The sequence below is a fragment of the Tiliqua scincoides genome, chromosome 5, assembly GCF_035046505.1.
Source record: "Tiliqua scincoides isolate rTilSci1 chromosome 5, rTilSci1.hap2, whole genome shotgun sequence".
Lineage (NCBI taxonomy): Eukaryota > Metazoa > Chordata > Lepidosauria > Squamata > Scincidae > Tiliqua > Tiliqua scincoides.
The window spans coordinates 106,112,119-106,184,029 of NC_089825.1; the positions used below are offsets into that span (position 1 = coordinate 106,112,119).

General features: G+C 44.6%; 4 protein-coding genes across 4 annotated transcripts; 2 read left to right on the forward strand and 2 right to left on the reverse strand.

The window, feature by feature from the left end:
• Positions 1-4,313: 4,313 nt before the first annotated feature.
• LOC136652942 (olfactory receptor 14I1-like) lies at positions 4,314-5,267 on the reverse strand. Its single transcript, XM_066629865.1, has one exon. The coding sequence runs from the start codon at positions 5,265-5,267 to the stop codon at positions 4,314-4,316; it is 954 nt and encodes a 317-aa protein (XP_066485962.1).
• Positions 5,268-14,474: 9,207 nt separating this feature from the next.
• On the forward strand, positions 14,475-16,360 carry LOC136652943 (olfactory receptor 14I1-like). The gene is made up of 2 exons (XM_066629866.1): positions 14,475-15,072; positions 16,275-16,360. The coding sequence occupies exons 1-2, from the start codon at positions 14,475-14,477 to the stop codon at positions 16,358-16,360; spliced, it is 684 nt and encodes a 227-aa protein (XP_066485963.1).
• A 13,665-nt stretch (positions 16,361-30,025) lies between these two features.
• Positions 30,026-56,686, reverse strand: LOC136652944 (vomeronasal type-2 receptor 26-like; the record flags this gene model as incomplete). The annotated part of the gene is made up of 5 exons (XM_066629867.1): positions 56,408-56,686; positions 54,541-55,377; positions 52,812-53,085; positions 43,861-44,743; positions 30,026-30,050 (listed from the first exon to the last, which is right to left on the reverse strand). Coding segments are annotated over exons 1-5 (2,298 nt in total), but the record flags the coding sequence as incomplete, so codon positions are not given.
• Positions 56,687-67,854: 11,168 nt separating this feature from the next.
• On the forward strand, positions 67,855-68,901 carry LOC136652945 (uncharacterized protein F54H12.2-like). Its single transcript, XM_066629868.1, has one exon. The coding sequence runs from the start codon at positions 67,855-67,857 to the stop codon at positions 68,899-68,901; it is 1,047 nt and encodes a 348-aa protein (XP_066485965.1).
• The last annotated feature ends 3,010 nt before the right edge of the window (positions 68,902-71,911 follow it).

Here is a 71,911-nt window from a genome sequence, read left to right on the forward strand (position 1 = left end):
CTTACGTTATTCACTTGTGCGTCCTCCACTATGCGTTGTCAAAGGTTCAGGCAACTGGATACCAACTAAAATGGTAGCAACAGGACACCTTTGTATGTTTCTTTTTTTATGAGTAGTTGTTGGGAGAGTTGCTCTCTGGAGCCCAATAAAGTTTCTTAACAATGGACCAAGAGAAAAAAGAAAGATGTGTTTAAATGGCTAGAGAATTAATATGTGGAAAAGTGAAGATGTTATTTGCCACAATTGGTGGGGCTCAATTCAACCATGACTAAGCAAACTCCTGTTTTCAATGTGAAGATTGATTCAACGCTGGTACTAATGAATCAAAATCTGATGAAAGTTCTTTTTGAACGGGTGAACTCCCTCTTTACTAGCTACTTTACTAGTATTCCTGGATTTCCCATTCATCTGATATTGGGAGAGAAGACTTCCACATACAGGGTGAAATATCTAGACACCTCTGAGCCCAAATGTCTCTTTTCATTACATTTTGGGCAAACATTTTGGGCTTAGAGTGTCAAATATTTGGAAAATGCCAAACTTTGCAAGTCTCTCTCTCTCTCTCTCTCTCTCTCTCTCTCTCTCTCTCTCTCACACACACACACACACACACACACACACACACACACACACACACACACACACATGAACAAAAGAGCAACAATTCATTGCATATTCATTTATTTAAATAATACAGACCAATCCTTTGCGCTGCTGTGTATTATATAAACATCAAATAATTACAAAAAAGAAATACGAGTGAAACAAACTCAGTTGTTGTCGGGGGTTGGTGCATGCTGGCATGTCACCCAAAACATAGTGGCATGTCACCTTTGACATGTGTGTCATAGGTTCGCCATCACTGTTTTACTAGAAATTCAGATCTGCTAATGACATTGATGCCTGAAAATCCCCTTCCCCTCTGTTCTCAGATGCTGGAGACAACTGCAATCAGCTGCTGCAAGGACAGCATCATGGCACCCTACTGGACACTTTGAAATAATGCAACTCTGGCACATGAAACAAAGGTCACCAGCAACAGCCCAGGCATGTAGACAATGAAAGTGAGGTTATATAATGTCCATCTCTGCTTTCCTCAACTTGTATCTTAGTTGCACTGCAACCTGCCCTCCACCCTTAATATGACTATGTGGGCACAGATCTGGTTGCTTCCTTTGTCCCTCATTGGTCGGTGCCTAAGTCTTTTTTGTGTTTGTGCTCACTCTGCAATACTAGCATTGAAAGTTCATCTGCCTGTGGCCTTCAGCAGATTAAAGGTTGCAGTGTTAGAACGGCACTTGATTCTATGCAGGTCATTGTAAGAATCCAAGTAAGGGATGTCGCAAAGATAGACTAGCTCAGGCATCCTGTCTTGCTAAGATGGAAGAGTGCTGGGCAGAGTCCTCAGGGACCTCAGAGACCGCTCAAAATAGGCTGTTTCACCCTCTCCAAGTGCTCATCTTGGATTCTGGTGACCAAAGGGTAGGCCCTTTCCCCCCATTCCTTTATGATGGGGTCCCTGGGGACTACATCTAATTCACATCTGGCTTCCAAAAGACCAGATAGCATTTCACTATAGGGAATGGTTACCACAAGGCTTCTTGCCCTTGCAAGTCCTGTCCTCCTTATGTGCCTTATTTCTAGCTCAAATATTTCTAGCTCCTGTAATGTTAGATAGGATTCTTATTCCTTATAGGCAGTGGCATAGCTAAGGGGGGAATGGGGTATATTGCCCCAGACACCATGCCTTGAGGGGTGACAACCTGCATCCTCAGCGGCAGATCATGAAGCAGGCAGACTCCTTTGCATTTGGGAGGAATTCTGAGGCACAAGGAGGCCAAAAACTGGAAGTGCCTTTCAGAGGTCTCCAGGAGGCCTTCTGAGGTCTCTCAGGAAGGCCACGGGGGGTATTTTGGGCATCTAGCCCGGTGGGGGGGGGCTTGTTAAAAATTTATGTGTCCCTGGGTGTTAGTTCTCTTAGCTTCACCTCTGTTCTTGAGAGCAGTTCGATGAAACTCAAAGAAAAGCAGGGTTGTGTACATCTCCCACACAGAGATTCAAACTTCTTAGTTCCACAGAGAGTTGATATGAGTAGAACTGGTGAGTAGTCATGTAAACAGCTGGAGTCTTTTGATTTGAGATTGTTCACCTTAGTAAAAGATGTTGAGATGAACCAAGGAAACAAGGAATAGCTTCTCAATGGAAATAATATAGTAGGACAATAGATATCTAAAATATTGCCATCATTGCCCATATCTGTAAGCTTTTTGGGAAGAACTTCCAAAGGTTGGGGCTGTATCAGTTTGTTGCAGTAAACACAACAGTGCACCTAATACACAACTGTTTTGGCCTAAGTTTTCATGTACTCAAGGCTATTTCACAAGATGAACCTGATCAAGTGGTGAAAGCAGGCCCTTGGAAATACTTTTTTGGATTCTGGGCAATTACTTGCCACCTTCATGTTGCAAACAATCCATTGAATGGAATGGAATTGGAAGAAAAGATTCATCAAGACACTTACAGCCCAATCTTATGCCTGTTTACTCAGAAGTAAGTCCCATTAGAGTCAATGGAGCTTACTCCCAGGAAAGTGTGGATAGGATTGGGCTATTAGGCACTCTTCCTTAGGATCAGAATGGATATTATTCCCCAGGTTAGTCTAGTAAACCACTTCAAAAGATGTACTGATGGTTATAATTTGGTGAACCTTCAAAGTGGTATGCCAGAGATCAGTTTTAATTAATCTTAATCTCTCTCTCTGGGTTTCTGCTGCAGAGAAACTTAACTGTGATGAAGCAAGTGCAGCTGGTGCACAGTGAACAAATGTTTTGCCATACATCAACTAAAATTACACCTGAATAATCAGTTCAAAAACCTCAAATGACCAAAATCATTTGCAATGGGATTCATGTAAAAGAGCCTTGCTGTCTACTCAAATCTTCAATGAAAAATTTGAACCATTACAGGGTACAAGCAGTTATTACTTACACAGGTTAGATCAATAAGAGCTCATAATTTTTTTTTTTTTTTAATAGAAGACTTAAGTTACTGAAATCAAGATGTACTGGATGATCTCCAATGGCAACTAAACTTTCTGGGAAAAGTTATACACCGTCACCTTGTGGAATTCAAACCTCTTCTTGAAAATCTTCTGCATAGCTGCTTGGATGTCTGTTTCTCAAGTTATAAATGATGGGGTTCATGAGAGGGGGCAAAACTGTGTACAAGAGTGCAGCCAGCAGGTCCACAGGTGGAGATGACAACACCTTTGGTCTCATGTAGGAAAATGTGCCCTGCCTGTCTGTCCTCTTTAATTCAAGATTAATTGGTTGCTGTGATAGGGTCGGGTAGGAATTTTTGACTCTCAACCAGACTGACTGGAGGTTAAGGGTTTCTTCGCCTACCCTGGCGAAGTTGGGTGAAATGGTGTTGGGTTTGATTGGTCACTTGGCAGGTGCCGTGTGTGTGTGTGTGTGTGTGTGTGTGTGTGTGTGTGTGGGAGGGGGAGGTAGGCCCTAGGCCTTGTCCATCTGAGGTAAGCAAAGTTAAGGAGTGACTTTGTACAGCTCCCATGATGTTTGACCAGCTCAAAGAGGCTGGCTGGCAAGCCCCTGGACTAGAAAGGGCAAGGCTGACACTGGATTTTTCCAGCTGTCTGCATCATTCAGCTGTCTGCATCATTCAGCTGTCTCGACCCTCATGGGTTGGGGAGGATAGGCATAATTAGTCAATGACTGAACAGAGCCTGGAGCCAGATGGTACGTCCATCTGGAGAGGTAGACAGTATACACCATTTTCCCCCAATTTAGGTTCCCGCGCAGCTTTGGGTGGTAGTTAGTGCCCTGCTGTTTTCATGCAGAAAGTTAATAAATTGGCCCAAGTTACTTCCAAAGTCGGTGTCTGGTGTCTTATTTTCAGTGCAAGGGTTAAAAACCACAATAGGTATTCTGATGCCTACTGAGAGATGTTCACCTCTGTTATATCCACACATTCACAGCAACATACCCAAGTATTATAGCAGCTGTATGGACCTTTCACAATCAAGTGACAGTTAGCTACTGATGTGAAAATTCCTCCAGAGATGCTTCACTTGTTTTATTGAATCTTTTCAAAGCTTCCCTTGAAAATTCCCAGGTATTTCTCCTTGAGATGACACCTGAAATCCATCTTAAATTCCACTGAGAATCTGGCAGTGTTCCACATGATTAGTCCTGCTCAAATGGTCACAATAAATTGCCTCTATATGGGATTGTGCCATAAGAAAATTGACCCCAGGCAGACTGGGTATGTGAAGGGGCCCATAGAGTTCACCATTATGCAAGGAAACCCAGTAATGTATTTTTAGAGAAGTATTGCAAGCCTAGCATCCTGGACAGGGACATTTTGATTTCTTTGTTTCTCATGCTATAGATTAGTGGATTCATCATAGGTGGAACCATGGAATATATTAAGGTAAATGCCAAGTCCAGGTTTGATGGTGCATCAGGAGTGGGCCTGAAGTAAGCAAAACATCCAGTGAATACAAAGGTGGAGAAAACAATGAGGTGGGGAAGGCAGGTAGAGAAGGCCTTTTGCCTTCCCTTCACGGAAGGAATTTTGAGCACTGAGGTGAAAATGTGCACATATGTGATAACGACAAAGACAAAGCAACCTAAGCCAACACTAGCACTTAACCCAACAACTCCAATTTCAATTAGGTACAAGTCAGAGCAAGCAATCTTAAGTAAGTGTGGAATTTCACAGAAGAACTGATTGACAATGTTGGAACAAAAGGGGGTTGCAAAGGTACCTCCAGCATGCAATACGCCATAGAGAAGGCTGGTGATCCAAACACTCACCACCATTTGGGTGCAGGCCGGCTTGTTCATCACCATCTCATACTGCAGTGGATAGCAAATGGCAACATACCGATCGTAGGCCATGACTGTGAGGAGAGAGACATCGGATGCTAAAAATAAAAGGAGCAAGAAGACTTGAGCAACACATTCAGCATAAGAAATGTGCCTGGTATTGAAGAGGGAGTTGGCCATGGATTTGGGCATAATGACCGAAACTTGGCGAAGGTCCTGGATGGCCAGGTTCATCAGAAATAAGTACATGGGAGTGTGCAAACGAGGGTCAATGGCCACTGCTGAAATGATGAGAAGGTTCCCTGTGACAGTTGCCAGGTATAAAACCAGGAAAACAAAGAAGTGTAGAATTTGCAATTCCCGAACCTCTGTGAACTCCAGGAGCAGAAACTCAGACAGAGAAGAGTGGTTAGTCATGGTGATGATGGTTTGCTGCTTGGTAGGATGCATGTCACCTGTATAAAGAAATGGAAAATGGTTAAAAAATGGTATTGTGTAGTAGTGGTTATAATGATAAAGTAACAAGAGAAACTATCAAGCTGGGACTTTGTTTTGTACATTAGTACAGGCAGTGACAGCAGTTGTTTGATAATATTATACCTGCATACTCATCATTGCTTAGTTATGGTGACTAAGGCAATCCCTAAAATATTTGAACCTACAAACCTAAAGTTTGAAGTTATAAGATTGAACAAAATAATGAAAAAGAGACCCTGCAAACTTGCCTCTGAGTTAGGCATATTTGGACCTTCATAAATAGACCAAGGATAACAATTTCAAATGACCCACACTGCATTCCTACCTTGTCATTTCACTTTAATTTCTACCTTGTCATCTGAAAATGCTCCTGAAAGGCACAGTGTTTGGAAGAGCTACACCAGCTCTTGAAAAAACGTGCAGTCGAACAACCACCTGAAATATTTGATATAGTCCACCAGCCGGTGGCGTAGCTAGAGGGGGTGCAGAGCACTAAGTTCTGCGGAAAGCCTCATTGCAGCATGCAGTCGGCCCCTCCCCCTCCCCTTCAGAGCCATTTCAGGCGGGGTGAGCAAAATGGAGACGAACGGAACCATCATAGCAAAAGTGCCGTAGAGGACGTGGCACCAGCGCTGATTATCACATCAGTTGGCGCTGGGCTTCAGCACTAAGAAAACAACCTCATGGAACAGCCAGTGGTATGTTCTACTGTTGGCTGGCGGAGAGGCTTTTTGGGGCAAGAGAGGATGGGGAAAAGTGGGAGGGGGCAGAACTGGGTGGGGGGAGGACAGGCTGGAGGAGGATTGGCGGAGATGGTGGCAGTGCCTGCCACTGTATCCTGTGCCCCCTCCCAAGTTGTGGAACCCTACATGGTCCTCAGTTCTGTGCCAACTCAAAAACTGACACAGCTCCGAGGAGACCCATTGGGGCTTCCTCAGTTCTACATGGGGTAAGGGAACAATTATTCCCTTATCCTGAGGAGACTCTGGCAGCTGCACTAGTCCCATAGGTTGCTGCAGCAGCCATTTCAGTGCCACTGCATAACTGGACACCACTAGTGTTGTTGGGCTTAGGCTGCCCAACAACACCCTGGATCACCCAGCTTTCACTAAGAAATATCTGTCATAGGACAATTGTGCCTCAACTCCAACTGGCAGAGTGGAAGCGTCTGGCTAGTGGTACAGCTAAATGAAGAGGTGAATTTGGAGAGTGATAGAAACTACTTTTTTCCAGCAGCTAACATCTCTCATATACTTAGTATATAGTATACTCATATACTATATACTCATACACATATACATTTGCAATAGACAGCATAACACATAATCTCTCTCTCTCTCTCTCTCTCTCTCTCTCTCTCTCTCTCTCTCTGATAAGGAAGTTCTATCCTTTTTTCACATATTTGGAGCTCTATTTGGGGTGCAAATGAAACTGTCCAACAACCCGGTATCAGAGCAGCAGAAACACCAATTGTATGCAAGTCCATGGGCATAGGAGTCTTAAATGGTCATAGGAGTCTTAAATCCCAGTATATCAATCAATCAATCAATCAATCAATCAATCAATCAATCAATCAATCAATCAATCAATCATTTCAGCAAATCATATTCCCAGGGATATTTGAACCTTTGAGGTGGGGCATTCATATTTTTAAGTGAGAATACCTGAAAATATTATTTCACCCAGACAGGCAGTTCACTCAGGTGTTTTGCCTTAGACCAGGTTCATAGTCATAAAGATGGTTGACTGAGGTTGAATCCCAGTTATTGTTTTCCAATATTAATCCCACCTGTTCCCCCCATTACTTTCGCCTATTACCATCCTTTGGCCGTATTTCTAATTACTACATGGAACTGATCAATCCAAGTAAGAGGCAGGCTTTTATGCTCACCAGATTTAGTATTTTCCCCTCTGCAGTTCTTGAGGGGAGATTTCACAATGTGCCGTTCGATAGCAGGTTTTGCAAACTCTGTTCTTTGGAACCCAATACGCTATATCCGATATTGCCCTGCTCTTTGAACACTGCGCAGTACCTTTTTAGACCCAATTTTGTCTGTCCTCTCTGGTTCACCCAATGATTTCTTGCGTTCCCTTCTGGAAGATACTTCTGTGGCTATCACTGATTCAGTCGCTGACTATTTGCTAGTTGTTATAAGGAAACTATCTTCATGTGTCCCATCAACTTAAACTTTTATGCTGTTGATAGAATCTTGTTGTATAGTTCATGTCTTTTGTGTCTGCCATTAACTGTTTTATTGCCAATAAAGGTTCTTGAAATTGAAATTAAATTGAAGATGGTTGAGAGAAAAGGAGACCGAGAGTGGCAGAGAAATAAGAGAGAGAGAGAGAGAGAGAGAGAGAGAGAGAGAGAGAGAGAGAGCAATTCAGAAATCCTTCAGGTAAGTAAGATTGTAAAAATATAAGTAGCTTACAATTTTTCTTCAGAGATTTCTTTCAATTTCTGTTTCACTTTCTCCGAGAGTGATACAGAATGATCGTGCATCTGTCTGAAAATCACTAAAATTTCATATAAGTCCTCTTAACCTTCAGTCAACATAGCAACAAGAATTGCCGATGTGGCAAAAGGTTTATGACTGTTTCTATTGAGTTCCTAGAGATTTGTTCTCCAGAGTCCAACACCTCTCAGCCACAGAGGCATGGAAAAAAGTAAAGAGTTCATAAGTAAAAGTTAACTCAGTTTGGTTAATCAATTAAGATAGAATAACTGAATATCTGAAAATGGAAGAAACTTTCACAGGAGTGAAGCACTTCCTGATCACATTTAAAAATATATATATTTACAGCCCCCCACACCCTCCAGATGTCTAGTTTTCCGTTAGTGCTATATAGGTGCTTAGCAAAAGAGCAGCAATAGGGGTAAAATATGACCAAACACTTTTAGTTCCATTTTTCTAAATGAGAAAGAATTCCAGAAAGTTCTTCCATTCAGTCCAGCAACCACTCCAGGGCAGCATACAGGAGGCAGGTAGCTCAAAACTATTGTGCCTTCTCTACCACCTCACTGTCTTGTTCCTATTCGAAGGGGCTTTGTTTAGTATGTATGTATGCTCTTACTTAAATGCTATATTTTGCTTTGCAACAAAAGCCTTAGGGCAACCTATGCTATTAGTAATGAATTAAATGAAAATAATTTATGAAACCGTTTTCATAAATTTTCATTATGAAAATGAAACCGTATTTTTCGCTCCATAAGACGCACCTGACCATAAGACACACCTATTTTTTAGAGGAGGAAAACAGGAAAAAAAATATTCTGAACCAAATAGTGTAATAAAATATTTAATAAACTATAACTGAATAACATTTGAACCATGTAAAGTGAACAGCAGTCAATACAGTGGCATTAAGAACCATTATCACTGTCATTAACAAATGGAGAGACTTAAAGGTTTGAGTACTCTAGTTTTCTGGAAACCCCAAGAACTCATCATCACTAGAGTCAGAATTTATGAAGCTCATTTGCTCACAATCACTGACATCACTTCCTTCGCTGTCTTCACTTCCATCTAAGGCATTGCTAATGCCACATTTTTTGAATGACATTTTTTGAATGTGAGCATAAACTGGCATGAAAATCCCCCCTTCTTAGGGTGAATGGGATCATAAACTGGCATGAAGATCCCTCCCTTTATTAGGGTGAATGGGATCATAAACTGGCATGAAGATCCCTCCCTTTATTAGGGTGAATGGGATCATAAACTGGCATGAAGATCCCCCCTTTATTAGGGTGAATGGGATCATAAACTGGCATGAAGATCCCTCCTTTATTAGGGTGAATGGGATCATAAACTGGCATGAAGATCCCCCCTTCATTAAGGTCCCCAACGTGCACTCTTTTTTGCAGTATTCGCTGCAAAAGACGCACACACTTCCCCCCCCCCACTTTTTTTGGGGGGAAAAGTGTGTCTTATGGAGCGAAAAACAATTAAAGCTAGTTACTGTATGTAAATGACATACAGCTCATTAAAGAAAGTCATTTGGTTTAGTTGGTATTTCTTTTTGGATTATGCTAAATGAGCTAAGTAAAGATGTTTTAGTTCAATCTAAAGATACTTCGGCATTTCAGAATATTGTATACGTGAATATTGTTGGGAAAATACAACTTTTCAACAAGAACTTTCACAACACAGTTTATAGAGAGAATCAACAAATGGTCTAATCCTGAGCTGGGGCAGTGCCAGTGACCATCACGCTGCCCCAGCAACCACCATTGTAAAAGTACCATAAGGCACTGCTGTGCTATCAGAGAGGACGTGGCACCCGTACTATGGCCCATGCCAGTTGGTGCTGGGCCTTAGCACCAAGAAGATGGTGGTGGAACATGGACAGTGGTAAGTACTACCGCTGGCAGGTGGAGAGACTTTTTGAGGGGCAGAACTGGGCAGGGGGAGTGTGGCTGGAGGGAGGATTGGGCCCAGGAGATGGTGACAGACTTTGTGCAGTATTTATTCACTTGCATGTCTGATGTACAAGGTTCTCAACTTGTAAAATTCAACATGCTGAAATCAGTGCAGACATGCTTGCTACCTGGGGGAGAGGTAGGAGAAGCAAAGCCCCCTTGCATCGAAGACCCCATCCCAGTTCCAAGTGTTTAATCGGTGTATTAACTGATCTTTGCATTTCACTACCAAATTGTTCCCCAACCTTTCTTCCCAATTTTAGGATACTCTATTTTTTGATTTCTTGCAACCTACCCAATATATAACTTGTACCTCGGGGGTGGGCAACAAATTCAGATTGGAGATAGTGACAGATGCACATTTTTTTCTAACACAGGAATAAGGGGATAAAAATAGGTTTGGGCATCTCCTGAGCACTTATTTCAAATGACAACTCCACTCTGGCTCACCATTAAGAGCCCAATCCTGAACTCCTGGGAAGGGCAGCTGTAGCAGCAACAAAAACAGCTGCTGCCGCATCCTGCATGCCCACGGCAGCCACGGGTGGCACCTCAGGAGAAGGGGACTTTTGTCCCCTTCACCTGGGTAAAGGGAATAGCCCCGCAATGGGGCTACTTGATTCACTGCCGACCAAAAGGTTGGTGGTGAGGTAAGAGCCTTCATATCAGGCTCAGGATCCGGTGGAGCATCACTCCACTGGTCCTGCCTCTTCTCTCCCTCCCCTGCTCCCTCCCCACTCCCTCCCCCAGCATGCCTCCCCCCGCCTCCCTGGCATGCCTCCCCTGCCCTCTTCCTGTGCTCTGCCCGCCTCCCCTCTCTCTGGAACATCTTCTCCCTGCCTCCCTCCACCCCCAATTTCCTCTCCACTGCTTGGCGGTCCATGCAGACCACCGAGCGGCAGAGGCCAGACGCCCACCCGGCACTAGCCCAGCACCGGCCAGGTTTGGGCTAGCACGGGCGCTTGTCCTGTGTTAGAGATCGCAAACATGCCTTACGGCATGCTTGCAACAGTGCACGTCGGCGGTAAGCCAGCATGTCAAGCTATGCTCAGGATTGGGCTCTTAGTTATTTAACTCATGTTTGCCTGGCCCATAGGTGTACATATTTGGTCCCTGTTGCATATAGGCAATGTTGGGCAGAAACGGTTTATGTGCACCACTTAGTTAGGATTAGTTAGCACCACAGGTAACTTGGAGGAATATTTATTGAATAGTGTCCTATAACATTACTAACTTAAATTTCTATCTGTCAAGTGGACAATGCATTTTGATTAAAAGAAAAGTCAGCAATGAGTACTGATTAATGGGAGACTTAGGGCAGATTCATCTCACAGGAAATGGAAGAACCTGGGTTTATTTTAGCTTGCTTGAAATGATCACTTTTCCTAAACTTACATTCTACTTGTTAACTCTTCCCCCCCTTTTTTTTTGTTACTGAGATCTAACCCTGTATTAAAGTATCCCATATCCACAGGTTGGACCCACCTGGACCCCTCACCTCCAGAGGGTGTTCTGAGGGCCAGGGAGAAGGCCTTTGTGAGGTAAATGGAAATGATGTCCAAAGGCTTTAAAAGGTCTTTGGAGGCCTTTTTTAAAAATGAAAAACCAGAAGTTACCTTCTAAGTCCACTCAGAGGCCTTTGGAGGACCAGGAAGGCCACAGGTGGCCTCCTCAGCCCTCTGAACACCCTCTGGAGGTGAGGGGAGTGAGGTTTTGGGAGCAAAGGGCCCCTAAATCCACAGATTTCATTATCCATGGGTTTCCTTATGGGGGGGGGGGTTGTGGAATGGAACCCCTGGGGATAATGAGGGCACCTTTGTGTGTTTATAAGGCAGTACCTTTCTATGAGGCTCAAGAAAATCCATTATGTAGCAAATAAATCATGAGACTTCAGAGTTCCCATCTTAAATCACTATTGAACTAATACTTTTGAACTATAGAGTCTACTTTTATGTGGCATGATGTGGTGCATACCTGCATGTGGCGATGTGCAGCTCCTCTTTGCATAATGGCATGTTGCAGTGTGCAGTTGACATATGATGACAGAGTCCAAACCACTGGACTCCTTGTCTTAGTTGGAATCGCTTGAGGCGGTTGATGTGATATTATCCTGTTCCCTTTTACAAAAAAGGTGTGGGAACTGGCACTGAATAAAATCAGTGTCATGAAGTTCAGTCCATGATTAATCTCAGTTGCACTCTCTGAATTCTTGCATGCGTCTCCACAGTGGTGTTGAGATGGCCCACCCCAGCCTCCATGCTCACCTACCTATCAGCCAGACCTTGAAACACCTCCTGCAGAACGCCCAGCTCTAACTGGGACATGTAGGCAATCTGTTGCCAACACATACGTAATGAATGCCACATTCATATTTTACTACTTTTTTAGGAGTAGATTTTAAGAAATATTGAATCAGCAAGACAACCAGCTATGAACTGAGCACTAGTCAAAGCAGATCAAGTTACACATTCCGCCTACTATGAGATTAGATACTGTAATTCCGAATTTTCAATAGGTGTAATAGGTTGTGTATGCAGCTGCCTCAAATATTAAACATTAAAATGTTTAATTCTGACCAATATTGATCTTCAGAAGTGTGCCTCTAAATAGATTTGAAGTAGTGGTTCTCATGATTATTCTTTCATATACCTACTCAGGGGCAGTGCTTGATCATGTCAGCAGAAATATAGACCAGAAAGTTAACAATGTTCTGAGTAAGCCTCTGTAGCTTACTTATGGTGGACTCCTGAGACAAACTCTCCAGGAACATCCAATGTAGGTAATACACAGCTTCTGAATGCCTATGTAGACCAACCTCTTTATAGTCTCAACATGAAAAAGATAGATGGACTTTTCAATAAATCTTCACTGGTGGTGCCATACAGATCCATGTGGTTTGAACAGAAATGGTTCCTGGAAATTTAAATATCCCTGAAGGAAAATAGTAAGTAATTTGTTAATGTTTGACTTTAGTGATATGAACGGTTCTCCCCATTCCCCTTATATCTAAATGTCTATTTAACTGTACCATTTATATTTCTGTCACCTAGAGTGAAAAATCCTGAGGATACAAGTTGAATTCTATTGTCTGAAAACTACTAATACTATGGAACCTACTTATACAATGAATAATACACATTTACCTGGAAGTAAGTGTTATGGAAATCAGTGAGAATTACTTCTGAGTAATGCATAGGATTGTGCTATTAGTCTACAACAGTCATACCCAAGTCACAATGCACCAAACAGAATGCAGCCTACCAGCGATGTATTGTGACATCCCAAGTGTTCAACCACAAACCTCATTTTGCTGTTCTGGCTGACCAGCAAATCCAGTTTATTGAGCCCAATGGACAGAAAATGCTTATCTGGTATCCTGATTTGTGCTTGAGGTGTTGGAGGCTATTCACGTTTTGTCTCCACTGGTGTCCTTCTTGTTTTATGTTTACTGTTGCTTCTTCCTCTTCTTGAATAAGACAAGAATTTTCAATGACCAATGATCATGCAAAGAAACAATGCATGGACAATGGGTTTTTCCTATAAGGATTATGAGTCATTGGAGTGAAATGGAATGTAAAAGGTTAGAGGGGTCCCTATTGATGGCTGCAAGTTGGAGTGATAATTTCCAAATAAGGCAGACACCCTACAAATTCAAGTAAATATAGTTTGTTTCCTCTACCTTTCGAAACTCAGAAGACATAACGAGAGATATTTTCTTATTCTGCAAGTATATGAAACTTTAGCAAGAGTGCCATCAAGTTTGCCATCACCAATTGACCACATCTATCTGAGGGTCTACCTTGACATGTTGACCCCAAACCATGAAAACAATGCACCATTAGGGGGCCGACAGGAGAGCAATGGAGACACCACTACAGGGTTTTTATCAAGGTCCCCAACAATCTGACACCAACAGTGAACTTGAGATTTCTGTCATTCTAGAGACTAACTGCTCAATTCTGTCCAGCACCAGCCTGTGGTGCCACTGACACAACTTCTGCTACATCCCATGGCAGGCAGGGGACCAGGCCAGCTGAGAGAGGTAAGCAAAAAAATTTATGTATCTCCTCCTCTGTTGCTCCATGGCTCCCTACAGAACCATATGTATCTATGCTAGTAATTTTCGGGTGTAGATCTGTTAAAGTGGAAGGGGCATGTTAGGCCCAGAGCAGGAGCACTGATGGTCGCCACTGCACTGAGATCCGTCGCATGGGCAGTCCAATCTCCTCCCCAATCCACCCATAGCCCAACATACCTCAATGTTGGGAACCTGCCTGCAGGGTGCTGCTGATGGTGCATGGCCTCCTGACCTTTCCACCTTTGCCCTGGCTCTGCAGTCTAGTGAGGGCTGTGTGAAGTTATATGCATGACATGCTGGCAGACCGCAAAATCTTCCAGTGTACCGTGAGGATAGGATTAGGCTGCTAGTGAGGAGACAAGGAGCACAATCCCATCCAAATTTCCAGCATTGCTGCAGCCGTGCTAACAGAGCGTGCAGTGCACCCTGTAGTAGGAGGGCTGTCACGGAGGCCTCCTCAAGGTAAGGGAACATTTGGGGCTCCACTGCAGCTGCAACAGTGCTGGACAGCTAGATAGAATTGGGCCGTAGAAGTCAGCATTTATATCATCATCATGATTACCCTACATTTGTTACTAAATCAGAATGGAATTGAATAACTTCCATCTCTTTTCTCCAACAGCATGCTTCTGAACAGTATGAGCGCAAAATGTCCAACAAAACCTCAGTATCAGAATTCCTGCTCTTGCAGTTCTCAGACCTTTGGGAATATCAGATTCTACAATTTGTGGCCTTCCTGCTGTTGTACTTGGGGATTGTTTCGGGGAACCTTCTCATCATTGCCGCAGTAGCTCTTGACCATCACATGCACAGCCCCATGTACTTCCTTTTAATGAATCTGGCCATACAAGACATTGGGTTTGTGTCAGTCTTTATCCCCAAATCCATGGCCAACTCCCTCATGAAAACCAGGCACATCTCTTATTGTGGATGCGTTGCTCAAGTCCTCTTCTCTGTCTTCTTTTTATCATCTGATTTCGTCCTCCTGACAGTCATGGCATATGACCGGTATATTGCCATTTGCAACCCATTAGAGTATGAAATGATCATGAACAGGAAAGCTTGTCTGCAAATAATTGCTACTGTATGGACTACTGGTTTTCTCTATTCAGTGCTGCACACCACTGGCACTTTTGCAAGCCCTTTTTGCTCCAACATCGTCAATCAGTTCTTCTGTGAAATCCCAGAGTTACTTAAGCTCACCTGTTCTGACTTATACTTAGTGGAAATGGTTGTTGTTGTGTTGAGTATTTTTGCTGGTTTAGGCTGCTTTATTTTCATTGTTGTAACTTATGTGCACATCTTAAATGCAGTGCGGACAATTGGTTCTGTTCAAGGGAGGAAAAAGGCCCTGTCAACTTGCCTTCCCCACCTCACTGTTGTCTTCACATTTTTTTTAACTGGGTCCTTTGCATACCTGAGACCCTCCCCTGACAATCCATCTAATCTAGATATAGCAATGACTATAATGTATTGTGTTATTCCACCCATGTTGAATCCAGTGATCTACAGCATGAGAAACAGGGAAGTCAGAAATGCTATGGGAAGAGTTTTGAGTTGCTGAATATCAAAAATTGTATTAGATATTTCATCTAAATGTGTGAATTCTGCATGTGTTCAGTTATAATTTTCAGAGAGCTATGGCTTGGGGCATTCTTGTAGCTCCCTGGTATGCTCAACCACCCTGAAGGGAAACAGAAGAGCTGGAAGAGTCTTGAAATGTGGGCTCCCAGGTCGCAGGACTGAGGAGAGGGGGACAGTGGGTGCAAAATTCCCGGAGCCTGGGATTCCAGGGGGCCCGGGCCATGGCAGAACAAACTATACACTACAAAACAAATTTATTACAAATAATTTTGGGTTCCTCAATCTTAGCCTATCCAGGGCTGCATTTCCACTAAAGCAGGGGTGTCCAAACATTTTGGCAGGCGGGCCACATCATCTCTCAGTCACTGTGTCAGGGGCTGGGGAAAAAAAATTAATTTACTTTTCAAATTTGAATAAATTTACATAAATGAATATATTAGAGATGGAACTTACATGAATGAATGAAGGTCTTGCAATATCTCAAGGACAATAAAAGGCCTTGCACAAAGCAAGGCCAGCCTTTCCTTTGCTGCCACTGCTGCATCACAGATGTGAAACAGTAAGCAGCGGAGGGAGCCCTCATCCCACAGCTCAAGTGAGAGGTCGAACAGTTGGCCGTCACGCTGAGAGGAGTTGCATCAGGCCAGCACGGGCTCCAGCAAGTCTTCGGAGGGCCAGAGGCACATTGGAGACTAGGAGCTCCCTGAGGGCCGGATTGGGAGTCCTTGAGGGACACAAGTGGGCCCAGGACCGCGGTTTGGGCACCCTTGCACTACAGCTTTAATCCACTTTCAATGCACTTCTATTCCCAATGCATTTTGGAGACTGTAGTTAAGCGTAACTCTAACACTCTCCTTAATTACAGTCTCTCCAGAATGTATTGGGCAAACAGAAGTGCACTGGAAGTGGATTAAAGCTGTAGTGGAAACACAGCCCAGGTCTTCTCCATAAGCACCAAAGTATATTATTAATACAATTCAAACATGGGAAAGTGAAACTTACACCTTCAGACCAGAACTACTAGGTCCCAGTAGTTGGTCTCCCAGTTCATTTCACAGAATTTCCAGCCTCAATAGTTAGCTCCACCCCGTTTTCTAGTTTAGTGTGTGTGTGTCTAGGACACATGGCCTTGGATCAAGCCTATATTGCTTGGCATTGCTTGGAGGTGAAATTAACAGCATGGAGTACAGATTGAAGTCTGGAGCACAGAAAAGAAAAAAGAGGGGAAAAATCAATAAATGACTGGGCAAGTTTATTTCACCTGGAGCTTTTTTCAAAATCGTTGCTCATTAATGAGGGAAGATAGTGACAGGCAGTCCTCGGGTGCCCCTGCATTATTAGAAGCAGAAAAAGCAAATGAGGAGGACTTTGCTGAGGTAGAAGAAAAGGAACGCAGTAGCACTACTCAAGGAAGTAGTTTATAAATAAAAAGATTCTCATAATTCTCATACATGTTTTCTTTTAGTTTTAGTTTTGGTCATGCTAAGTTAAAACTCTCAATTAAAAACATGTTTTTAAAATGTAGTAAAATATAGTTTGTAGAATAAAGTTAGGAAGCATATCTAATCATGCTTCTTGCCCCAGTTCCAATGCCTGTTCTCAGCGTCCCTGATTGAGTGTAGTTCACATGTGTCAAGGCAGCAAGTAAGGAAAGCAGGATTTGCGCTGTTCCTGCTGGATGTTATTTTTAATGTCACTGCTGATTTGCCCGCACCAGTTTCTAACAGGCCAAATTGCTGAGGGGCTTTTAAAGGATTGGAGACAATACGGTAAAGTGTATAATAAGCGATTAATTTTAAAAGAAGCACCTGTAATGCGTAAACTCCTCAATCTGTTTTTTGAACTGGGAATGTTTTGGTCTTGTTCAGCTATCGTAGGAGAGCTCCCTCTGCGATTCTGGTGAGGTTCAGGGAAAGAGATTTGAGTATGGTGAAGTTGCAATGTGGAAAGAGTTAGTTAGTGATATAGCAGGTGAGTTTGGAGCCAGAATGCTCCTTTACTCAGAGGAGGCCTCCGTGACTACTCTCCCCCCCCCCCAAGCAGGTGCAGTGGGGCTCTGTTGCATCTGCAGGGGGAGAGTGGACAGGACTGGGCTCTTAGTCAAATAAAAAAGGGTAATCATTCTTCTCTCCTTGGACATGTCCTGATGAAAGGAACTCAACATTGCCTGTGATTTTTATGAGATGGCAGACTCCATTCAAAGCTGAAACAGAAATCACAGTGATTTGTTTTGTTCCCTCTTTGCAGAGGCCTGACAGCCCAATCCTATCCAATTTTCCAGCATTGATGCAGCCATGCCAAGGGGGGCTTACACTGCATCCTGTGGTAGAGGGGTAGTTACTGGGGTCTCCTCAAGATAAGGGAATATTTGTTCCCTTACCTGGGGACTGCATAGCAGCTGCATTGGCACTGGAAAGTTGGATAAGATTAGGCCCTGAGTCTGGCATCCATCCTGGAGCAACTGTTACAAGCATAGACAAGAAGAATGAGCAAGCCTGTGTTATGGAACAAATCACCATACACTCCCTTCCCCCTTTATACACATCTAATCCATATATGAAAACAGCCCTTTATAATGGAAATCTGGATGAGTAGTTTTATTACATTAATTTAAATGGAAAAATTCTAACTCATTCCAAAGCCATTCCAAGTTCAACCTGATATTGCCTAAAGCCATGAAGCAGCATTTTTCAAACTGTAGGTCACGGGCCCCTTGACCAGGAAGCTGTAACCTTAAATGGCGCTTGACCCACCTCATTGGCTGCAGAATGAAGTTGCATTGCAATCAGAAGATGGTGCTAGACCTTCAGTGTAACTGAGAAGGAGGCAAGAGCAAAAGATGATGCTCTTTGTCTGATGACCCGTAATTCTCCCATTCTCGGACTATATTTTGCAGAGGTAAATAAGAGACGACACAACTGCACTTGGATTAGAAATTTGGCCACAACTTTATTAACAAAACATCACATACCTAAGGTTCAGTGTGGAGGGTGGAGTCAAGTCCCTAATTATAGACTTCATAAAGGAAGGAAGGGTGACATTGGCCTCATATCCCAGCCACAATTGCTCCCTCCTTCTTGTCTCCCAAGAACTAAAACAGATGGGGGTGGGGGAATTCCTGGTGGAACCACATGACTAGGCTGGACTTATTTTTGCCAGAGGGTCTTCACCTCTCTGCTGTCAGGCTCCAGCCTTCCCATCCAGCCATGCAGTCACTGATCTCCCAGGGTCATTCCCGCCTCTAATTAGTTAAAAGCCCCAAACTCAACTCTCCCTTCACACTGATCAGAAACCATTCAGTTGCGACGATTAAAATGCAAAGCAGCCAATCAGTGCCAAATAGAACTATAAATGGTTAAATAGTAAACACCCTGGGGAAGGCAAAAAATCCAGCCACCAGAGCCAATCAATGGCTGAACAAAAATTCCTTCCCGGCCTCCAAAATGGGACGACCAATCTAAGTCAGGGTGCCACCAACAAATCAACAGTGAGTGTGAGACATTTGCACAACCTCAGGAAAACAGTTGCATTTTCTACATCTTCAATCCTTAGGATAGCCCCAGGTCCCTCTTCTTGCAATTTACATGAGACTTGAAGCCCAATCAACTGCCCAGGTGTGGCTCAAATCAGAGATATGCACCCAATCTCTTTGGAAAACATCTGTCAGGAAGGTGAAAAGGCAGGGTGCTCCAGGATCAGCTTGGCACACCACCCCATATTTTGAGCTATCTCCCTACTGACCTTCCTTCTCGCAGTTACTTACTATCAGCGTCCTGCCACCAGTTCCACTTCCTGCAAACCGTCCATGTGGAGGTACACTTCACATGCTGTGGACCTCCACCTGCCAACCTCTTTCAGGTGATCATCTCAAATTTCTGCAGTCACCTCTGAAGTTGCAGCTTCTCTCCTGGGAAAAAGGGAATTACTCCCTCCCCTTGCCAGCAGGTTGAGCAGAACCCCTGAATGCCTCGTGAACAATCCTGGTAAACTGAAACTGAACAAGAGGCTGGCCAATCATTCAGCAAAACAGTGGCCCCAGCTTGGGAGGCCTCTGATTCAAATAAGTCAACACTGCTGCCCCTGGACAAATCCCCAAATTCAGCAAAATCCCAGAGATGACCTTCTGTCCCTTACCTCTCTGGTTGTTCTTGGATCGCTGCAGTATCAACTGGAAACCGTCTTCCCGAACCTTGGCATGTCCTACCATGAATGCTATCCTGGGAAGACTTGGAAATGAGGAAAAAAAAAAAAACCCCCAGCAAAACAGCCAACATCTTATTTGATGCACTTACCATCACAGGATGACCTGCTACCTGGAGAGGTGAGCACCGCTCTGCTCAGCATTTGATGTCCTCCTGACTCAAAAAGCAGCATAAGGATCAGGAAAACCAATGTAATGGGACTACCTGCCAATTTACCAGATATGCTGCAAAGCAACAAGCCCCCTCCCTCCGAAAAGCACACATTTGTAGGACGACTTCAGTAGAGATGGGCCTTCCCTCTGGACACCTTTGCTCTGCTGGAATTAAAAATAGCTGGGACATCTGCCAAAAACCTTCCTCATTGCAGACAACACTGGAGCATCAATGGCTTGTAGTACAGGGATGTGCCATATAGTGAATGCAACATTATTCTTTATGATGTACACAATATTGATCCACTTGGACTCAATTATGTGGGGGGGGGGGGACTTTCAGGAAATAAACGATCTAATTTAAAAATCGAAGTCCACGCAGACCTCAATCTTGCCCAATCATATATAGAATTTAAAAATCCTAGTGATCTTGCCCAATCTCATCAAGGGTCACTTTAAAAATCGAAGTCCACACAGACCTCAATCTTGCCCAGTCAAACATCTGTAGAATTTAAAAATCCTAGTGATCTTGCCCAATTTCATCAAGGATCAAGTCAAAAATTAAAATCCACATAGGAACTCAACATTGCACAATAGCCTTTGTGGAACAGTGTTTTTCAATGTTTGTCCTCCTCCGAACCACTTTGCATGGTTCACCTAATGGAGGTACCACCGGAAGTAACTGGCAAGGATGCTGTCACCAGTTACTTCCAGTTTGGGGGGCCGAATGCAACACTACACACACCAGTAAGAGACTCAGGGTGGACAGGAGGGCTTCTTTGAGCATGCAAAAAGCACACGCTGGAGCTCTGCCTGCCAAGCCAAGCCTCCTACTGCTTCTTGCATTGCGTTGCTGGTTTTGTTGCTTGGTGGCAGAGCTCTGGGGGTCCCGCAAGTACCACCGGACACCACAGGTTGAGAAAAACTGATGTAGAAGAATGTTGTAGAATGAGGAAGATTTTCTTTTCTCCCTTTCTTTTTGAAAACTTTTTGGGCACTATTGGCCCCTCCCCACTTGTTTTTACACTTTATTCTGCTCTCAAGTCCCCTCAAGATTCCCAACCTCTTTCAACTTGCTTTTGTCATTTCTTGCTGCAGAGATGGTGCTCCTTTGGGCAGAGAGCAAACAAGGCCTAATCCTGCCTGTGGAACATCTTGCCTTAATTGAAGGAACTCAGCAGTGCCTGAAATTTTTGTGCGATGGCAGATTCCAGTGTTCTTTTTTAATCAAAAGCTGAAAGGAGGAAATAGCAGATGAGAACCTATATGTCCATAGAGTGTAGTAGGACTTCTCCAACCCCACTCCCACATACACCTTCCAACCTTTTACCTCAGCATGCCAGATGCACCAGGATGTAGGTCTCTCGTTGTCTCGTGTGCTCCCTGAAGCATCTGGTGGGCCACTGTGAGATACAGGAAACTGGACTAGATGGGTCGTTGGCCTTAACTAGCACGGTTTTTCAATGATTTTATGTGAACCTTCCCATCTTGTGAGTGTTCTTTTTACTGTTTTTCTTCGACTAATTTGGCAGTATCAGTTCAATTTTCTTGAAATTTGGATTTGGTCATTGCTGTTCACGCAAGCCCATATTCCCTTTGCTCCTCAGCCATAGACACAAGTTTTGACTTTCATAAGAATTTCCCCAAATCCAGTCCCTCGTCCTCCTCTGTCAACCTTTCCCCATCACTTTCCCACTGACCCCCAGAACTGCACTCACCACAACGGAGTGCATCACATTTCTGGGTATCTGATACATTTGTCTTCAAAGACCATAAAAGCAACTGACAAATCTCTGGGCCAGGAGGCATCTTGCTGAATAGCTGGTGTCTGAAAAAGGGAAGGGTCAGACTGCTCAAGAACATCGTTTGGGCGAAGAGGGGGAGATATACAGAGAGATAAATCATGCCCACCAAAGAGAGCCAGTTATGTCTCACTACACGTCAGGAAAAGCCCTATTTGAACCTCATCTGTGGCATGGCCACAATGCCTCAGTCTTCCCATCTGCAAAAATAATGGCATCCTCTGTGACAGTTCTGCAGATTACCACAGGATACAGTCCTCCATCCTCCTTTTCACTCCCAACAAGGACCTGAGGCTAGAGTGAACATTTCCACACCATTCTCCCCTATCCCTTCAAGAAGGCTTCTGTCAACATGTTGAAGTAATCTGGATAATGGTCACGTTTCCTAGTTCAGTTGACTTCCAAACCACCAACCTCTGCCTGCCTCCTGGGCCTTTGCACTTAGAAGGGGGAGACTGTTGGGTTCTTCTTACTGAGGGAGTTCCTCATAGTCACTTCAGTTTAGAACAGAGCCATGGGAAGAAGGAAAACTGTGGACTTCACCATTTCTTCTTTCCTTGAGTTGCCATCTTGGCAAGACCAAGAGAAAACCTCATCCATCAGCCTAGGAAGGAGCAGATGCCGGTAGTTTGCTTCTCCCTCCCTTGTGCAAAAGAACATTCCGCTCCAACTGTCGGTTGCTCAGCAACTCCAGAATTATTGTGTTTGGAAGATGGGGCAGTTGGAAGCTTGACTTATTTGATATGAAGAAGTGCATTGATGTAGGGGGAGACTATATAATTTGGGCCCTCTTCTGCCTCAACTTGTGTTGTCCTCAGTTTTGGACACATTTCATCCCCGAAAGCCATGTGCTCCTTAAAGACATTTCAGAATTGTCCATATATCAGCCCTACCTACTCCACAACTCTGTTTCATGAATTTTCAATGCAGGCCCCATACCCATACATAGGCATATTTCACCCTGTGACTCCATGTTGTTCTGAACTATAGTGTGAATCTCTCTCTATATCAACTGGGCTCAATCATATTTTCTTAATATTTCTTGTATTACTGACAAGTGTCAAACTTTCCATGGTGTTTATGGTCTTCATAGACTCCTTACCTCAAAGGAAACATTTCAAGACTTGAATAGTCCTTAACATGTTAAGTAATGAAATGTCATATAAAGGCACCATAACATGTTTGGTTCCCAGAAAGATGGATCCCTCTTCCGGATTAGGAAATAAACACTGATTCATGTCACTTAGGCTGTGATGCTGTAAATCACCATCACAGATGCTTACTCATGTGAAGGACAACTCTGGCATTCAACTCCTCACGCCCCTAAATGGAATGCTGCACATCAGCCCTGTTTCGTGATTTCCCAGGTGTCTGATAACAACTTCTTGCAGTCTCCGGCATTGGTATGGAACCATGCAGTTGCAATAAAGCATTGCTGTGAGGTCATTATCCCACTGTGGAAGAGGTCTTTCCTGAATATGCATGAGCAAAACTATATTCTGTGCTAGATTCTTAGGATGCAGACGAGCAAACATAATGAGATAATGAAAACAGCTGTCTTATCTCCTTTTGGTTGCCAAAATTTACTTCCCCTCCTGTACAATCTCAACCAATGGCAGTTCCAGACACAGACAAGGGAACAGTAGCAGTATAACAATTTATGAAGCCGAACTTACAGATAACAGGTTAGATAGATAAAGCTTATAGATAAAGCTTAGACAGGACCAGAGGAGAACTATATTTCAAGGGCATCGTGAGAATCATAATTGTCTCAATTCCACCAGCTCCTTACAGTGTTAATCTACTTGTCCTTAGAGTCAGAAGCTAGAGTAGAGAGGCAGATGGAACAAGCAGGCCATAGCAGCAACTCAGCTCTCCATTGATGGAAAGGACCCAGAAGGCTGGGAGCATCAGCCTTTTATAGTCCGAGTCTGTACACGGCCCTTTATGTACGTGGCCCTCTAGCAGTCCTGTGCAGGACCTCAACTTGATAGTTTTCAATCAGGTCCTCCACTCTCTCCATGCCCTTCTCTGGCTGCTGCTCCAAGGGATGATTGAAAAGTCATTGTGCTTCTTACGGGGGGTCTTGTTCTGAACAGTAAAACCTAACACTTTCCCCCAACATTTTGAACCCCAGAGGTTCATAACAGGTGGCTGAGAATGTCTCTTGAGATAAAACCAGTTGTGGAAGTGGTTCAACAAAAGTCTAAACTAAATGGAACACTAAATCTGAGCAGATTTGTTAACTACCTGACCAAGCGATTTCCACAGATCCCTGATGTCTGTGAGGCTCTCTGGCATTGATTGGATCCAGGATATTCAAGCATGAGGCAGCCCTCTATCAGATCACATCCCCTGTGATCAAACACCCACTTCTGAACCATTGTGACATGAATGTAGTTCTCACTGTTCCTTGTGAGGCCAACAAAGCTGCTTTATGAGACAAACTTTGATATTTTAATGCTTTAGTTTTATCTAAACTAAACTAAACTAAACTAAAGTTTATCTAAACTAGATAAATCTAGTTTTATCTAGAGTTTTATCAAGACTGGAAAGAATTAATTTCCCCATTTTACTCCACAACTCAAGCTTTATGTATTTCCAATGCAGCTTTACTAATGAGGCCCCATATCCACACATAGTCATATTTCACCATGTAAATCTACATAGTCCTGAACTACAGTTTGAATTTCTCTCTGTAACAGGTAAGCAAAGCTTAGACAGTACCAAAGGAGAACTACATTTCAATGGGAGTCACAATTATCTTAATCCCACCAGCTCCATACAATTCTAATCTACTCCTCCTCAGAGACAAATCATAACCAGAGACCTGAGTAGACAGGTAGATGGAACAAGCAGGCCACAGTAGCAACTCATCTCTGTGTCAATGGAAAGGATTCAGAAGCTGGAAGCAGCTTTTATAGGCTGAGTCTGCTCATAGCCCTCGAGCTCTGCACACAGCCCTCTACCAGTCATGTGCAAGACATTAATTTGCTAGTTCTCAGTCAGGGCCTCCAACTTCTACACACCCTTCTCTGACTGCTGCTCCAAGGGGTGACTGAAAGGTCTTTTATGGGGGTCTTGTTCTGAACAGTAAAACTTAACACTTTTCCCAACATTTTGAACCTCAGAGGTTCATAACAGGTGGTTGACGATGCCTCTTGAAATAAAACCAGTTGTGGAAGTGCTTCAACAAAAGTCCAAACTAAATCAAGCATAAAACCTTAGCAGATTTGTTAACTACCTGACCAAATGCTGTCCTCAGCTCCCTGATGTCTGTGAGGCTCTCTGGCATTGACTGGATCCAGGAGATCCAAGCATGAGGCAGCCCTGCAACAGCTCACAGCCCTTGTGCACAGACACCCACTTTTGAACCATTGTGACATCAATGAAGATGCCACTAGTCTTTGTGATGCCAGCAAAGCTGCCTTAGGAGACAAACTTGGATCTTTTAAGTTCATGCTCCAGTTTCTAGAGCAGCCATTTTCAACCACTGTGCCATGGCACACTGGTGTGTCGCGAGTGGTTCCCAGGTGTGCCACGGGAACTTGGGAGAGAGTCATTTATTAATAGGGCCGTTGGGGGATGTGAGTCCTCCAGTATGCCTTGTCAATTGTCAAAAAACCGATGGTGTGCCTTGACCATTTTAGTGCCTTGCCAGTGTGCTGTGAGATGAAAAAGGTTGAAAATCACTGTTCTAGAGTTTTGCCAAAACTGGAAAGAATGAATTTCCCCATTTTATTTGACTTTGAAATGTCACTTCCTGACCTGCTCCATCCCTACTTCTCTTTATCCTGACGATGCCCTATAGCTTTGGATAAGTGTTCTTTCCCCTATAAATATATACCTCTCCACATTTTGTATGAAGTCTTTGTCAGGATTCATTTGCCTCTGGGTCTTGGAGGTTTCCTCTATCAGTGGCTAGAAAAAGACTAAAGAGAGAACAAACTGATGAGAACGTAGCAGGATTTTTTCACCTTGACTCTCACATGTTCCTTCCAACCTCCTCCTTTCACTGGTGCTCTCTTTGCTCTTTTTCCTCCAGCAGCCTTCCATCCAACTTCTTGGAGTTGGAATTAAACCTTGGCACCATCAAATCTGTTTTGAAACATGGATTTGGTGTGTTCTGTTGAAACAAGTACATATTCCCTCTGCTCACCAGCCACAGGCACAAGTTTGACTTCTGTAGGAATGACCCCAATTTCAGGCCCTCGCCCTCCCACACCCATTTCCCCCATTATCACTTCCCCACTAACTCCCAGAACTGCACTACCCTATATGGTCATTTTGCTGATGACCACAAGATGCAGTTCTCCAAGTCTTCCATTCTCCCTCTCCCTCCCAAAAGTCCATGTGACCAGAGAGAGGGTGTCTGCCACTCTCTTCCATCTCCTGTTAGAAGGCTACCACCGGCTGGCACTGCAGGAGCACCAGCCGGCCCTCCACATGGCACTGAGACTTGGCACTGATTGGTGCTGGCCCCCTACTGGTGGCCCCTCCTCTCTGAGTGCTGCAAATGTGACTTACAGCACATTTGTGTTACCCAGCGCTGGAGCTCAGTGCAGGGGCTTCACTCACTTAGGATTGGGCCCTCAGTCCCCTTGTCCCTCTGTAAGCCTCTTTTTCCACATTGGGTCTCCTAAGACCTGCACCAATTATTTCTCTGGCACATGTCCAAGGAGAGAAAGGTGACAGAGAGAGTGTAAAAATAGGGGATAGGTTCTGGCGAACATCATTGCTGCTGGGTCCACCCCATTCCCCCTCCTTCCATGCCCTGTTTTGTCCCCCCTGCAACTGACTTACCTTTTCAGGCAGGTGCAGGCAGTGATGGACCAGAAGCACTGCAACGTTGTGCAGCAGTGCTCCCAAAATGGCTGCCAATCTGCTCCATCAGGAGCCATTTTGTGACAGCGGAGGTCTCTTCCACTCCCACAAAGCACAGTATAGAGCAGCCCAATCCTGCACAGGATTGGGCTGTCAGTGACCTTGGTCAATTTCTTACATTGTCAGTTTAAAAATTATATGAACCTCCATTTTAGCTGATGGAGCTCTTGTCCTTTGACGGTGCTCCCAGTTGCATCATACTGAATACAGTAGGACAAACCAAACTCTCCCTGCCCTCTCACATGTTCCTTGTTTCATTATAGGGTTCCCTATTCCAGCCATTCATACGGGATCCATATGGCCACAGCATGGGATTGAGCATGGAGTGCTTTGTCAGTTTTAGAAAAAAGCTTGTCCCAAGAGACAGATAGAGCTGAGAGCTGGGAGTTCTATTTGCACTCAGAGGAAGAAATATGCTTAGTCCAGGGTCAGGATGCAGACAAAAGCACTTTATTTCTCTTAAGTCTAAAACAAAACATACAGAGCAAAACAAAACTCACAAAGTGTTAGGTGGACTCAAGGAGTGATGCAGTGTTGGGAGGCATATTAAGTTATTGCAAGAATAGGTGCCAACTTATTGGTAAACCAGTGCTAATTGGTAAGCAATAAGTTAAATGACAGCAAGTCTAGCTGGTGCCGCTAAGTTAATACACATGAAGAATAAACATTGTCTGGGGCTTTGAAGTAGATACGCATCTTATCACTGCATTCTCATAAACATTGAGCAGAAGCTGAGGTCTTTGTTTTGGGTCCAACTTCTCTTGCTTCTCATGGAAACAGCTCAGTGAGATGCAGACGGCTCCAGGAGGCTGGGAGACATGCAAAAGATCACTGACAGGCACAGGAGATGCTTGATGGTTGCCGGGCCATTACAAAGCGGCTGGTGTGCCTTGACAATTTTAGCACCTTCTCAGTGTGCCATACAATGAAAAAGGTTGAAAATAGTTGTTCTAGAGGTGCAGGGCAAGAACTTCCATACAATCCATGTTTACCAGTTGGTGGACCCCCAGTAAGTATCCCACTGCACATGGCTAGCCCAGATACTGACTGCTCTTCCCAGATGAAAGTTGTTCAACCCCAGTACTTCCAACTTCCTTCTGCTCTTTTCTCTGAACGTCTGACATATGGCAACATTGGTATAATAAGTTCAGGGAGGATGGAGTTAGGGCTATGAGTCATCTGCACATTTCCTCATGACTACAACTTTATTTCAGGCCTCTTTTCTTACCTTGTGGAATGTCCAGTCACACCAAACACCCACAGAATGCCACATACTGCCCCTCCGTCAACATGGAACTAAACACATGCAGAAGTCACACATACAGATGGAATATAAAAAACTCTATTTTTAGGTGTTCAGCAACCCAAAAGTCTTCTCACTGTATTTTTGATCTCCTTATTTCTCATACTGTAGATCACTGGGTTCAGCAGGGGTGGAACCACACAATACATAATAGTTATTGCTATGTCCAGGTGTGATGGATTGTCAGAGGAGGGCCTCAGGTAAGCAAAACATGCAGTAGACACATAGGTGGAGACAACAATAAGGTGGGGAAGGCAGGTTGAGAGGGCCTTTTTCCTGCCTTGCACAGAACGGATTCTCCGCACTGCAGTGAAGATGTGCACATAGGTTACAACAATGAAAATAACCAGTCATCCATACAATAGCAATTATTTGCATACAAGCATCCCTGTTCATGATCATTTCATATTCTAACGGATTGCAGATGGCAACATATCTATCATATGCTATGACTGTGAGAAGGGAAAAATTAGATGATGCAAAGAAAACGAACAAGAAGACTTGTGCCACACATCCATAATAAGAGATGTGCCTGGTGTTCATGAGGGAGTTGGCCATGGATTTGGGGATAAAGACTGACACAAACCCAGTGTCTTGTATGGCCAAGTTCATTAAAAAGAAGTACATGGGGCCATGCAGGTGATGGTCAAGAGCTATTGCAGTGATGATGAGAAGGTTCCCTGAGACAATCCCCAAGTACAACAGCAGGAAGGAGACAAAATGTAGAATCTGGAATTCCCGAACATCTGAGAATGGTAAGAGCAGGAACCCAGATACTGAAGTCTTGTTGGACATTTTTCACTCAGTGTGCTACAATCTATAGAAGGAAACAGAGTGAAACCTTCAACAACTACTACCTGATTTATTAACACATTTATGATTATGATGGTGATGATGAAGATGAAAATGATGATTTATCCACTGTTCACTTATTTTCTAACTAGAATATTTGAATGCTCCAGTTCAGTGTTGGTGCCAGATGTCTTGAGACCTCCAGGCAAAGCCCGGCACTGGAACACCCACTGCACCGCGACCTGCCCTCTGATGGTGAATAGCCAAAAGCTGGAAGTTCCTAGTCTAGTCTTTACCCATCCCTGCTCATTCATTCTAAGTGGTGTGGGGTCCTCAGTCTTGGGGCTGGGATATTATATTGTACACCAAAAATTGGAATTGTGTAACCAAAGGGAAGTTAATTTAAAACTCAGCTCAGATAAATGACCGTTAGTGCCTTCAGCGCTAACGGTTGTTACCCCCGCCTGATGCAGACAGTCTGAGGCTTGCCCCTCATTGGCCTGCTGCTGGGGGCAGGAACGTCAGACTGGAGTCGAGCGGCTGCCTGACCCAGCTTGCTATCCGGGAGCAAGCGGTGACCCCGCCCTCCCGCCCATTACGTCAGTCTGAGATTAGCTGGCTGCCGTTGGGGCCGGGTAGGAATTTTTTGCTGACATCCTGCAGACGCGTGTGGCCTCTGGGACACCAAGTGCCTCTGGGAACTAAGTGCCAGGTAAGGCACAAGAGTTTAGCATCTGGGCGAGGAGAAGGCAAGGAGACCGCTGAGTTTTGGAGAAGGAGAGGAGGAGGAGCAGGAGGAGGAGGTAAGTGTACTCATTCTAACGCTTTGTCTTTCTAACTCCCTGTCTTCTAACCTTAACCTTACCTTTAAAGCAACCTTAACTCAAAATTGAAAGTTAGCACCTAAGGGAGGTACATAGGGCTACTCGTGAGTAGGAGCAGAGTCCTACTCGTGAGTAAGAGCAGAGTCCTACTCGTGAGTAAGTGCCCAAGGGTCAGGCATTTAAATCAAAATTGAAAGTTAGCGGCACCTAAGGTAGCACTTAATCGAAGAAAGGGAGGAGGATAAAGTGAAAAGCAGGTTTTCTACTTGCTTAAATTAAACCTATACTTAACCCAGGTTAAACCTAATCCAAGTCAGAACATAACCTAAACAGGTCAGTAAATTGGGACACAGGATCTAGAGAGCAATAAAGAATTAAACAAACCCAAATAAAAACTAGCTTGAGGTTACAAAAACAGTCCAGCCTAAGAGAGCAGAACTAGGAGGGAAAGGACCTAGGAAGGGCCAATTCCCAACCCATTAAGAGCCCCAAGCAGTCCATTCAGGAGCCTGCAGAGTAGGTCACGCCCATCAGCAGCCATTTGCCTTCCTGAGCTTTTGTAAACTCACCTGGGAAGGCCAGCCCCCTTTCAATCAGCAAGGAAGGAGGGGGGAGGAGCCAGCCAGGAGTATAAAGCTAGGCGGGCCATCGCGTGAGGCTCTCTGCAGACGCGTGTGGCCTCTGGGACACCAAGTGCCTCTGGGAACTAAGTGCCAGGTAAGGCACAAGAGTTTAGCATCTGGGCGAGTTCAGCAGCAGGGCGAGGAGGCCAGGGCCCCATACACTGCCCTTCCTCTTCCCTTGAGAAGAGGGCTGCTATCCAGTGTACGGTTTTTAAAAGGACCCCTAAATAAAACAACAACAACAACAAAAGCTATGCAGTCAGACAGCCAGCAGCAGAGTGGGGGCTATCCAGTGTTCTGCATTGAGTGCCACATGTATGATTATATGCCTCTGGGGTATAAGTCATGGGTGTGTCCTCGGTGCAAGGAGCTCCAGGCTCTCAGGGAACGCGTCCGCTCCCTTGAAGCCTTGGTGGCCGACCTGGAGAAGCGCAGGCAGCCAGAGGAGGACCGTGGGGAGACTTCTGGGGACGATCAGGCTTCGTCCCAACCTCAGGCGTGCAGCTCCTCGGCTGCCCGGGTGGGAAGTCTCGGGACTGGAGGACGTCATCCTGGAGAGGAGGGAAACAGTCCCCTAGGGGGGATCCCTTCTCCAGGGGTTGGGCCCGTATCCGAGCGCACTCGGGATACTCCTCGGCGGGAGGGGGGTCGGGGGCTTCTTGTAGTGGGGGATTCAATTATTAGAAACATAGAGAGGGGGGTTTGCGACGGATGCGAGGACCGCATGGTGACTTGCCTGCCTGGTGCGAAGGTTGCGGACATCACTTCTCGTCTAGACAGGCTAGTAGACAGTGCTGGGGGAGAGGTAGCGGCTGTGGTGCATGTCGGCACCAACGATGTGGGCAAGTGTAGCTGGGAGGTCCTGGAGGCCAAATTTAGGCTTTTAGGCAGGAAGCTGAAAGCCAGGACCTCAAAGGTAGCGTTCTCTGAAGTGCTACCTGTTCCACGCGCAGGGCCAGCTAGGCAGGCGGAGATCAGGGGTCTCAATGCGTGGATGAGACGGTGGTGTAGGGAGGAGGGGTTTAGATTCGTTAGGCACTGGGGAACGTTTTGGAACAAGCGGGCCCTGTACAAGAGGGACGGGCTCCATTTGAACCAGAATGGAACCAGACTGCTGGCGCATAACATTAAAAAGGTGGCAGAGCAGCTTTTAAACTGATCCCTGGGGGAAGGCCGACAGGAGCCGAGGGGCATCCGGTTCGGGACTCCTCATCCCTATGGGATGAGGATGGGGAGGTTAGAGAACAACAAGACAAAGGCAGGGTAGGAGAAGAAATTGGGAAAGGTAGGGAGATGGGATGTGATAGACAATTTGGCACAGTGAGAGGATGCGGGGACAAAGGAGCGAATAAGCAGCCCATCCTGGGGCATTCCGTGTATAAATGCTTTTATGCGAATGCCCGAAGTCTACGAGCAAAGGTGGGAGAACTGGAATGTCTGGTGACAAGGGAAAATATTGACATAGTGGGCATAACGGAAACCTGGTGGAATGCGGAGAATCAGTGGGATACCGCAATCCCGGGCTATAAACTCTACAGGAGGGACAGGCAGGGGCGTGTTGGAGGTGGGGTGGCCCTTTATGTTAAGGAAGGGATAGAATCCAGCAAAGTAGAGATTGAAGGTGGGTCCGACTCCACCGTAGAATCTCTGTGGGTTAAATTACCAGGCTTGAGCAGCGATGTAATACTGGGGGTGTGCTATCGTCCTCCAGACCAGAAATCTGATGGGGACCTTGAAATGAGGAAACAGATCAGGGAGGTGACAAGGAAGGACAGGGTTGTAATCATGGGGGACTTCAATTATCCTCATATTGACTGGGTCAATTTGTGTTCTGGTCACGATAAGGAAACCGAATTTCTTGACGTGCTAAATGACTGTGGCTTAGATCAGCTAGTCACGGAGCCCACCAGAGGACAGGTGACTCTGGATTTAATTTTGTGCGGTACGCAGGACCTGGTTAGAGATGTAAACGTTACTGAGCCATTGGGGAACAGTGATCATGCTGCGATCCGTTTTGACGTGCACGTTGGGGGAAGAATACCAGGCAAATCTCTAACAAAAACCCTTGACTTCCGACGGGCGGACTTCCCTCAAATGAGGAGGCTGGTTAGAAGGAGGTTGAAAGGGAGGGTAAAAAGAGTCCAGTCTCTCCAGAGTGCATGGAGGCTGCTTAAAACAACAGTAATAGAGGCCCAGCAGAAGTGTATACCGCAAAGAAAGAAGGGTTCCACTAAATCCAGGAGAGTGCCTGCATGGCTAACCAGCCAAGTCAGAGAGGCTGTGAAGGGCAAGGAAGCTTCCTTCCGTAAATGGAAGTCTTGCCCTAATGAAGAGAATAAAAAGGAACATAAACTGTGGCAAAAGAAATGTAAGAAGGTGATAGGGGAGGCCAAGCGAGACTATGAGGAACGCATGGCCAGCAACATTAAGGGGAATAATAAAAGCTTCTTCAAATATGTTAGAAGCAGGAAACCCGCCAGAGAAGCGGTTGGCCCTCTGGATGGTGAGGGAGGGAAAGGGGAGATAAAAGGAGACTTAGAGATGGCAGAGAAATTAAATGAGTTCTTTGCATCTGTCTTCACGGCAGAAGACCTCGGGCAGATACCGCTGCCCGAACGGCCCCTCCTGACCGAGGAGTTAAGTCAGATAGAGGTTAAAAGAGAAGATGTTTCAGACCTCATTGATAAATTAAAGATCAATAAGTCACCGGGCCCTGATGGCATACACCCAAGGGTTATTAAGGAATTGAAGAATGAAGTTGCAGATCTCTTGACTAAGGTATGCAACTTGTCCCTCAAAACGGCCACGGTACCAGAAGATTGGAGGATAGCAAATGTCACGCCTATTTTTAAAAAGGGAAAGAGGGGGGACCCGGGAAACTATAGGCCGGTCAGCCTAACATCTATACCGGGTAAGATGGTGGAATGCCTCATCAAAGATAGGATCTCAAAACACATAGACAAACAGGCCTTGCTGAGGGAGAGTCAGCATGGCTTCTGTAAGGGTAAGTCTTGCCTCACAAACCTTATAGAATTCTTTGAAAAGGTCAACAGGCATGTGGATGCGGGAGAACCCGTGGACATTATATATCTGGACTTTCAGAAGGCGTTTGACACGGTCCCTCACCAAAGGCTACTGAAAAAACTCCACAGTCAGGGAATTAGAGGACAGGTCCTCTCGTGGATTGAGAACTGGTTGGAGGCCAGGAAGCAGAGAGTGGGTGTCAATGGGCAATTTTCACAATGGAGAGAGGTGAAAAGTGGTGTGCCCCAAGGATCTGTCCTGGGACCGGTGCTTTTCAACCTCTTCATAAATGACCTGGAGACAGGGTTGAGCAGTGAAGTGGCTAAGTTTGCAGATGACACCAAACTTTTCCGAGTGGTAAAGACCAGAAGTGATTGTGAGGAGCTCCAGAAGGATCTCTCCAGACTGGCAGAATGGGCAGCAAAATGGCAGATGCGCTTCAATGTCAGTAAGTGTAAAGTCATGCACATTGGGGCAAAAAATCAAAACTTTAGATATAGGCTGATGGGTTCTGAGCTGTCTGTGACAGATCAGGAGAGAGATCTTGGGGTGGTGGTGGACAGGTCGATGAAAGTGTCGACCCAATGTGCGGCGGCAGTGAAGAAGGCCAATTCTATGCTTGGGATCATTAGGAAGGGTATTGAGAACAAAACGGTTAGTATTATAATGCCGTTGTACAAATCTATGGTAAGGCCACACCTGGAGTATTGTGTCCAGTTCTGGTCGCCGCATCTCAAAAAAAGACATAGTGGAAATGGAAAAGGTGCAAAAGAGAGCGACTAAGATGATTACGGGGCTGGGGCACCTTCCTTATGAGGAAAGGCTACGGCGTTTGGGCCTCTTCAGCCTAGAAAAGAGACGCTTGAGGGGGGACATGATTGAGACATACAAAATTATGCAGGGGATGGACAGAGTGGATAGGGAGATGCTCTTTACACTCTCACATAATACCAGAACCAGGGGACATCCACTAAAATTGAGTGTTGGGCGGGTTAGGACAGACAAAAGAAAATATTTCTTTACTCAGCGCGTGGTTGGTCTGTGGAACTCCTTGCCACAGGATGTGGTGCTGGCGTCTAGCCTAGACGCCTTTAAAAGGGGATTGGACAAGTTTCTGGAGGAAAAATCCATTATGGGGTACAAGCCATGATGTGTATGCGCAACCTCCTGATTTTAGGAATGGGTTAAGTCAGAATGCCAGATGTAGGGGAGGGCACCAGGATGAGGTCTCTTGTTATCTGGTGTGCTCCCTGGGGCATTTGGTGGGCCGCTGTGAGATACAGGAAGCTGGACTAGATGAGCCTATGGCCTGATCCAGTGGGGCTGTTCTTATGTTCTTATGTTCTTATCCTGATTGGCCTTTGGCTGTCAGTTTTTTTGCCTACCCCGGACTATTGTGGCTAGGTTTTCACATGGGTATGCTAAATTTGGTCACTTTAGCATGAAGCGTGCAGGGTCAGGGTAGGTAGGCACACCCCAGTGTCCGTCTAAGACAGCAAGGTCAAGGGGTGAGCCAGAACCACTCACATGATGCCTTCCTGGCTCAAAGAGGTTGGCTGGCAAGCCCCTTTGACTGGACTGGCATGCCTGGCAAGGCTTGACCTGCGGGCTACCAGTCCTGCTGTTTGAACCATTTGGGCAACGTTGACAGGTTGTCCTAGGCCACAGGTCTGGTGACAGCCTCGAGTCGGACGGTTTCGCCCTTTGACTTTGGGGGAGGTAGACGGCTAGGTTCGTTTCCCCCTATTAACAACCCCACACGGCTTAGGACTGGGAGTTTAGTCAACCACCCCAGTTACTTTTTAGCTGTAACTAAAAGATCAATAAAGTGGCCCAGTTTTCAATCCAAGCTGCAGTCTGGTGCATTTATTGGGGGAGGGGGGGTTTGCCGGTAATGCACGATCAGATCATTCACCTTTCTGTGCATTCCAAGCTAGCTGGACAGTGGGAGGGTGAACTTGTGAGCTCTGCCTTTAATTCTTGCCTGCTCTGTACAGTTGTAAGAAACAGATCTGCATATTTTGCACCCACCTTTCTGCACAATGTGATTTGCAGATTTCTGACTTTTACAATCTCCTCCACCATTCAGGCAGAATAGAAAGTTTTACTTCCTTAATACAGTTGCCAGCTTGGATGCGTCCATAAACCTGAGCTTCAGGCTTGTGGGGGGAGGAATAAATGGGTGAAAGGATTTTGCTTCTTGTGGATTTTGCTTGTATGGATAGTTCTTGCTGCTTGTTGAATAGGAGGAACAGGTTGGAAAATGTATGGGAGGTGGGAAGCTTGGGTGTGATTGGTCACTGGCTTAGACTACTTTTAGAGTGGAATCAGAACTTGGTGGGTTGGTGGGATCATGGAGAGTGGGACATGTGGGGGGCTAATATTGGCGTGGTGGTGGTGGAGAGTTTATATACTAAGTTCAATAAAAGAAAATGTTCACTGTCTGCATTTATTTTCTGGCTGTTGTTGTTATTATTATTATTCATTTCATGTCATGACTATTACCAAAAATAATTTTGTCATAAAAAGGGGAGTGTCAACAATTTATGGGCCGTGGGTGTCAAATGACCTAACTACACCACTGTAGACTGTATCCTGTATAGTGACCTAACTACACCACTGTACACCACTGTATCCTGAGGATAGACTGTGTCTATCCTCAGGATTTCCTATTGAGGTGACAGAATTACTTACTTACAAATGATATGTAGGTATTTAGCCATTAGGAAATACTCAAGTATTACCAAAGATAAACGGATACAAATTACTTACTATTTTTCTTCAGAGATATTTGAATTTCCTTACACACATTCTTCTCCAACCCATTCATAGCACTGGGTCCATATCCAACCACTAATGAAGATCTATTGAGAAGTCCAACTATCCTCTTGAAGTCTGTAACCCTACAATATTCTGTCTACAATGGCAGGCAAAGATGTCATCATGTGGTAGATGGGAATTACTGTGGATACCCCAGGGTATCTGGGGTCCCTGGAGACTTGATCACTGGAGCCCAATATAATTAAGAAACAGGCACACAGAGAAATTTAACTTGCTTGTTGCTACTTCAGCTAATATATTTAACCAGATGCTGTCCCTAGGTAGCTTACAATCAAGAGAGCTCAGTTCACAATACAAAATACAATTGCAGGCACTCTTCTACTGATTGTGTGTGTGTGTGTGTGTGTGTGTGTGTGTGTATGTCTGTGTGTAAGTTTTATATCTAATCCTATTTTCCCTTCCCTGCTGGTGGAGCCAAGTCAAAGACAAGAGCACTGAATTCAGCAAGGGAGGGAGGGTGTATCAAGAGGCTTCAGCAGGTAAAGGGGATTTAAACACCTAACTAATTCTGCTGAAGCCTCCTCCCCCCCATTGAGTCTCCTAAGACCTCACTCGGAATTTGCTGCCTCACGTCCAAGGAAAGTGGGTAGGGATGCTGAAGAGAAGGGGGATAGGGTCTTGCAATGATGAAAATTTATTGAGAAGTCTAACTATCCTTTTAATTCTGGAATCCTGAAATGTTTTGTCTACAGTGGCAGGCGAAAGGCAGAACAGGGGCCATCTCCCATTTCTCCCCCTCCCTTCTCAGTTTTGCCCTGCTCTTCCCGCCCCCTTCCTGCCTCCCCTGCCATCTATACTGCTTCAGCAGGTCCTCCTGGATTATCAGTGCAGGCAGGAAGGCTCTGATCTTCCCGCCAGTCCTCCGGCAGAGCACTACGAGCATGCTTCATTGCCCTTTTGCAGCAGTTGCCACCAGTGGAATGTGAATTCTACTAGCAGCGAGACCCAACAGCAGCAATTTTCAACCACTGTGCCGTACCACAGTGGTGTACCATGAATGGTCCACAGATGTCCTGTGAGAGTTTGGCGGAAGCTCAGTGGGCCATTGAGGGAGTTTGAGGGAGGGCTGAATCTGTGCCATTCTTCAGTCAGCTGCTGTTTGGATCGGGTGTGTTTTTCCATTTAAGCTTGCGCTACTGCATTTTGTCCCCATACCCCACGTTCAGCCCTAGCAGCTACTGTATGTCTACTTGGATCTCAATCAGCTGAATCAGACCAGAAATACTTTGCCAAATGTTGTTTTAAGTTAAATTTTACAGCATCTCAAGTGATGCGCTGAGGATGCCCAGAACTCCTTAAGACTTCAAAGCCCCACCAACCGACTATGTGGATCAGCCCTGGTCCAACATGCACTGGTCCACAAAGTGCCAGGATGTTCAGTGATGTCTAGTTACAGCTGTGAATACAGGCCCACAGGGGAATACGTTATGTGTGGTTATGGGACTCTCCTAAGTGAAGCAGTGTAGACACATTGATGGTGCCACCATTGTTATCTCCTTATATTGCAGACATGTTGCCAGACATGTATGTGGTATTTATTCAACAAAAAGTAGTTCACAATGCCGTTCACACAGTAAAATCAATCCATCCATTTGATTATTTATATTATATTTTAATATTGCGTTTTACATACAACTAGCCACCGTGGATTCTGCTTTTGCAGAAAGGAAGAGCAGGATATCTTATATTATTATCAATAATAATAAATGACAACAATAATAATAAATAATCAAGATGTGGAATCAGCAGTTAGGGATGTACAGCAGTTTGCACGTTAACATATGATATTGAAAAACATTAGCAGCTTTTCAAAGTGGATCTGATTGCAAAGAGGCATGCAAAAGCTCCCAGGTTCTAGAACGGGGCTCTCCAAACCCCAGCCTGCAAGCTGGATCTGGAGTTTTTGAAAGCTCTTCCTTGGGGCGGTGCTTACTGTTCTGCATCCCTGTGCCCAGATCAGCTTGGAAAAAAAGCAGCACCGCAGCAGAACAGTAATTGCTGCTCAGGATGGGGGGGTGGCTTTTCAGAACACAACGGTTTCCTGTTTGGAGGCTGCTGTTCTAGAACACCAGTGAGCTATGTTAATAACCTATTAGTTTACCACTTGGTGGAGGATTTTTTGTGGGAGAAGTTGTCCATTGGGCTTTGGAAAGGCATTCAGTCATATGTGAGCATACCAACATATAAATGTAGTGAAATGAAGAAAACACACTTTTTAAAGAGTGTCAATTATTCATTCTCTGTTCTCTGAGTTTCTTGAAGTTCAGATCAGCTCTTAAAATCATAATATAACATTTGGGGAGAAAGATGCAAGCCAAGAGCCCCGTGTTGGAGGCTAAGATGGCAAACACTTCCACCACAACTATGTTCTTCCCCTTGGTGCTCATATATCCCGGAATAAAGGAGATCCAAACACTACAGAAGACCAGCATGCTGAAGGTGATGAACTTGGCCTCATTGAAAGTGTCTGGCAATTTCCTGGCTAGGAAAACAACAGTGAAGCTTGTGAGGGCCAGAAAGCCCATGTAGCTCAGGACACAGTAGAACATGGTGGCAGAACCTTCATTGCATTCCAGAATGATGAGTCCTGACTGGGAGTACATGTCAGCATCAGGAGAGGGAGGAGAGGTTGACAGCCATGCAGTGCAAATACCCATTTGTATCAGGGACATGGCAATCTACTAGAAGAAAATACTCTCAAGGCGCAATCCAAGCTGTGACAGAGCCCTTGTCCAGTCTCCATCCGGTTCTCTGAACTGAAGATGTCCCAGCATTTTGCAGCCTTTTCTACAACAGTTCAACAAGGAAGTGAAATGCAAAATGTGATCTGAGTAATGGTGCACAAAGAGCAAAGCAGCAATCATGCACCTCCTCTAAGTTCAACATGAATAATACCAGAGCAAAGCTCTTGTGCAGAACTGGGCATAGGTCAGCATCAATTACTGCTTTATAATATAACTGGATAATCTAATTACCATCTTGCTTCACTGCTGGTTTCAGTTCATAGCTGTTCCATTCCATTTAATAATCAGAGCGTGTGTGCACTGCAACCTTGCACTTACTAGCAAATATCTCTCTTTGAAGAACAGTGCTGAAAGAGTACTCACATCTTCACACCAGCTGTTCTTGGGGAAAAGGTGGATGAGGCATTCTTGACTCTGGAATCTTTATACTTCAAGGACAAAGTCTCCTGAGTCTTCTGTGTCTCAGTAGTCGGAGCAAGAGAGTAAATTTAACCTTTTGCGCTACACAAGCCTCCGAGGTGAAAAACAGAGGAAGAGTTCTGCTGGATTAGATGGGGCCCGTTAGTCCAGTTCCCTGTATCTCACAGTGGGTCACCATGTGCTTCTAGGTGCCCAACAAGATACCCCTATTCTGTTGCCACTCCCTTGCATCTGGCATTCAGAGATCAGCTGCTGCTAAAAGCTGGAAGTTGCATATACAGTCATCATGAGGTGTCATCTGTGATGGAACGTTCCTCCCTAAACCACTCCCTTTTAAAGACATTTAAACAGCCAGGTGTCATCAAACATCCTGTGGCAAGGAGAACCACAGATTCATTATGTGTTGGGTTAAAAAAAAAGGTTTTGTCTGTCCTGACTCTCCCGTCACTCAGTTGCAGTGGAGATTCCCTGGTTCTGGTGTTGTGCAGTAGGGAAAAGGACATCCCTCTATCCACTCTATCCATCCCATGCATATTTTTATATGTTCCAAACATGTCTCCTAACCCTCCCTCCCAGCACTTTCTTGTCTGGACTGAACAGGCTCGAATCTTTTATCAGACTAGAGTTTGGGGTGGTGAGCCCAGTCCTATGCATGTCTACTTAGAAGTAAGTTCCTTTATAGTCAATGGGGCTCACTCCTAGGTGAGTGTGGACAGGATTGCAGCAGGTGTGAACAAATATAGGCAGCCCAATCCTATCCAGGCTCCCCATGCTGTGATACAGCAGGCAGAGAGGCTGTCAGAGGAGGATAAGGGAGCTTCAGGATAAGGAAACTTTTGTTCCTTTACCCCATGTTGAGCCCCAGTAGCCTCTATGTGTCTATTTGGATCTGTGCCAGCTCAATTGCAGGTGCAGAACCAAGGAGACCTTTGTAGGGGGACTGGATCTGTCAGCAGCCTCTGCCGCCATCCCTACCCCCTTCCAGGCATGACCCATTCCCAGGCTGCCCTCTCCCATTCCGTTTTTCTCCCTCCCACCTACCCCCCACCTTCTTCATGGCCTAATACACCACCGCGCTGCACTTACTGGCCCCATCTGGTGGCCGCCCCCTCTCCCATAGGTGTGAGAGGCCAGCACCCACCCACAGCAGCCTCATTGCCATCAGCAACTACTGATTGACCATTGCAAAGTGCTTTGTGGCACTTGTGGAAAGGCCATCACCATGGTACAGGAGCGCATAAGAGTGGCACAGTAGTATGGAGGTTCAAGCCCTCCGTGTGTGTATTCCTGGACACCTGTACTTGGCACATTTCAGTGTCATGATGTCATTCATCTGTTCAACTGTGCTGTATGTGCCGGAGTGCTAGAAGAAACTGAAAGCACTGTGAGATTCTGGTGCATTCCAGTACCAGTTCATCTCTGAATCAGACCAGAAATTCATTGCCAAATGTTGTTTTGTGCCAAATTTCACAGGATCTCAAGTGATGTGCTGAGGATGCCCAGAACTCCTTAACACTTCAAATCTCTGCCTACAACTATGTGAATCAGCCCTGCCTTGAATTCTGGTCCAACATTATTGGTCCACAAAGTGCCAGGATGTTCAGTGATGTCCAGGAACAGCTGTGAATACAGGCCCACAGGGGCCTCCATTAAGCGTGGCTATGGGACTCTCCTCAATGCAGCAGTGTAGCCACATTGATGGTGGCCTGCCTTGTGTAGACATTTTTCCAGACGTACTTTTTTCAACAAAAAGTAATTCACAATGCTGTTTACATAGTAAGATCAATCCATCAATTTGACTATTTATATTGTATTTTAATTTTACATATCATTAGCCACCTTGGATTCTGCTTTTGCAGAAAGGAAGAGCCAGATATCTTATATTATTATTAATAATAAATAACCACAACAAGAATAAATAATCAAGGTGTGGAGTCAGCAATTTTGAATGTAGGGTAGTTTGCACATTCATATGAGAATGAAAAGACATGAGGAGCATCAATATGGATCTGATTGCAAAGAGGCATACAAAAGCTCCCAGGTTCTAGAACAGGGTGCTTCAAATCCCGTCCTGCGGGCTGGATCTGGAGTTCGGAGAAAGCTCTCCTTGGGGGGCAGTGCTTACCATTCTGTTTCCCTGTGCCCAGATCAGCTTGAAAGAAACTTAGCACTGCAGCAGAACAGTAAGCGCTGCTGGGGATGGGGGTGCTTTTTCAGAACACAGTGGTTTCCAGTTTGGAGGCTGCTGTTCTAGAACGCCAATGAGCTATATCAATAACCTAATGGTTTACACTTGGTGGAGGATTGTTCGTGGGAGCTCCCATCTCCTACAGCTTCCTGAAGATTTTCACATAGCTCCGGGGCTTGTAACTGCCAAGGCACCGAGCATGAAGAAGGAAAACAATCCTGTTCAATGGGTCACTGCTAGAACTAGTGTACCCAGAAAGCAGAACGTGTTTTATGGCCTGCTTGTGCAGCAGCAGCCCGGGTAGGTTGGTGGGAGAGGTGGAACAGAGGAGGGAGGGGTGTGATGGAGGCAGGAGGAGTGACACCTGGTATGGGTGACCTGTGCCAGATGCTATCCCCAAAGAGAGAAGCAAGCACGCACATTCTTTCCTCGGACTTGCATCAGCTAAAGGGCTGGCACAGGCCCAAGCAAACCTATTGCCAGTCAAGGGGCTTATAGAGAGGTAAGAGAAAGTATTTTCCCCTATGTCTCTCATGCCACCCAATCTGCTCCTCTCTGTAGGACATCACAAGGCTTTTTGGCATGACTTCATCAGCAGTGGGGAAGAACATTATTGGGCTCTAAGTCAGTATACATAATCAAGTATGTTTTTCTTCTTGCTTGGAGATGATGAGTAATTGCTGTGGTTTGCTCTGCTTCTGCAGCATCCCCAAAGAAGAGATGCCTAATGAAATAATTTAGTAAAAACATTTTATATTGTCCTAATACATCCCACATCATTTTGCACCTTCCTGGAGTTTACCCTCTTTTCCTTTAGCTGCTGTTTGGGTGCTTCTCTGTAGCAGTTTTATGCTACTTGGGAAGCACACAAGGCTTAGGGCTTCGTTGCTTGAGGGAGTGCAGAGAGCACTGGAGGGTTGAAAGTTAGAACTGGAGCAGCAGGAAGTCAGAGCAATGAATGAGACGCAGACAAGGATTCAAATGTAGAGATGCCGGGGAAGAGAGCTAGAAGCGGGATGGAGAGATAGAGAGAGAGTCCACCTCCTGCCAGCCTTCTCCAAGCTTTTATTGAGTCTTAAAACACATGAAACAAACTGATAAGCTACTGGTTACAGCTAGCTTGGGCCTAGCTAATCACAAGACGCATTCCTAAACAATGACGGCTTAACATCCTGTTGTTCACAGGCACTGGGCTTCGTGACTTAGCATACCTCAAGGCTAGCAAAGTGTGCTTTGCGTACATAGCTGATGTGTCTGCTATGTTGCCAAATATGCTAAAGCATTTCAAAGGCCAGCGCTTGTGCGTAATTACTACACTTCTCTCTATTTGTCTTCCCATGTTGCTGCTCCCAGGTTACTTGTAGGAAAAGGGAAGGGGGTGGCCATCTAGCAATTTGGGAGTATTAAAGGGTGTAATGACCTTGGGAATGAAAGGATATTTCTCATTCTTTGAGAAAAATACATTATCATAAGTGACTGTCTTAAACTAAGCTGGCCGGGGGTTTGCCAGTCTCTAAGTGGAGCTGTTACCAAAAGGGCTGTTTTGTTTAGGGGGAATTATTACACTACCCTTATTGGAACCTCAGGATCGCAGGCTGGATAACAAGACAGCGTAATGCAGAGAAATTCCCTTTAGCTTAAAAAGGAGACTGAGAGAAAGATAACTTTAAATAAAACATTATAGTTTTATTAGAAAAGCACAAAGGTAAACATAATGCACATGGAAAATTGATAAGTATATGTTTCTTTGTCCTAATGCTTGAATCCAGTGTACCTAGCTTTCATGATGGTTGTGTGTAAAGAGTATTTGGTGCATCCAAGGAAATTAGAAAAAGGAAAGGTTGTAGGGAAGGATTTTAGCGGTCCCTGATCTGCCAAACCCAGTTGCTAACTAAAGATAGGGAGAGAAGGGGAGAAAAAGGGGGGAAGAAGGGAAAAAGTTCCAGACGCAAGATAGTTATCTGTCCTGTAGGTCTGTTGGATGGGGGGGAGAGTCCTGTGTGGAGGACCCTCTGACACAACACAGATGTGTTGGTCCTTGGAGGGGGAACCAGAGAGAGAGCATGTGGGCAGAAGCCCTCTGTTAAAAAGGGTTTTTTTTCAAAACAGAGCTAAGTTGGATTGAAGCTTCCTTACTACCTGCTGGGTGCTTGCGAGTGTGTAAAACATTGAAAGGATTATCAGCAGAATTCAATGGGGTCTGTGGCTGGCTTAAACAATACCATGAATCATCAACACAAGAAGGCAGTTCCAGTTTGCATACAGTACTTAAGCAGTGATTGAGTTAAAACAATACAACAAATAGGAGACACTTAAACAATGATTTAAGATACCAGACGTCTTCATAGGGAGGTGGATTTAAGATACCTATATGTGTAACCACAGGGAGGTGGAGGTTGTGTTTATGACTTGACCTGATTGTTGAATGTAGGACACTTGAATTGTTAAACGTATGGACACTTAGTCCACAGTACATAGCCAGATATAGAGAGAAAATCACACCTAAAAGGAAAAAGGTGATTTTCACGTAACAGAGCAAGTTTTCCATTGGGCTTTGGAAAGGCATTCAGTCATATTTGAGCATACCAACATATAAATGTAGCGAAATGAAGAAAACATTTTAAAGGGTGTCAAATATTCATTCCCTGTTCTCTGAGTTTCTTGAAGTTCAGATCAGCTCTTAAAAGCATAATATAACATTTGGGGAGAAAGATGCAAGCCAAGAGGCCAGTGTTGGAGGCTAAGATGGCAAACACTTCCACCACAACTATGTTCTTCCCCTTGGTGCTCATATATCCCGGAATAAAGGAGATCCAAACACTACAGAAGACCAGCATGCTGAAGGTGATGAACTTGGCCTCATTGAAAGTGTCTGGCAATTTTCTGGCTAGGAAAGCGACAGTGAAGCTGATGAGGGCCAGAAAGCCCATATAGCTCAGAACATAATAGAACATGGTGGCAGAACCTTCATTGCATTCCAGAATGATGAGTCCAGGCTGGGAGTGCAGGTCAGCATCAGGAAATGGAGGAGAGGTTGACAGCCATGCAGTGCAAATGCCCACCTGGATGAGAGAGCAGCACAAAACAATGGAGCTGGCCAGATTTTGCCCTAGCCATTTTCTCATTCTGTGACCTGGTTTTGTAGCCATGAAGGCCAGAACCACGAGGATTGTTTTTGCCAGCACACAAGAAACCGCTACAGAGAAAATGGTGCCAAAGGTTGCTTGGCGGAGAAGGCAGGTCACTTTCCCTGGTTTGCCAATGAATAGAAGGGAGGAAAAGTAGCAGAGCAGGATGGAGGTGAGGAGGATGCAGGTGAGGTTCCGGTTGTTGGCTTTGACAATGGGAGTCTCCCAGTTCTTCAGGAAAGTTTGCACCACCAACCCTGTCAGCACAGCCAAGGAAATAGCCAGGGAAACCAAAAGGATCCCCAAAGATTCTTGGTAGGAGAGGAAGCTGATTTCCTTAGGAAGACATTGATCTTGGTTCTTGTTTGGATATTGATCTTCTGGGCACTTCATACAGTGCACTGCATCTGAAGGTGAGAAATAAAATATTAATAACTTTGTTAATGTACATAGTACTGTTTTTTAACATAGCTATGATGTTATGTCTGTGTCAGCCTGCCAATAACTCTTGCAGGCAATCTTTTTAAGCACTCTAACACTTCTATGAGAAGGAATGTAAACCCAGCCCTATCAGCAGATACCCACCGGCTTACAATGTAGCTCTATGCATTTCTGCTCAGAAGTCAGGCCCTTCGATTTCAGTGCTAGTTACTCCTTGGTATGTACGTGCACTATTGCAACCCTATGTACATAAATTTGAGCCCCATCCTATCCAAGTTTCCAGCACCAATGCAAACAGAATGCAGGTCCAAGGTAAGGGACCAAGGCCTCTCTGACATTCCCCACACTAAAGGATGCATCACATGCCATGTTTGCATGGCTGCATCAGCACTAGAAAGTGGGATAGGATTGGGCCCTTAGTGATGATGGCTGCGTACCTGACTCAATCCCCTTCTCTCCTTCCAAACCAAAAACCTGTAGCAAACCATCAATACAGAGTAACGGGGGTGGGGGGGTGGTAGTAAGAAACAAAGACAGGAAAAGCATGAATTTAGGGGAATGCTTAAAACTTGCTGCTTTGCTAATCTTATCATTGACAGACCCTTTTTGCTGACAAGTTAACAAAGTGCCTAAAACCGCAAGCCAGACCTATCCTTCAGACACTTATAAAATTAGAAAAAGCAAACATACTTGAAACGGTCAAACGAGACAAGGCTACTTCCCTTAAGAAAGTGAGGAGGTGGCGAGTACGTGAGAGGGACAAAGCGGAAAGTTACCAGAGAACTTCCCTTTTTGGGAGATGCTTTGTTTGAAGTACAACCGAAATGTATAAAAAAGTGTCACACCCCACTGGAGGGTGCCTTTTGGATTTGAGCTGCGGCTCCCAGGGGCCGCAGCCATGTCTTGCTGAAACAATAAATAGCTTTCATAGCCTTCCACCCTTCAGTGTCTTGCTCATTTGGTATCAGCGGCACTGCACAGAACCCACCCCGTCTACCAACTGACTCTGCCCTTTGGGGCAGGGGTACGACAGTTTTCTGGCACCCAATCTGTGTGGGGCTCAAAGGCCAGACCCCAAATTGACCTTGTCCAAGTCTCTCAACGGTGTCAAATCTGTGGCGGTGGTGACCAATGGGACTTCCCAGCATGCACCAGCTTCTTCAATGGAGGGAACTCCCTGCGGGGGACCGGCCCTGAGACGTGGAGATCGCTGAGGACAACGCAACCCAGGTTGAAGGCAGAAGGAAGGCCCACAGCGGTCTGGGGACCGGCTGCCCAGGGACGCGTCAAGGAACACCTGCAACAGTCAGGGGGACTGACTTAAAATGCCCAGGGATGCGTCAAGGAACAGGTAAGGTACACCATAAGTTTATGGGTCGGAGGGACGCCTCCTAGGAAGGTCAAGGAATTGTTCAAGGTAGCTCAAAGCCCAGGGGGGGCTGTACCTTACTTGAATGTGTCTTGAGGAATTACGAAGCAGTGGGAGGAGGGGACCCTATGAGCAGAGGTAGAGCAAAGCGCTTTTTGTGTTGTTTGGCCACAATATTCACTAGAATCCGGGGCGAGGTGGTCGCTCCAGGGTTCAGTGGATGGAAACACCATCTTGCAGCTGCTCCTATTTCTCCAGCGGACTGATAAATGGACTGAGCACATGTATGCCCAGCTGTTTGAGACCCTGTGGAATAGAAAGGACTTATGTGACATATGCAATTTAAGTACAACTAAAAATATACTTGAAATGGGTGGGGGGGATAATAGTGTACAGCCTCAGCAGCTCCCTGGTGAGGGCCCAAAACACTACACTCACCCCCACCATATGCAGACAGCAGAGTAGAAACCCAGCCAACAGCTCCAGCCCTGCTGTACCCACTAGAGACCCAACCCTTAGTATTGAGACCTCAGACCGGGAATGGAGAAGGAGAGCGGTCTGCGGTTGTAACCAACTTCGCTGTCTACCGTCCATGGACTCCCATGGAAATGGCCACATGGAAAGAAAGAAAGCTATCTGCCAGATTCCTGAGCCCAAAAACCGAGGAGAACTTCGCACTTTCTTAGGGATGGCTTCCTATAGCAGGCTCTGGATGCCTGAGTTCAGTTGGTGGGCAAAACCCCTCCATGACTGCCTCAAAGGGCCTGAGAACAGTGCTTTTAAATTAACTCCTGAAGCGAAAAACTCAATCAAAGTGCTGAAAAGGAGACTGATGGAGACACCAGCCTTAGGGCTGCCCCAGCCTAGCCAACCATTCTCACTGTTTGTGTGTGAAAAGTGAGGAGTGGCCCTAGGCATCCTGATCCAAAAAGTAGGAGAAAACCCCAGAACTGTGGCTTATTTATTCAAGCAGCTAGACACAGTAGCTGCAGGATGACCACCTTGCCTGCGAGCGGTAGCTGCCACAACCCTTCTGATTAAAGAGGCTCGCAAAATCGCCCTGGGGAAAATGGACAGCATACACTCCACACATGGTCAAGACTCTGCTAGAACAAAAGGGAGACCTCTGGCTCACCCAAGCACGGTTGGGAAGATACCAAACAATTTTATGGGAAAATGGGCACATAAAGCTTCAGCTCTGTAACACTCTAAACCCTGCAACCAGACCAATTATTCATGATTGCAGCCTAAGCACTGACTCCCAATATGCAGCCAGGGAAGACTTGAAAGTTACCCCTCTTGAGAATGCTGATGCAATAGCTAAGCGAGTTGCGAGACAAGGGCTGCCCATCTTTGCCAGAGCCCTATTGCCAGTAATTCCCCTCCCACAGAAGCCCCCCTATGATCAAGAGGAGTTAGAGCTAGCAGACAAGCTAAAACTTGAGCTCACCGCAGGGGGATGGAGAATCAACTCAGACAAGCAAGTTTTGTTACCAAAAGCATTGAAAATAACAATTGTGACTCAGTTACATGAAGGAACCCATGGAGGAGAGGAAGCAATGATTCAGTTAATGTAGAAATACTTCATAACGAGAGGAATAGCTCGGGAAATCCGGTACAATGTCAAGAACTGTGAAATCTGCCAAAGAACCCCAAAGGGGGAGTCCAGAAGACTCTAGTCCCATTTCCCTGCAGAAGGACCAGGCATGGAATGGCAGGTAGACTTCACTGAGTTACCTCCCGCAGAAGGAAAGCGCTACCTGTTAGTGTTTGTAGACAGATTCTCTGGATGGCCCGAAGCATTTCCTACTCGAACCTGCCCCATAGCTGGAGAGGGCTGTCCCCTTTTGAACTCCTTTTCGGGAGAACTTGGTCAGTCACCAGGACGTTTGAGGAGGCTAAACTCATAAATGTAACATGGGAAACCGGGAATGTTTTGCATTGCCAGTATATGTGCTCTCTTTCTGCAGTTGCGTTCTCTTCACAGGTACGTGCGAGACATCAGTCCTGTCCTGCTGGATGCTCCAGTCCACAGTCTACAGCCAGGTGATTACATGCTGGTGAAGACCTGGAAGGATACCCCGCTCCAGCCCTAATGGAAAGAGAAGCCGCGCCTCGTGCTCCTGACCACCTACACTGCAGCAAAAGTTGAAGGAGAGAAGAACTGGATCCAACACTCCCGGCTGAAGAAGGTTGAGGTACCCGAGAACTGGACTGTTACCAGGGTGCAAGAAGACAGCGAAAGAAACAACTTAGGACTCAAGTGGTTGTTTAAAATAACCTAAAGTATATGGGGGGGGGGGAGCTGTTAAACTGCCTCCAACTAAGGTAATCACCTATCCCAACATTGATCCACACAAAGCAACAGTATTCTTGAAAAACCCTGAACGATCTAGACACTTTTTGGGGCTAGGAGAAAACCCACAGTGTGGCACAGTGACACCACGTGACCCTGACCAATTACAATCAATTCGCTTAATTGCAGTTAGGGGCAAGAGAGATCTCAGAGAAATGGAATGAGAACCTAGCAGTACAAACCTTTCAGGCAGTAGCATCAAACATAAGTCACACTGATGGTTACATCTGTATGCATTTGCCTTTTAGCTCCCAGTCTGGAGTTCCCCTCATAGGGGACTTAAGAGACTTCGCATCTGATGACTGGGTAGATTATGTATCCCCAGCATTTAATTTTACAGGCTTCCTTAAAATCATAACAAATCAGAGCTCCCCTTGGCAGTGGCACTTCAAGCCTAAAAATGTATCTCAACCATTAATAAGATTCGGGGAGACTAAGGGACCACAAATTAACCTCACTACCCTGTGGCAGTTCTGGAATGACACAGGAATATGGAAAGCGGTACATAACCGGTCAGTGACAAATACCTCTGGCAACCTTTTCACTCATATGTTAGATTCAGATAATACCATCACTGGGAGGCCAAATCCACCACTGGGCTCGGTTGATCTGATCCTGGCTTCTAAAGGAGGAGCCTGTGCCCTATTTGGTACCCAGTATTGTGTATACTCCTCAAACTTCTCAGTGAAAGCAGAAGACAATATTAGGCAACTAGAGAGCCTAATACTCCAATATGGGGAGTCTATAAAACAAGGGCACACTTGGTGGGAATGGCTCTCCGGATGGGGAGGGCGGATGAAGGGAATCTTAGCAGCAGCTGCTGCTGTCTTAGTAATAGTTGTAGGCTGCTGTTGTTGCATTCAGTGCCTCCCTGCCTGCCTGTAATTTTTGCTTAGTTTAAAGCACAAACCAACGCAAGTTTCTATGTATGTTGCACAGGCCACTGGCCTGAGTAAAGTAAATTCTCATTTATCAGAGCAATATATTGCTATGCAGCAACGTTAAGGTGAGAATGTAGGTCCCCAAGATCACATCATTGGGACCCCCCACACCCTCAAGCAGGGGAAACGGATGCCTGCCTGTCTCAAACCCCTTCTCTCCTTCCAAACCAAGAACCTGTAGCAACAATCAATACAGAGTAACGGGGGTGGGGGTGGGGTGGTAGAAAGAAACAAAGACAGGAAAAGCATGAATTTAGGGGAACACTTAAAACTTACTGCTTTGCTAATCTTATCAATGACAGGCCCTTTTTGCTGACAAGTTAACAAAGTGTCTAAAACGGCAAGCCAGACATATCCTTCAGACACTTATAAAATTAGAAAAAGCAAACATACTCAAAACGGTCAAACGAGACAAGGCTACTTCCCTTAAGAAAGTGAGGAGGTGGCGAGTGTATGAGAGGGACAAAGTGGAAAGTTACCGGAGAACTTCCCTTTTTGGGAGACGCTTTGTTTGAATTACAGGCATGCCTTGCTGAAACAATAAACAACCTTCATAGCCTTCCACCTTTCAGTGTCTTGCTTATTCGGTCTCAGCAGCACTGGACAGATCCCACCCCTGTCTACCAACTGTCTCTGCCCTTCAGGGCAGGGGTACGACAGTGATAATAACATCCCAATGACAGTGATGGAACTTGATCAGGACTCAAGCTGTGTTCATTTCTTAGCTTCTAGCACTAGAAGTGCTAGAGAGCTAATTTTCCCCCTTCTAGCACACTAGGGTCATGTTCCTTTTTCGTGTTTAGCCCGTTTCCCAGGCTAGCAATCTTTCCAACTAGCTTGGGGCTAGGAAACATGGCTATCTCCATGCATAATTTTATACTGTTGTTTGGTTGAGTGGAAACAAGTGGGCACAGCCATCTTGTACAGAAAATGGGTTTAGCCCTGCCTTTGCTGGCCTCAAGGAGCACACCAATGGCCATGCTCATGCCTTCAGACCCGCATTACCTATAAAAGCAAAGTGACCAGGGGGTTCTTCAGGCTACAAGAAAAAGACCCAATGCACCCACAGCCAGAGGAAGGTGAAAAAGCTGTCCACCAGTGGCCAATCCAGGTGAACAGAAAAACTCCGAAATGGCCCTAAAAGGCAACCACTTGAACTCAGACTGCTCCAAGGGCAAGCGGGCAGATTTCCATGAATTTCCCTGCAAGCATGCAACAAACAGGAAGTGAACAGGGAGTGTGTTGCTTCAATATGCTCCAGACCCACCCTGCTCCAGCTTGGTATCAATCCCCACAAAGGTGGGGCGTTCCAGATGTGGGCCAAACAAACTCCCATCTTCTGTTCAGAAGTGTGTGATTGGCATTCAGGGGAGGCAGCCCTGGTGCCAGAGCTTCTCGTTTTACCAGAATCACAGCACCACACGCTTTACAGTTCCGCAGCAGACCAAGAGTTCTGCCACTGTGAATGGACCATATGTTGGTCCCTAAGTCCTACTGAAATTAATGGAAAATTAATTGAATTCAGTTTCAACTGACTTGAAATTAATTGGCTTAAGTCAGTCCTGAATTCCTTTTCTCCACTGATGTCTATGTCAAGATTCATTTTATCCATATGATTGGAGAAAATAAATTCATTTTAGCAGTATTATTTTTAACTGTGATAGTACGCATATATCTGAAGACATTTTCAGGGGTGAAATGGGGTAATGCTACTCACCTGTCTGGTTTGAAATCATGTCTTCTGAGCAGGGCCTACAGCTGTAGCAACAAACAGGTTGTCCATCCTGAATTATCCTGCTGTGTCCAAGATGGCAACTTTCAACACATGTGGAATTGGGCATCTAATAATCAAACATATTGCAGGAAATATTCAGAAAAGCCTCTGCTAAATTCTGACTAATACTTTAAATTTCTGCTGCATTGACTTAATTTTGAGGTCTACTTCCAAAATTTTGCAGTGTTGGACAGGAGAAATTCCAGTTGAACTTTTAGTCTTTTTGCAATAAGCAGAAACCCACCAAATGGATAGGTTTCCCATACTTGCTCAAACTTGATTTGATTTAAGATTACATTATCTTTAAAAATTGTGAATGAAGGTTGTTTATTTTTTTTCTTATTTCAGATTCATGCATAATAAGTGTAAAGTATGCCAAAACTGGATTCCCTGCTGAAACGTCAGTGCTCTTTGAGCATGAGCAAAATAAACCTATAAGAAAATGGAACTCACCTTCTCAAGAGTTGAAGATGTCATTTCAAAATTTTATTTAAGGCATATTTTATCAGGAACTAGACATGAACATTTATAATCATTAAGAATTTGCTAGCTAAATTAAACATGTAGATGCAGAAGAGGTTTGAGAAATTCTAACACCCTACACATTTTACCAAAGCCAAATCTGATATTTAAGGAAGTCCCTTGAACTCAGCCGCATTTCTAGGCAGTAGGAACAATTGGATAATTCCCATTGAAGTGATGGGCAAGCCAATCCTATCCTGCATTGGAACAGGAATTGGAATTGGAATCCTACTGGCCTGTGTTGTATCCAGTATTGGGTAGGTGGTGGTTGCTGCACAACTTGCAGTAAGGGGATTTATTTCCCCTTAACCCATGTAGCCTGGCAGTCAACCCGATGGGCCTACTTGGATCTACTTGGATCTGCGCCATCAAAATCACTGATGCAGATTTGAGCAGCCAGCTGTAACGCTGGGCTTGCAAGGAGGGGATTAGGATTCAGCCTATGTTTCCAGGTCAGTCCCACCCTCCTCCTCCTGTGCCCGGTCTGCTGACCGCGCCATCCTTCCCCACCATAGAACGCCCCCATATCAATCTCCTGCCACCCTGTCAAACACCCCATGATGGTCACCCTTGGGTGGCACAAACCTACCCCTGCCCAGTTGGGATTCAGTTCCGGAAGGCTAACACACATCCTCATTGGCTAGCATGAGTCGTCACGCATGTGCTTTATAGCACGTTTGCAAAACTTGTAGTTTGGCACAGAGGACTTGCACTGCCTTAAAGATGTTAGGATTGCACTCTAACTATGCAATCCTATACCAGTTTACTCTGAACTAAGTCCGATTGTATTCAGAGGGACTTACTCTCAGGTATGTTTGTACAGGATTACAGCCTAACTTTTTCTTTAGTACTATTCCTACTTGGTAACATGACACAAATTGCTGGATTTTAACAAGGCATAATCACAGATTCGTTTTACTTGATTACAATAATGTGATCTGGTAAGTACAGGCTGAGTTTATTTAGCCTTTGGTACAAATTACCCCAGAGCAACTTGCCTTGTGGCTCTCTTACAAACTGGAGGAGGGCAAGGTGCTCGGGTGTCCAGTATGTGGCCAGCTGGCTCACTCACGTTCCTTCTGGACCTTGGTACTTTGTACTTGTTTTCTGCATGCTGTGAGGTTCATTCCCACCTGCTTGAATCTGCTGTGCCACACAATGGCATCTTCATTGATGAGCAACTCTTGATTTGGTGAAATTGTTCCAACCTGAATCCTAAGGAGGGTCTGGTTCGGGAAAGTGACCCAGTTGATGACGTCATACACGGTCTGCAACTCCCCATTCTTAAAGAAGACTTCATGGCCAGCACCATTGTTAAAGTTGATGTTTTCCAGAAAGTAATTCAGCTAGATTCAGACATACAATTGAGTATCACCAAAGTGCAGTCTCTTCATCCTATTCTTCACTCTACGGTTCTGTCTTGGACACACATTTTACAGTCAGTCAAGATGTGCAAAAGGCTATGCTATAGGTGGCTGCCATCAACTTTCACTCAGCTCATTTGCAGATTAGTTATGACTGAGTACCACTGGAATAATGAAACAGCCTATGCATTTCTACAAGTCTCATTTACTTCAGTGGGGCTTATTCCCAGATAAAGGTGTATAGCAGTGGTTCGTAAACCAGAAAGAGGTTTCCATGAAACCAGAAGTTGGTCATGTGAGCTTTTCAGCCATTCAAAGTTGCAGGGAGGCTTGCATCGGGTCCTGTAGGTTTTCCCCACCCTCTAGAGGACCTCTGAGGGCCTCGGTAAGTCTGAAAATAACCCTGATGACCCCATATCTTAAGAATGACAGGCTCAGAAATTCTTGGGCTCGAGTGTTGCAATGCCAAAGTTTGAGAACCTCTGGTGTATAAGATTGCAGCCTTAGGGTGCAATCCTAACTTGCGCTGGAACAGGCAACACAGGAGGCTTGCGAAGTATCCAGCACAAGATTGTGGTCAGCAGCGGCTTAGTCAGAGGCAAGGTTAAACTCTTCCCCTTACATCTGTGTAAGGGCTGCTGGCCCCAATGTGTCTCCTGAAATTTGCGCCACTTCCTGAGGTGGCAAAAGTCCAAGGAGAGCAGAAGAGCTTGAGGCCGCTCCGTTCTCCCTGGGGACGGGGGTTGGGATACAGCTTAAATTCCAGATCCAAGCCCCGCCTCCCCTTCTCTGCCCGCCTTCCCCCAGGGCCGCCCATTGCCCTCCCTCCCCCTGCCTAGGAATGCCTCATCCCTCCTCCTTCCCAACCCCGCCTACCTTTTGTGCTGGGGGAAGCTGGCGCAGAGGCTTCCGTCAGCCTCCGCAGGCTAGTGCTTCTCAGAGCACTGGTCTGGCTTCCTCCCGAGGAGGCGCAAACGTGCTTTACGGAATGTTTGCAACCCTCCCTGACTGGGCCGGCATAGGGCATAGCTAGGATTGCGCCCTTTTTTATATGAATATAAGTGCCGCAATTTCAGTGAACTTAGTCATAATTAATCCTTTGGATAAAGCCCATGGCCACTTGCAAATGAGCTAGAATGGAGACAATGAAATCCACAGAAACAAACCCTGAGAAATGCTTTCCATTCTATCAGTGGATTCACGTAACTGTTGGCTCATATGCAAATATCCTACTGTGGACCTCTAAGTTACAGGAAAAGAGCAAAGAAACAGAGATCCTTTACCTTCCTATCAGCTTACCAGAGAACATTGTGGCTGCATCTCACCCATACTCACCCATCTCCAATGAGCTTCTTGACAGTCTCTTGACATTATCCCCGTTCAGTCCTCTGGACTCATTTCACCCTCACTAAGAGTTCTTTCAAGTGGATACTGTACCTGCCACTGCTGAATGTTCATATGCTTGAAGTTTCTTCTAGCCCCTGGTCTCCTTTCACTGGATAAATGTGACAAGTGTAGAGCATGTGCTGTTGCATAGACAGCATTGTAGATACTGTAACTCTCTTCACTCATATTCATCTCAAAAATTGCGATAGGCAGGTTTTCCAACTTCTCCTCTCCTGTGCACTTTTTTCCATACTGTTTCATATACGTTAAACTAGGTGGTATACAATTGAATGCGTAGCGCCAAAACACACAGAGAAAATGCATCAGTGGTTCATCAGACTTCACATTCTGGAGAAATTCCTGGAATCCTGGAACTGAGTTTGTCTGGACTGAGAAAGACAAAGCACCATTGAACGTTTTTGTACAGAAGCCATAATAACTGATTCCAAGAGTGAAATCCCACTTGGACGTTGCGATCCAAACCTTCCCTATTTCAATCTTCCACAAGAATTCTAGGCGATCTAAGGTGAGCATTAGGGAATAAAGCGACTGAAAATTCCCATTGACAACAATCACATTTGCTTCAGTTGATAAAATTTCTAATTTTATAGTTTGGAAGGCATCAGGATCCTCCTTGACTTCCAGTTCTTGAGTTCTTATCAAGAGAGCAGTGCAAATGCTATTCTGGGCAAGCAGAGGAGTCAGTTTCCTCAGGAAGCTTTCTCCGTCATCATCATCTGCAACGATGAGGCCAATCCAGGTCCACCTGAAATGCAGGAGCAGCTGGACAATCCCCACATGCTGAAGGGTCTCCCTCGGTGCCATGATGTAGGAAGAAGAGAACGTTCTTTTATCACTGAACATGGCCTCATGGGCATTGTGAGTGAACTAATGAATGGAATGAACCTGATTAGAATTTTGAGAAATTCCATGTTTACTACAAACAGATATTCAACTAAAACTTAGCTAACACTAAGGCCACAATCCAGACCCATATTTGGGCTGGTACAAGTCCCTTGCGCCAGCCCAGGAGGGTCGCAAACATGCCCTAAGTTTTGGCTGACGCAAGCACAAAAGGAAGGCAGGGGAAGGCATTCCTGGGCAGGTTTTGGGCGGCCCTGGGGGTGGGCGGGCAGAGAGTGGGAGGCAGATCCCATTATGCCAGTTCCCAACCCACATTCCCAGGGAGAACGGAGCGGCTTCAAGCTGCTCCGCTCTCTTCGGGCTTGAGCCACCTGTTGAGTTGGCGCAAATCCAAAGAGACCCATAGCGGCCAGCAGCTGTTACTCGGAGGTAAGGGGAAATGTTTCCCTTTCACAATGGCTGAGCTGTTTGTGGCCACTATCCTGTGCTGGATACAGTGCAAGCCTCCTGGCTTGCCTGTTCCAGCGCAGGACAGCATTGCGCCCTAAGTTTGTCATGTTCCACTGATGCACAGTGTCATGAAATTGCCAAAAAGTGCTTTGTGACAGCACAGAGAAATGGTGTGCTAGCGGGATGGCCGGAGCTTTCTCACAGATGTTAGGATGTTCACTGGATCATGTATGTTCAGTGCAAGGTGGGGAAGGGCAGGGAAAAGGTGAAATGTTGAGGAGATGGGAATTGGGAATGGTAGGATCAGAATAAGAAGGGGCTAGGTTCCGCAGCGCTGGCACATGCTGTATCCTAAACCTTTTCCTGGACTGATCCACTGGATTTCAGCCAGTGGTATTGCTGGTACAGGTTCAAGTTGACCCATTGCAGCTGCTGGGTCTATTCTGGGGCAAGGGGACAAACGTCACCCTAAGAAGACCCCCTCTTACCTTCTGCATGCTGAAATCATGCCCCACTCTGTACTGCAAAAAATGTGCAGGTAAATAGAAAATTGCATCCAATGAAAACATAACAGCAAAGGGATTCAAAGTACTCATGGACATACCTGTGGAATCCTGTATGGACTCAGGATGGTGGCCATCTGCATGGCACTGTCTGAGGTGTACCCCCCAAAAACTGAAATCACATCACTACTTCTGCCACACTTGTAATTGGGTATAAACAAGAAGGAGTCTTGGGATGTGGTCCTTTGGTCTTTGAACAAGAGGTTCAACAAGGTCTCATAAGTGATGGCTGAATCAAACATGTTGTCATAGATGTGGAACCCCAAGGTGTTGTTTGGCAAGAGCTTGGGATTGTTGTTGATCTCATGAATGGTAAACATCAAGGATAGGACATGCTGATAATTTTTATTCAGTATCCTGCAATGAGTATCACATGAGAATGAGAAAGTTCTGATCACAGATAATTGTCATTAGTTTCACACACACACAAGCTGCAGAACATCTTATCCATGCCAGACTGAGAATGCAAGATTAACCCCAGAGAAGAACTGGATTCAACCCAATCCTGCTTGCAATCTTTCAAGCAGGGATGTTTGATATTGCAATCAACTGCCCCAAACCGTTCATCATTGGTAGTAGGATACACTTTGGAAAAGGATGGGCAAGAACATGGAAACATTTCTGTATCCTCTACTAGTGGATGGGGTCAGTGGCATAGCTAGCAAGGGGCAGGGAATGTCTGCCCCAGGTACTAGCCTTGGGGGGGAACACCACAAATAACCCAACATCGCTAACATGGAGGTTACAAATAACCCCATCATGCTATTTATTGTTGGATGCGGAATTTCCAGCAGAATAAAATGAAAAATACCAGGGTAAAATATCTCCTTTCTATCAAACGTTATGGCCAAAAAATGGAAACAAAAAAATGTATGGAGTCCTATACAAAGTGAAACCGGGCCTTATTGTGCATTTACTCGTGAGTAGGCGAATTTGCTTTAGTGCATCGGAGGTGGTAGTTTGAGAGGAATCTAATGACACCAGAATGGTTCCTATCCAATAAAAGAAGCCCCCCCAAAACACCCAAGAAGGAAGTCCCTCCCTCCAAGCTGATGAACATATTGAGACCTATGGAAAGCGAAAGTCAGCCACAGGGTTGTGTTTACTCGTCGGTAAGCCAACATGCTTTGGCTTCTGGTCAAGCCAAGCAAAGGAGAATGCAAGGCTAGCTGCATGGTCCCAATCTGATGAAAGTGGAGCTCAACAAATGCTCCAGAAGGCAGCACCCCCCCCCAAAGAATAAACAGATACTTCAGTTGGTAAGGTGGGCATTGGACAGGGTTGTAACTCGTAATGGATTTTCCTCCAAAATTTTGGAAATTGTGACTTTTAGGAATAATACCATCTTGTTATATCCCATCTGATGCAGAATTTCATCCATTGCTTTTGGGGAAATATTCACTGCATTTATTTGATGACCATTCATATCATTCATTTCATATCATGACTACTACTCTCTCAGTCTCACCTACCTGAGTTGCTTAGAAGTAGGGTGGTAAAAAAAGTGAATCAATAAATTAATTGAGAATATAATTAATTAATAATATAATTAATAACAATTGATAATTAATTGTGTCATATGGGGTGACAAAATTTTTGGGCCCCAGGTGTCAAGTGACCTAGCTATGTCTCCGGGTGGGGTGTCAATAGCATATCAATTATTTAATAGATGGCTATGCTTAGTTGTTTTCTTATTGATTATGAAATCCTTGAGTTGAAGAACCAACAATTAGCTTGCATTCAATGCACACAAAATGAAATAATAGACCTTCTTGATGTTTGAATATCCTGATCTTTTCATGCAGATACTATCACTATTTCTTTACTGTTTGAACACTAGAGTTTGGATGCGATGGGAGGGTTAAATCAAACACGTTGTCATTGATGTGGAACTCCTGTTTCATTAGTTTGCTTTAATGTCATTTTATCTGTGTGGCCCTTCTTAAAAAAAGAATCTGGAATTAAAAAGTAGTAGGATACATGGATTGCTTTGCATTTCCATGTATGCAAAGAATCCCTGATTGATGAAAGTATTTGCCTGTTTTTGGTATCCACTCAACTCGCAGCTGAATTTCTGTTATGTTCAGCCTCTTATACCAAACTATTGAGATGGAAATTGAGAAAACAGATGTTTCTGTTATGTTCAGCCTCTTATACCAAGCAATTGAGATTTCTGGCTGAAAGAACCTTGTTCCTTGAGAGCCAGCACAGAAGAATGGTCTATTAGGGCATCCAAGCCGAAGTATGAATTCACTGCCTTCTTGTGTGGCTCCTTGAGAATAGGTTCCAACCAGTCCTCCTGTTGACATTGGCACAGCTCAGCTGGTTGGGGACCACCTACCATACCAGGTCAAAGAGCAGATCTAGGTGTTCAGGGAGTTGTAACTCATCCAATCAGATTAACTCATGATGACCCTTGGTTTGATAAGTTCATCATTAAAACAGCTATCAGTTTACCAAAAGCACTCCCTTTCACCGAAAGAGTGCATGAACTAGATCCACTTGGAATAGCCTGGATAGGAAATGTTGGGGGTGGGGTGGGGAATGGAGTACTCAGTGCACTGCATCAGGAACTTGTTAACTTGTTATTAGACAAGATGAAAGACTACATGGTGCAAAGATTAAAAATGAATGTTTTAAATTAAGAGCATTTGCAGATGATATGGTTTTGATCTTAGAAAAACCTTTAAAAGACATAGAGTTGTTGATGGTTAAGTTGAAGAAGTTTGAATCATTAGCAGGATTTAAGATAAATAAACAGAAAACTAAAATTTTATCTAAAAATATGAACGAACAAGACCAATCGAAGCTGATGAATAAGACTGGGTTCAAAGTGGAGAAGAAGATTAAGTATTTAGGTATTATTTTGACAAACACGAATTGTATGTTATTTCAAAATAATTATGTTAAAGTTTGGGGTGAAATCAATAAAGATTTTGCAAGATGGGAAAGGTTGAAATTATCTTTTTTGGGAAGAATATCTGTAATTAAAATGAATGTACTACCAAAAATGCTTTTTCTTTTCCAGAATATAGCAATATTACTCTCTGATAAAACTTTTTAAAGAGTGGCAGAAAGATGTGACAGGTTTTATATGGCAAGGGAAAAAACCAAGAGTGAAATTTAAGATTTTGCAAGATGCAAAAGAAAGAGGAGGTTTAGGACTGCCTGATCTGAAGACTTATTATGCATCATGTTGTTTTCTGTGGCTTAAAGAATGGATATTGTTGCAAAACAAAAAAATTGTTGAAGTTAGAAGGATATGATTTAAGATTTGGTTGGCATGGATATCTTTGGTATGATAAGTTGAAAGTGAATATGGAATTCAAGAATCATTATGTTAGACATGCACTGTGGAAGATATGGAATCGTTATAAGAAAAGGTTTTACAACAAAATTCCACTCTTAGCTTCACCACAAGAAGCACTTTTTGGTTTGGGAACTGTACCAGGAGATAAATGGTTATTGTATAAGAACTTATTGAAATGTAATCGAGGTCAATGTATTTTGAAGTCTAGAGAGGAATTGATTGTAGAGGGTTTTGACTGCCAATGGTTTATGTATTTACAATTATTAGAAAGATTTAAAAATGATAAAAAATTATATGGTTTTGAAGAGGGAGAGACAATATTGGAGAAACAATTAAGATCAGATGAGCAGGTCATATCTAAAATATATAAATTGCTTTTGAAGTTTGAAACAGAAGATGAACAGGTTAAGGAATGCATGATCCAGTGGGCAAAAAATGTGGGCTATGAACTTTCAATGGACAGATGGGAGAAATTATGGATAAAACAGACAAAATTTACTTTGAATGTTAACATTAAGGAAAATATATATATAATGATCTATCGTTGGTATGTGACACCAAGTAAATTAGCCAAAATGTATGAAACTATGTCCAATAGTTGTTGGAAATGTAAGAAACAAGAGGGAACATTTTACCACATGTGGTGGACGTGTTCAAAAGTTAAAAAATATTGCTCACAAATTCACGCACAGATACAGTTGATCTTAAAAACAAATATACAATTGAAGCCAGAAGTATTTTTATTAGGTATGACAGATGAGTATGTGGAAAGAAAAAATGAAGTTTTATTTTTGTATATGATAAGCACTGCCAGAATACTTTATGCTCAAAATTGGAAGACTATGAATATACCTTCGGTGGAGGAATGGTGGATAAGACTTATGGATTATGCGGAGATGGATAAATTAACAATTTTGCTTAGGGAGAATTCAACAGAAAACCTTTTGAAGAATTGGAGTCCAGTTATTGATTTTTTGAATCAGAGAGAGGTTGGGGATTTGAGGTATTTTGGATTTGAAGATTGATTTTGAATTATTAGTGGTATAGATTAATATTTGTTAATGTTTGGACTGTATGTATTTGGATTATAAGTATGGGAATGTTTTGGCTTCACTCCTGCTGCTTTATTAGAATTTTGTTTATGTATGTATTTGTTTTTCTATTTTATGTTTATTATAGTTAAATAAATAAATGGAAAAAAGGAACTTGTTATACCTCCTCTTTGCATTTTAAACTTCTTGCCATCTTTGTCAAGCATTTCCCCTTTTGACATTCATACCTGTCTTGCTTTGATCTTTTGCCTCTCTCCCTTCCCTTCAGTTTTTTAAGTAAGCACCAATCTGAGAAGACTCATAGAACAGCTGGGGCTTTACTCAGGGCGAGGGGAAAAAAATCCCCTTAACCTAAGGAGACCTTCAGCCAGCTTCCAAATTGCATTGAATTCAGGGCAGGCCATGCAGCCTGGCTGTGCCACCTTGGATGAAGATTGGGCTGCCCACCCCACATTTTTTTATACTCGAGCTTTTATTTCCAGGTAAGAGTAAATGTAGTCAAGCTTTATTTCACACTAATATTAATGTTTACTTGGAAGTGAATGCAAGCTGCAATCCAATCTACTCTTACTTGGGAGTAAGTTCCATTTAAGAAATGTGGGGCTTCCTACTGAGAAACCAGTTAAAGAGTACACTATTCAGAATTTAATTCATTAGATCACTCAGGGGGCAATCCTAACTGCGTCCTATGCCAAAAAAAATTATTGTTAGGATTATAAACTCCAGGGTTCAAAAGTACCAGGCAAGGCTTTAGAAGTGAGCATGCCCTTTTGTCTGTTGCCACACATGCCTGTGTTTTCTAACAATACAACATGCATTTTTCGTCAAAGTTACTGTTTCCTTTGTACGTAAGTGTTATAGAAAGATTCCATCAGTCGGTTAGTTCATCAGGTTTGGGTGCATTTCAATTGTGAGAGATCCAGATCTTGTCTTTTTACAAGCTCCTGCTTTCCTCTCTCTTTCAACGCCGGTTTTAACAAAGTGTAAACATATTTCAATAAACAACCTGCTTCTGATCTACAGTGTGAAACCTACTGTCATTGTCACCCCGTCTTCAAGTCAGTGGTTTGCAACCATTATCAGCAACCAGAAATTAGCATTTTTAGTACTATTACCCCTACTAAAACATAAAGAAAAACTTACTGATACAAGAGACGACTCTGTCGTGGAGCACGCCTAAAGTCTGACAGATATCTATTATGATGTATGAGAGAGAGAATCCCACCAACCACAGCGTCTCCTGGCCTGTACAAGTTGTCTTGGCTGGTTCTGTGATAACTACACCTGCGATTAATGTCTTCACACACAACTCGAGAGGACTGCAGCAACAAGTACAGCAATACTAACCACCTGGGTGCAACTGCACCCCCAAGCAGGCCGCAGCTGCCAGCCTCCATTCTGACCTCCTCTCTCTTTTACAGTGGCTCCCACAGTAGGAATCCCTTTCAGATCACTCTGCTGCATTGTTCTCTCCTAGGTATTGATCCAGTTTATTACTGATGCATTATATTTATGTATCTATTCATATGTCTTCTTTTTTTGCTTCTGTAAATTGGTTTGCAAAATTAACAGAAGAAGAGCTAAGAAGTCGTTAAATAAAAACTTTTCTAGAATTTCACACAGTTCTCCAAAGAATCACTGAGAAATAGAATTTATAGAGAAAGAGCTGCCACCAAAAATTTCTGATTGTTTGATGGACTAAACATTTAAAGAAAAAAATACTGATTGAACTCCTCTCTCTGGATCTCAGCTCTGACTTCTGCGTAGAACTGCTTTCTGAAAGTAACTATGCATGATTTTATTCTTCTGGATGTTTTCTGCAAGAAAGGGAAAAATCATTATTGGCGCTTTGATAATTACACATTTGTCAAGACCTCCCTGATGGCAATTGTTTGTCTGGATTTTCCTAGGGAAAAAAAAAAGGTTTGAAAGATTTCCTGAACTCTCCTCGCTGCTCCTCAGAGAGGCAGTAGTGGGAAAAGTTAATTTCTGTTGATGACTGAGCATATGAACAGGTCATTTACCAAAAGTTGCATTGATTCTAACAGAGCAATCTGAAGCATGTCTGCTCAGAAGAATATCCTACTATGTCTAAGGACCCAATCCTGTCCTACTTTGCAGGGCTGATGCAGTAGTATCAACAGGGCATTCTTCAGTGGTGTAGCTGTCATGAAAGCTTTTTCAAAGTAAGGAAACATTTACCTCAGGACGGCATTGCAGCCTTATCGCACCTGCCAAGTTGGATGGGACTGGGCCCTAATACACCCAGAAAAGTGTGAATCCAATTGTAGCCTAATTGCCTGAATAATGACACAATCCTATCCTTCCCTCCCCCTGCCAGAGCAGCTGCCACCCCCACAAGACCTACACGTGCAACACCTGGTACTTTTACTCCATGCCTCCTCCAGGCCCACCACTACAGGTGAGCAGCATTCAGAGCCATTCGAAAAAATTACTAAGGCCAGGATTGTACATTTCCTTGTGTGATGAATATCCAGTCCCCCCCCACTACTTTGGCTTCTCTTATTTATTTTTGGACTCTTTGAACCCCCCCCCCCATGAATCTCAGGACTGGTTCAGGAGCCTACTGGGACATCTTCTTGTTGCAGCCTTTGTCTTTTGTTTGAGGTGCTGTTGCCCTTTGTTTGAAGTGTTGAGTGTCAGTAGTAGTAGGAAGTACATACCTTATGTCAAAACTAACTTTGACAGCTGGTCCCGCCCCTTTTTACCGGAAATCCCGCACCCTAAGGGGGTTCAAGTGACCCCTCAAACAACTTTCCCCACTGCCCCCCACCACTGGGGAGGGTTTTTGGGGCACTCCGACATTTGGTTTGGCGGGAAAAGGAGCCCGCCAATAAAGTGTGGGAAAGGGGTTCATGTGACCGCTCAAACAACTCGCCCCGTTCCCCTCGACTGCTAGGGAGGGGTTTTGTGGCACCCCGACATTTGGTTTGGCGGGAAAAGGAGCCCGCCAATAAAGTGTGGGAAAGGGGGTTCATGTGACCCCTCAAAGAACTGCTCCCACTCCCATCGACCGCTAGGGAAGGGTTTTGTAGCACCCCTACATTTGGTTTGGCAGGAAAAGGAGCCTGCCAATAAAGTGTAGGAAAGGGGTTCATGTGACCACTCAAACAACTCGTCCCATCACCGCTGACCAATAGGCACAGGTTTTATAGCTCTCGGACCACCGTGTGGCGCCAATGGGAATAAAGGGGGAGTGGGAACAGGTCTGGACATGTCCTTATATTTAAGGCCCAGGGCCTTTTGGGGGGGAGGGAGAAACCCATTCAGCCTTTTGCTGTTGCTGCTGTTTTCTGCCATGGCCTCCCCTCTGAAAAGCTCACCCGTTTCGCCTTCTGAGATGGAGGCTCCCCAGTTGGAGTGCGAATCCCCTGCCGGGGAGGGGAGTGAAAATCACACTATGGTGGTGGTCAAGATGGATAGCCCCGAAGAAGAGAAGGAGAACGTGCCGCCTTCTGAGGGGTGGGAGACCATGGATAACCCTGAATCGCCTAACACTAGCGCGCTTAGATCAGTGTTTGAGAATTTTCCCTACCGGGCTTCAGGCTTTGAGTGATTGACGGATTCTCCTCCGAGGAAGAAAAGCCACTGCTGTGAAATCGATGTCAGTGGTGATTTTCGTAGGCTGATACCTATGGAGCTTCTTTACAAGCTAGTGTTGGATGAAGAGACTGTGCGTTTTCCCCCAGCCGGCTGTGACTGTGGGTTTGCGCTTTTCCACTCAGTGTCCGAGTATCCTAAGGCCGCATCAATTAAGATTGCTCAGGTAACATTTTTACATTTATGGATGATCCTCATTGCAACTGTATTAATGGACTAGAAATTAAGATTGTTTTATATATATATATATTTTTAAAAGGAGAAAGAATGTCCCGGATCTCCAAACACTGGGAAGGTTCCAGAAAATCAAGAAGAAAAAGGCCGTACAAGTTTCCATGAAATTTTAGGCCTTCAGAAGGCCCAGGTGGAGCATTTCACCCCCAATTGCCGCTCAGGCGCTATGAAATCACTGATCAGAGCTACAGTGTATGTGATTCTTAAGCATTGCTATAAGGGGTATTTACTTGACCATTGCATTGGATGTAAAATTAAATCCAAGGAAGAGGAAGCCCACTTTTGCAGACAATGGAGTAATTTTGATAGATTAGGATTGTTTGAAGTTGTGTGTAAAAGAATCTACCTGAAGGAAATTCTGAACACTGTGATTAATATAGCTTACAGTTTTCGGTTTTTGCATCTGACCGCCACAACCGTTGATTATATTTTAAGCCTGTTCGCTAGCATGAATATCTTTGCTGACCCGCTGGTTTGGCTTAATACATTGGTGAACGGGGAGGATTACACTTACCTTGAGTATGTATATACCGTGGTTTCTAAAAAAAAAGTATCAAAAGTTTCTTGCAAGAGGGCACTGCTGTCTAAGTGTTCATGACAAGTGAAGGAGATGTAAGAAAACCTTTGTATGATTTTTTAAAAAAATAAAAGAAAATGGAAGACCCACAATGTATGTTTTTTGAGGGGAGGAGGGAGGAATGAACCAATAGGAATAGGCTTTCAGGAACATGTCTGGGCATGCCCTGGCATGCCCCTGTATTTAAGGCCCCAGCCCGAGTGTAAAAAAAATAAAAAAATAAAAAATAGAGACTGTAGACGGGCAGTGCTTGGGTACAAGTATCAATTTTTATAACGCCGTGGATCTGCGTAGTAATTCACTTGAATGGGGTACACACATGGATGATTTAATTTGAAAGGTCCCCTTGGAGAGTGAAGAACCAGAGCCATGTATTGGACCTCCAGAGGGGGTTTTATACAGGGGTAGTTCTCTGTCTGACAACCAGGAAAGTGAAGTGGATTCAGCACCCTATTGGACACAGTCCATGGTAAGCAAAAAAAAAAAAAGCGCTGTTTTTTGGGGGGAGGGTTTCGATATCGGGTACATGAGGTGGAGTGGTAATATTTTGCATTTTTCTTTTTTTAAAAAAAATCAGATGCGGGAACTAGATGTTGTGCCACTAGATTGGTCGGCTGATGGGGATACCAGTGAAGTTATCTGGAAAGTCACCGCAGTGGTGTCCGTGCATGTCTGTATGTAAAATTTTATGGGGGGGGGGTCTGAAATATAACTAGACACCTCGATCACTGAGGGGAAAAAAAAATGTGTGAGACATGATTTTTTGTCTTGTCTAGGAAGAGGATTTTGGGCGCATGACTCTCAGTGAGCCGTTAGGCTGTTCGTGCTTCCCTAAAAAGCCGGAGGAGGAATGAAAATAACTGTGAAGAAGAAAATAAAACAGATTTACGTTATCTGATTGTGCGCATTTTTGTGCTAACTGGTGCCATGGAAAAGCATGAGGAAATTTTAAAAAATATATATTATACACCCGGGGCGGTCGGGAGCTTTGTAGGGGTAAACACGCTCTTTCGAGAGGCCAAAAAGCAAAGTAAATCTCTGACTCAAAAACATGTTCGGGACTGGCTTGCAGAGCAAGATGCTTACACACTGCACAAACAGCACCGAGTACGATTTAAGAGAAACAAAACGGTTGTTTCGGGAATGGATGCGCCATGGCAGGTGAATTAGTGGATATGCAACAGTTTTCTAACTACAACGCGGGATACAAGTACATTTTAACAGTGGTGGATATACTTTCCAAATACGCATGGAAAAAAGCAACACTTGGTGAAATGGTTAGGGTGGCCTGACAAATTTAATAGTTGGGTCGCAGACTCTGAACTGTGTGAAGCTAAGTAGAGAAGGGGGAAAATGGTGGAAAATGATTTTTACATCACCCTTCCTAGCAACGCTTGCAATAAAATATTTGATCAGAACACCAGTGCTGCCTTCACGATCCGGCTGGCATGCTCCCTGGATCTGCCGGGGGAGTGGGAAGTGGGGTTAGCAGAGATACAATACCCTCACACCTGGGACACACTCACAGACGATAGAAAGTTTCAAATTGACGATGGAAGGACAGAATGGCTATTCACTCTACGGAGGGGTTATTACGCTTCAGTACCTGACATACTGGATAATATGAACAAGGTAATAAAGAGTCATATAAATCCTCCACCTGATACATCTCTGACCTATGATTCTGTGGATAGGAAGGTCTATCTTATTGCCCCATCGCTTCACAAAATTGAAGCAGAAGCGGAACTGTCTCATATATTAGGGCTGGACACGAGTTTAACCACTAGAAAATCAACCTTCACTGCGGATATTACAGGGGGGTTTAGCACCCTGTACCTTTACACAGACATTATAGACCACCAGGTCGTGGGGGACTTTTATGTGCCTCTGTTGCAATGTGTTCCTATTCGCGGCAAGAACGGTGAATGAGTTACAGTGACTTATGATAGACCGCACTGTGTAGGCGTATGCAGGGACCATATAGACAGCATCACTGTGGAGATAAAGACAGACCAGAACAAAAACGTGTCATTTCATTTCGGCAAAGTGGTTGTGAAGCTACACTTCCGTCCCAGGAAAATCAGGATATTTAAAAAAAAACATGGTCCTTCTAAAACGCTATGGGGACCCGGCCCTTTTTACCAACTACTACAGGGTGCAGGCTGGGCATGGACTTCAAGGATTTCATGCAGCGCCTGTTATGTATGGAGCGGGGGTCGGAGGCATATTCCGAAGTCTTTTTCGAAAGGCGGTTCCCCTTTTGAGGAGGGGGTTAGAGATTATTAAACCGCACATTAAATTAGCTGCCCGCAATATTACTCGGGACGTGGTTGGAAACGTTTCTCAGGCCGTATTGAATAAAGTTATACCACAGAAGGGGTCGGGTCTGATGTACGTGAAAAGAAGGAAAGCGGTTAAATGAAAAGCATCACGAGCGCTGCTGACAGGACCACCCCGCCCCTTTAAAAGAAGGGCTAAAAGTCGAAGGACTACACAGAAGAGAAAAGCTCGGAAGCCAAGATGCAGAAAGAGAGTCCTCTCTAGAGACATATTTTTTAAAAAACGACCATTGCCTTAATTCACGGTTGCTCAGAAGAGTGTACAAAATCTGAACTAGACCTGTTCCAAATAGCCCCTACGCAGACCAGCATTGAAGGAAGCATTTATGTGGAGGTGCCTCCGTTGACGGCTGTGATGGAGTCTTCATCATTGGAGTTTTTCATTGCGGGAAATGGGGAGGATTATTTGGATTTAAACAACACTCTACTTTACCTGAGATGTAAAATTGTAAAAGAAGATGGGGGTAACATTGATCGACAGGCAGAAGTGGCGTTGGTGAACTACCCTATCGCTTCCATTTTTAGTCAGCTGGACGTGACCCTGGGAGACAGACTCATCAGCCAGAGCAACAACTGCTATCCCTATAGGGCTTTCATCGAGTCTGTGCTAAACTACGGCGAATACGCACTTTCCAGTCAGTTCTCTGCAGGAATGTTTTACAAAGACACACCTGGTGAACATGACTCAGCGGACCTGGATGGGCAAAACGAAGAGTTTATTAAAAGAGTGGGACTGATTGCTGAAAGCAGAAAAATAGAACTCCTGGGTCATCTCCACGCGGACCTCTTTTTTCAGGAAAAACTGTTGTTAAACAGGGTGGACGTGAAAATTAAACTCACCCGGAGCAAAGACAGATTCTGCATGATGACTGATGACGCAAACGTCCATTACAAGTTGAAGCTTTTGACAGCGTCGCTGTTTGTAAAGAAGGTGAGAGTCTCCCCGGGGGTACGGCTGGGGCATGCTGAAGCTTTGCTTACAGCCACCGCCAAGTATCCCGTGGACCATGTCAGTATGAAAGTGTTTAGTCTCCCGGCGGGGAGTCGCGTTAGTAACCAGGAGAACCTGTTTCTGGGACAATTGCCGAAGATGTTCGTGATCGGCCTGGTGGACAACGACGCTTTCAGCGGAACCTTCAGCAAAAACCCGTTTAACTTTAAGCATTATGACATCAATTTTTTTGCTATTTACCTGTCGGGGTACCAAATCCCAGCAAAGCCGTTTCAACCAGACTTTCAGGAAGGAAGCTGTGTGAGGGAGTACATGAGCCTGGTGCACGCCTCTGGTAAGCACATGAAAGACAAGGAGCTGATAGTCAACAGAGAAGACTTTGCGAGGGGTACACGCTCTTTGCCTTCGACCTGTCCCCTGACCAGGAATGCGGCGAGCACTATTCCTTGATCAACACGGGGAACCTTAGGGCAGAAGTTCGGTTTGCCATACCCCTCCCGCAGACCGTTAACATGATCGTCTACAGGGTTTTGACAACATAATTGAAATAAATAACCAGAGGAATGTTCTGTTTGATTATATGTGACATGGACACTCTACAGTTAACGTGGCTGCTGTCCATTGACCCCGCCACCCATAAGGTATTCAAGGGAGTGTTTCCTTGTGACCAGCTTCCTAAAGCTAACCAGCTACAGAGGCCCACGGGATTGGTGGTCAACACGGACCCTCATGATCGCCCGGGAGAGCACTGGCTAGCTTTGTACCTGTCAGAAGAAAACCAGGTAGAGTTTTTTGACTCCTACGGCCATCCGCCAGACCATCCCCGATTCCCCGAGGCAATCATGGATTTTTTAAGAACATGTGGCCCTGTAACGACATATCAAGCAAAGCAAGTACAATACCCGGACTCTGCAACCTGCGGTTACCACTGTGTGTTTTTTCTGCGCCAACGGTGTAAGGGGCTAACTTTTAACCAGATTCAAGAACTCTATTCCAATGATTTGCTAAGGAACGACCGCATGGTACTGCTATTTGTAAAAAAGAAGCAGAACATGTCACAACTAGCCTCCCGGTTTTCTTATCAGCCCCAAACCTGTGTGTCATGTAGTAATTTTCATGGGCATGGCTTTCAATAAAAAAGATACCCCTCTCTGAGGGGGTTTAAAAGAAAAAAAAAAGTCAAAACAGGGTGTTTTTTTTTTTTTTTTTAAAAAGTGCTTTTATTTTTTATAAGGTCAGCCATGGTACAGAACTAGATTGTCTCTGCTTTTTAGAAGATCTTCTGGAAGCCTTGGGAGTATGTTTTATTTCCATCACGGGGCTGGGGTTTTTCAAGTGGTCCAAAGAGGTCCTGTTTCCCGGGTTGCCGACAACCGTGGATGGGATATTTAGTTCAGCCATTGCCTTCAGAAAGACATCCCAACCCTTAGGCGTGCGCGCAGCTGGCAGCGCATGGATTTGTGTGATTCCTTTCACCAAGCCCAACATGTTGGAGCCAGGGATAGTTTCCCCTTTGTAAACAAAAGCCCCCTTTTCATTCCACGAAGAAACAGACTTGTTTTGCATCATTTTGTTTAGTACTATCTTCGCAGGGTTTTTATATCTGACAGACAAACTGTCCAAGACTTCATGATATACACTGTCTGGATCTGAAGAGACATGTGCTTTGGTAGTTGTCTCAGCCGGTTCTGCAGGCATTGCTGCTGGTAACGACAAGGTCAGATGTCCTTTTTCAGATTCCCCCTGTTTCACATGAGTTAGATATTTTTGAAGCAGAGCGGAATATTGTTTTACCTTTTCATATTCTGTTAAGTCCCTTCTCTGTAAAACATTTCGCATGTCAGCATCTAAGGAACTGAGGGCTGTAGTTTTGATGTTTTCTTCTCCTGGGGAACGATTTTTCAGTTGCTCTAACTGGTGGCTAGGTACAAGGAACATTTTTTCAGCGTGTTCCATCAACGGTTACGTAAAAGCTCTGCGACTAGGGGGAGAGCTAAACAAGGGAGCTAGAAACCCTCCAGATTGATTTACCAGCTGCTTCTTTTTTCTTAATGATAGCCGTTTATTACTCAGTTTTCTGATGAGTGAGCGGTTTTTTCCCAGTTGAGAAATCTGATTGCCAGATAAGGGAATGTTACCTTTTAAAGTGTTGAGTGCAATTTCTGAGATAGCCGAGACGAGATCGTGAGGAACCGCGCACAGAATGGCTTTTCTCTGTCACGGGGGGGCCTTGATAAGCAGCTGTAAAAGGGGTAGATTTCTTCTCACGCAGATAGACATGTTGCTGTGAGGAGGACGCGCTTACATTTGAATGCCCTATGGGTTAACTCACTTGCTTTTGTAAAGGGCTCCAAGTTTCTTTTTTTCATAGTGTATATGACCGGCCAGTCTGGTGGGAAAAGCCCCGTCCTCAATCTGAAAGATTCAGGCGTGGAAGCATTTAAGTCTACCATCAGATACCCATAAGGTTTTGCGGTAGCGTCCTGAAAACTCTCTAGAAAGAACTGAATGTTTCCAGGGTACATTTGGCGTGCCAGTGTAACGATCTGTAGTTTGTCCCTGGGGTTTTTGAAGAGCACCATGTATTTTGCGTTTAAGGTATTGGTGCGATTGGATTTTCCCTGGAAGAAAATGTTCTGTGTGATTAAAAAAATACTTAAATTACGATGATGCACATACTTGGTAAAAACATCAGCGATCTCAGTGCTGGAAGAAGCAGAGGCCATGAGGTCATCCACGATAACAAGATTCACTTTATTTGGGGGTAGTATTTCATCATCATTAAACGTCACAGGGAGCCCCTCCATAAAACATATGTGGGGGTACTTCTGAAGGAGCTCCTTATACATAGGCTGCCAGCATGCATAACACCATACAATATTTTCAGGAACAACAGAGAGCACAGTATGCGCGTGATCCAACATGTTTTTTATAAAATACGTTTTCCCGCAGTTGCTAGGCCCTGCTAAAATGGCCGAAAAAGGGTGTTTCCACCGCACATCCATCTTAATACCCGTAAGGGAGAGTTCTGAAGTCTTTCAGAAGGACCCTCTTATCATATACAACCCTTAGCGTCTTCTTCAGACCGCCTGTTTCGATACACCACATCTTTTTATTTCTCAGAATGCCCCTCTGCTGCAGAACAATTTCTTTAGATCCCGTTCCATAGTCCAGAACCATCTGTTTCAGACTATCGAAATGGAACCTTTCAGAATTCTGAGCGTGGAGCGTAATGCCCTTCACTCTCATGTAAGACCTCGCGGAGGACAGTCTCAGGCCATAGGTCTTTGGACCAGCTAACACAAACTCTGTGATGCGTTCATTTGGGGGAATCTCATTTGTCAGATCCCCTAAGTAGTCTCCTAGGGGGGGACGCCAGTCCCCCTCACAATGTACAAACAGAATCTGTGTCATTGTACAAGCACCTGTCACCCAACTGTTCCAGCAAGTTGTAAAGTTC

Excerpts from the sequence above, each read along its gene's own strand:
- LOC136652942 (XM_066629865.1), bottom strand. The coding sequence starts at position 5,267 with ATGACTAACCACTCTTCTCTGTCTGAGTTTCTGCTCCTGGAGTTCACA.
- LOC136652943 (XM_066629866.1), top strand. The coding sequence starts at position 14,475 with ATGTCCAACAAAACCTCAGTATCAGAATTCCTGCTCTTGCAGTTCTCA. Across the intron at positions 15,073-16,274 it reads AATGGTTGTTGTTGTGTTGA|TCTCTCCAGAATGTATTGGG; the intron begins GTATTTTTGCTG and ends CCTTAATTACAG.
- LOC136652945 (XM_066629868.1), top strand. The coding sequence starts at position 67,855 with ATGGAGTCTTCATCATTGGAGTTTTTCATTGCGGGAAATGGGGAGGAT.